General features: G+C 38.5%; 3 protein-coding genes across 3 annotated transcripts; 2 read left to right on the top strand and 1 right to left on the bottom strand.

Annotated features, from left to right (window-relative positions):
• Positions 1-5,701: 5,701 nt before the first annotated feature.
• LOC122117788 (olfactory receptor 2AG1-like) lies at positions 5,702-6,652 on the top strand. The gene has a single exon (XM_042691632.1). It carries the CDS (start codon positions 5,702-5,704, stop codon positions 6,650-6,652), a length of 951 nt encoding a protein of 316 aa, XP_042547566.1.
• A 12,759-nt stretch (positions 6,653-19,411) lies between these two features.
• Positions 19,412-20,360, top strand: LOC122117784 (olfactory receptor 2AG2-like). The gene is given in 2 exon segments (XM_042691629.1): positions 19,412-19,605; positions 19,607-20,360. Coding segments are annotated over 2 exon segments (948 nt in total).
• Positions 20,361-27,487: 7,127 nt separating this feature from the next.
• LOC122117706 (glomulin-like) lies at positions 27,488-29,397 on the bottom strand. The gene is given in 4 exon segments (XM_042691489.1): positions 27,488-28,421; positions 28,423-28,709; positions 28,711-29,067; positions 29,069-29,397. Coding segments are annotated over 4 exon segments (1,779 nt in total). The 5' UTR covers positions 29,309-29,397; the 3' UTR covers positions 27,488-27,526.
• Between the last annotated feature and the right edge of the window lie 28,688 nt (positions 29,398-58,085).

The following is a 58,085-nucleotide window of genomic DNA, read 5'->3' on the forward strand; positions in this document are numbered from 1 at the left end:
ATGAAAGAGTGAAAGAAAGAAATAGCAAAAGAAAGAGTGGAAAGAAGGAAGGAAGGAAGGAAGGAAGGAAGGAAGGAAGGAAGGAAGGAAGGAAGGAAGGAAGGAAGGAAGGGAGGGAGGAAGGAAGGGAGGAAGGAAGGGAGGAAGGAAGGAAGGAAGGAAGGAAGGAAGGAAGGAAGGAAGGAAGGAAGGAAGGAAGGAAGGAAGGAAGGAAGGAAGGGAGAGAGAGAGGAAGGGAGGAAGGAGGGAGGAAGGAAGGAAAAGGATAAAATGTGAATGGCTAGAAAGAAGCAAACATTGCTTTAAAAGGTCCCCTTTATTTTTGTTATACTTTGCTAAATTTCTGAGTGATAATTTGACTCATTTTCTTGTTTAATATTTGGTGGTTCTTCTTTCCTTATTTTGATGTAACTGTGTAGAGTATTGATAGTGGGAGAGGCCTGAGTACCTAGGTTTGAAGCCTGTCCGACCTTTGTCATCTGAGCATCTGTAAACACTATGTTCCAATTTTGTACCGCAGTTTTCTCATCTGATGGAAATATTGATAAATAGAAGCCTTATCTCATGACTCTTAAACCAAGATAACAAATGTCAAGCATTCACCAAGACTGGTGAATGGTGCTACACATATATTTTTTATATTTATGAAGGGAAAAGTGTCTTCAAAATCCTAATATAATTTATTCTTTTTAGAAGAGATACCTGTGTTCACTAGAACAAGTAGATAGATAGACAGACGGACAGACAGACAGACAGATAGGCAGGCAGATAGATAGGCAGGCAGACAGACAGACAGAAAGAATGACAGATGACAGACAGATACAAATATAGTGTTCATTCTGATATATTGATGTGTGTGTAAATTATAGCATTGGTAATTAAAGCTTACTCATCTGTGCTTAAATTTGCATTATATATTTAAAAACAGATAAATCTTTGTTCAACAATTTCAAGTATACAATGTATTATCATTGTAATTAATGTCATTATGATGAAAAAAAAGAACAGATGCACATAAAAGGGTTTTCCTATCAATTATTCCCTCTTACATCTCATTCTTTCCCTTTGCAGATTTTTTTCTGGTATCTCTTAACACACAAGATGAATAAAGTCTCTTCATTATATTATTATTGTCAATTAAAATCATATTAAAAAGATAACATGGTCATAGATCTAAAATCAATACCAATAAAGAAAAAGACATATAAACGAAACAAAGGGAGAAAAAGAGACAGAGCTAAAGAAAAACATGAAAAGGGGGAAAAGAAAGAAGAGAGAGATGAAAGAAGATAAAGAAGAGCAATATGGGAACCTAAACATGATTACTTTTGAACTACATCAAATCTGTAAATTAATGGAAGTAAGTTTGCAGACCTATAGAAAACAACAACTTCTAAAGTAAACTACTACAGAAGGACATTCGACAAGACTACTACCATCAACAGGACCTTTTCACAATTTATACAAATCTCTACTCCTCTCCATGGCTGTCTGAGACTTCATGAGGGTCTCCAGTCCAAACTAACGCCTCTGTCTCTCAAATGGATTCAGTAGGCAAACTAGAAAGCTCAGAGACCATGATCAAGTTTGTGATACCTTCAGAACCCTTTAATAGCTTTATGGCAAGATGAAGACTAGTATTTAAAGAAAGTATTAATGCTAAATACGGAAATTCATAGCCTACAAAATACCTCCTAATGAGAAAATTTAAGGAGTATTCCACGTGTCCAATCACATTCCTATGTTACTTTGTCAAAAGATTCGCTCTTCACTATAGTTGTTGTACAATAATTTAGTATTTTAATCAGATATGACTTTGAGGAAGAATTAAATTTAAAAGGCAACAGAGCTCTACCTAGAGGGTAGGATGTTCCAGAAACATATGCTTAATCAGGAGAGCCCTTAAGGTCCCTAAAACCATATTATTCCTCAAGCTATGGATAAGTTTTTAGTACTGGAGTCATTATGGAGAAGACTAACATGAGCATGATGTCTTGTTTAAGCGGTAGAATGTCAGGACATATATCAGTGTGGCAGTCCCATAATATAGCCCAAACACAGCCAGGCAGGAGAAACAGCTTTCTGTTTCTGTAATTTGTGGGCACATGAAGCACCAAGAAGAGAGTTTGTATGTAGAAGACCTGTTGGTATCAAGGATGGAGATCATAGGATCTGAGCTAGGGTAAAGTTTCAGACCTGAATGTTACAATATACTTGCCAGTTGAATAGTTAGAATTAGAAGACTTCTATTGTTGTACTCGGACTCGAGACCTCCCGAAGACCACCAGTGACCAAGATCAATGTAAGTGAAAAAAGAGTCATTTATTGCAAGCTTGAGATTGGTCCTCCTCGCACTCGGTAACCAGTGACGCTGAGAAGCCCCAAGCATAGAATCAGCACACTTTTTATAGCATTGAACAAACAACTTTAAGGAACTTTTACATGAGAAAGTATATGATTGGTTGACATTTAAAACAAGCTAAGCTGGGTAAACATGATTGGTTAACACTGCTATTGACGAGAATTGTCTGACTACTGGGTCACCGGGTCCTGTATGGCCAACCAGTGCTTGACTGATGCATCTGGAGGAGATTCCTGTGCTTTTTCCAAGGATTGTTTATGTCGCTGGTTGCCCGAGAATTGTTTTTCTTTGTGTGCCATTCCCGGGTTGGGCTCATGGTCAGTTCCATGACTCATACTTTACAAGATAGTTAGTAGCTTAAAGATGGAGTCACTCAGGCATCAGGCTCTTCACTATATTGTTTCTTCTTAAATTCAAAACAGCATTAAACTGTATCATTTCTGTTGTGTTTGTACAGTATCTTTTGGGGATATAAACGTAATTTATAAGGTATTATTATGAAAAGGTATTATTTACTTTCTGCAAGTTGAGAGTGCAGAGATAGAAAACTCCAGCAGCTCTTGACTGGTGAGAGGAATGACACTGAGGAGACATGAAGAGCAGGTGGAGAGGGGAGAAAGGCCTGAGCTGGAGCTGTAACCCAGAGGGATGGAACTGTTCATCATCTTGAGATCTTGTACAGATCTGTCCCCTGAATACAGATACAGAGGCAAAGGAGCAGACAAGAAAAATGACAAAGGACAGACAAGGGAAAAAAAACTAACAAAGCACAGAAGCATGGATTCGATCAGTGTTGCATACTAACTAAAGATCAGTGATGGAAGACTTGACTCCCTTATAACTTGGGCAGAGGCTGGCCATGTCTCTTGCTGCTGGGTCAGTTACTGAAACCAGCCATTGAATCAGGGTCTTCAATGGCCAGATCACGTGGAACAAAACAAACCCTCAAGACTAAGAGTCATTTTGATGGGCGATGCCTGAAGAAATGGCAGTGCTAGGGGCAAGCCCAAGAGGATTTATTAAAATCCACTCTCCAGGAAAATGTTTTCTTAGGATCCTATGTCAACAGGGAGGATGAGACTGTAATAAGGTGCCAGGACAGAGCCAGAAGCCCAACTGCCCCAGAGACAGTTAGTGTGACTCACTGGAGCTCTGCCCATGTAGGTCTCCTAAATTCTCTCAGGCACACCTTCTATCATAGAGGCCAGATAAGAATACATAGACTCCAGACCCAGCCAGAACCCCTGCAGTGCTATGAGAAACTTTCTCTCTTGGGGATTGGGTGAGGACATTTCCAGAGAATCAGAGACTGTCTTACCTCACATCCTGCCTGGATTCGCAGGTGATTAACTGCACTCATCCCTTTCTACAGAGAGGACTGGTCATGGTGATGACTCCAGGAATCTTTGATTCCTGAAATGGCTGACTGCCATGAGCAACTTCACCCCACAGTCTCAGAAGAAACACCTCCTTTTCCCTCAGCATCTTCAGCCCCTTTTTGTCCCTAAATAATTCCAGGACACTGGATATGGGCATCAGGCTGTATGTTTCTTCTTTAGAGGTAAAGAATGTATCTTTATTTCTAGAAACTAGGAGGAGGCCATGAATCTTGAATAACAAGACTAAGAATTACTGTTCTGCTACCTAACTGTCTAGTTTCTCATACTTCATTCCTAACTCACTTCCATCTGTACCCTAAACACTTTGACAGATATATATTTCACACGTGAAGGAACATACTGAATATCCAGTACTACTGGTCAGGCTTAAGTTTTTAGATTTTCTCATACTGACTTTCTGGTATAAGCCTCAGTACTAGCTACATTCCAGTGGCTCTTGCCTGCAATCCAACCTTCTCAGGAGATTAAAACCAGGAGTCTCCTGATTCAGCCAGAGTAGAAAAGTCATGAGATCGATCTCCATAAACCAGGAAAATGAGAGGTAGAGGTATAGATGAACTGGTAGAATACTAGAAAGAGCAAGAAAGGAAGCAAGTAACTAGCCCCTCAATTCAAGCTTCCTTACTTTTCCTACCTATGCATTTTCCTGGACTCAAACAGTATTTCAAAAAGACAGTTATCAAATAAAAGTGTATCAGTTCAAGTTCTTCTCTTCTACATACTTGCTCAATGCCAAAAAAATATGTCAGAAAAACCAATTAAAATTGGGATGATCTTTTGAAATTGTAATCTTAACACTTGGGGGCTGAGTTCATAAGATTCATAGATCAAGACCAGCCTGAGTCTAAAACAATGAAATAATGTTTTTACTTCTATTTCATAGTATCACTTAAGCTTTCAAAATAAACAGGAGTGAATTTATAAAAAGCAGAATACCTGGATGTTTTCATATACTCCACATACTTTATGTCCTTTCCAATTTAAACCCTTCCAACAGTACTATCATTTATATTCAGTGTATTCAGACTGAATCCTTCCTCAAATCAGCAAGATTTCTGAGGTGCAAAGGGAAGAATCAATGTTTCTGTTCAGGGTGTTGCTGTGAAGCTCAGGTAGTGGGAAGGCTTTTACCTTCCTACATTGTCTATATTATATACCTGACACCTTAAATACAGTCCCTTCACTAACAGAAACTGCTAATATGCCTCCAGAAACTGCATCCAATTCCTTCTCTTTGATTTCCACTGAGTAAATAATTATTACTAACTTAAAGAGGTAAAAAAACTTTTGTGCAGTTGATCTCAATTTACTTTTAAGCTCAATTTAGCCTATAATTCATTTTTGCCCAGATTTACTTTTCCTCCAGCAAACCATGGGTAACCATCCAGGAGAGGAGTGCATGTGAAGACTACCTGGGATCAAGTCACCCAGCAATTCCTGTGTGGAGAAAGCTGTGGAGAAAGCTCACCTTTGAAATGAGAAAGTAAAGGTAGACTTCAGGTCAAGGAAGAAACTGCAAGAATTTTTTATGAATATAATTTTTAAAAGGAGCAATAGTCCTAAGTACATTTTATACATGGAAACAATTAGATTTTATACCGATACCAAGTTGTTGATTTTTCACTATAAACTAAGGGATGCTTTTCTTTCATTATGAAGATATTTGCCCTGATGTATTCTATTGGATAATATATATAATTTATTTATTTATTTATTTAATGGTTATTAATAATCAACATATCTGTAGCCCATCTAACTCAAAGATTGTTATGATTCACTGAAATCATTGATAAAAATTAGAAAGCACAGAGGTAACATAGGGAACTGAAAGATATTCTACAGGATTTCTGTTGGCTACCCCAGCTGGTCTGAGTCTACTCAAACATTGACTGAAATCCCTTAGAAAGACCTCCATTAGGTATCTGATTTTATGCACAGAATGGAGCTCTGGAACACCACCTTGGGAAGCAGTTTCATCTTGGTGGGCATTCTTAATGACAGCAGGTTTCCTGAACTGCTCTGTCCCACAATGACATGCCTGTACATGCTGGCCCTGACCAGTAATGGGCTCCTGGTCCTTGTCATCACAATGGACATGAGGCTCCACGTGCCCATGTACCTCCTGCTTAGACAGCTCTCTCTCATTGACCTTCTTCTCACATCAAGTATCGCCCCCAAGGCCATCACAGATTTCCTGCGTGGCGATAACACCATCTCCTTTGGAGGCTGTGCCCTTCAGATGTTGCTGGAGCTGATTATGGGTGGAGCAGAGGCTCTCCTTCTATCGTTTATGTCCTATGACAGGTATGTGGCTATTTGTCATCCTCTGAACTATATGATCTTCATGAGACCAAGTGTCCTTTGGCTCATGGTGACAACAACATGGATCATTTCCTCTGTGAGTGGCCTAGGATATACCATGTACATTATGCATTTTCCCTTCTGCAAGGGCCAGGAGATTAAACATCTGTTGTGTGAGATCCCACCTGTGCTGAAGTTGGCCTGTGCAGACACCTCTAGATTTGAGCTCATGGTTTATACAATGGGTGTGATATTCCTGATTGCCCCACTTGCTGCCATTCTGGTCTCCTATGCACTAATTCTCTTCACTGTGCTCCACATGCCCTCAAAGGAGGGGAGAAAGAAAGCCCTTCTCACCTGCTCCTCCCATCTGACTGTGGTTGGACTATATTATGGATCTGGCATAGTCATGTATGTTCTGCCCAGTTCCTTCCATACTCCCAAACAAGACAATAACGTCTCTTTTTTCTATACACTTGTGACCCCAGCCCTGAACCCCCTTCTCTACAGCCTGAGAAATAAGGAGGTCATGGGGGCCCTGAGGAGGGTCCTTGGAAAATACATCCTGCCTTCACACTCCAGTGTTTAGGACTTGATCTTTACTATTCTTCTTCTCATCAGATTGTTGCCTTCAGATATTTTTCCATAGTAAACTCAGTTGGAGAATTTACATACATTTTTAAACTTCTTTCGCTTCTCATAGTAATCAAAACAACTTGGTATTGGCATAAGAACAGACCTCAGGACCAATGGAATAGAATTGAAAACCCAGAAATGAACCTACAGACCTATAGCCATCTAATCTTCGATAAGGGAGCTAAAACAATAGAATGGAACAAAGACAGCCTCTTCAGTAAATGGTGCTGGCAAAATTGGTTAACTGCATGTAGAAAACTAAAGCTAGATCCTTATATTTCACCCTGCACCAGAATCAACTCCAAATGGATCAAAGACCTTGAAGTCAAAGCAGACACTTTGAAAACATTACAGGATGGAATAAGAGAAACTCTAGGTCTCCTTGGCTCAGGCCGAAATTTTCTGAATAGAGATCCGGAAACACAACAAATCAAAGAAAGGTTGGACAAATGGGATTGCATAAAGTTGCAGAGCTTCTGCAGGGCAAAGGACATAGCTAGCAAGATCAATAGAAAGCCCACGGATTGGGAGAAGATCTTTACTAGCCATACAACGGACAAGGGTCTCATATCTAAAATATACTTGGAACTCAAAAAATTAAACCCCCCAACAACAAATCCTCAAAGAAACAACTGCCCAATAAATAAGTGGGCGAAAGACTTAAAGAGAAACTTCTCTGAAGAAGAAAGAAGGATGGCCAATAGACACATGAAGAAATGTTCAACATCCCTAGCCATAAAAGAAATGCAAATCAAAACAACATTGAGATATCACCTCACTCCAGTTAGAACGGCAAAAATCAAGAACTCTAACAACAACAGATGCTGGAGGGGATGTGGACAGAAAGGAACCTTACTTCATTGTTGGTGGGAATGTAAACTTGTTCAACCACTTTGGAAAGCAGTATGGAGGTTCCTCAAAAGACTTCACATAGAACTCCCCTATGACCCAGCAATCCCACTTTTGGGCATTTACCCAAATGTATACAAACAAGACCACACTAAATCTACCAGCACAACTATGTTTATTGCAGCATTATTTACCATAGCTAAGATATGGAACCAACCCAGATACCCCTCAGTAGATGAATAGATCAAGAAAATGTGGTATATATACACAATGGAATTCTATACCTCCATCAGAAAGAATGACATTGCCCCATTTGTTAGGAAATGGAAAAACTTGGAAAAAATTATATTAAGTGAAGTAAGCCAAGCCCAAAGAAACATAGGTCCCATGGTTTCCCTTATTTGCAATATCTAGTATATGTATGAGTCAAGCGGAAAAGGTCAGATAATGTGATGTCAGGAAAATGAACCCTTAGATATGTATTTTAAGGTTTTTTTCTTTCATGCATGTGTTTCTAACGCATTTATAAGATTATCTCTTTGTTGCTTTGTATGAACCTCCCCCACAGTATAACCCCTGCTTTCACTATATTTGATGTCAGTATAACTTGTGGAGGAGATGGGGAAAAACCAGTTGTTTAAGGATACAGGTGGACCTGTTGCAACAATGAGAAGTACAAGTTATCATGTCCAAAACGAGCTTTACAATGTCGGTGCAGGGGGGGGAGGGGGGGGAGGGGGGTGAAGGGGGGGAAGGAGAAGGATTGGGATTGGGGGGGGAGGGGGGAGGCTGGGAAGGGATGTGAAGGGTAAACAAAGGACGATGCTGCAATGCTTGGTAAGAAATGTACGCATTATCCTGCCCATGTAATTGTAACCCCTCTGTACAATATGTTCACAAATAAAATTAAATTAAGTTAAAAAAAAATCTTCTTTCGCTTCTGTAGCTAGTATATAAAAACATTTTACTTTCAAGTCATTTGCACATAACCTTGGTTTTGGAATCCTCCCCTTGAAAAGCCATTAGAAGAAGAAAAGTTTTGGATATGTAAATCTCATTCTGGTGAGGGAGCAGCTAGTCACCTACCTTACTCATTAGGGAGGTAGAATATTAACTTTCCATTTCAAAATTACAAAACAAGATGAAATATCAGTTGTTTGGCCTAAGCAAATACCAATATCATCTTGCTTTAGAAGGCTGTTTTCCAACTATTAGGTTCCTATATAATTTAATAAGTGGAGGGATCTATATAAATAAATCTATACAGAGCTTCTCTGTATTAAGATAATTGGTATTGATTGAGACAAATAATGGACTGTACTTGAATTATGCTTTGAGGAGAATTTCACATTGATACCACAAAGACAAACTGCATTTACATAGAAAGTGCTAATGAAAGAGAACCTGGACATTTTCATTAGAGATTGTCAGAATCCTTTTAAAATATCTGTGATTAAAATAAAAAATGTAAATTGGGCACCTGTGCCTCATGTCTGTAATCCTATCTACTCAGAAGGCTGAGATATAAGGGTCACAATTTGAAGCCAGCCCAGGCAAAAATACACTCTTATCTCCAATGAACTACTCAAAAAAAGTTGGAAGTTTCACTGTGGCTCAAGGGGTAGAGCACTAGCCTTGAGCACAAAGAGGCTCAGGGATAAGGCCTAGGCCCTGAGTTCAAGCCCCAGGACAGGCAATAATAATAACAATAGTAATATTAATAAATACATATACATATACAGCTATATTTATACTGTAATTTAAAATATAAAATAGAATTGAACATATATTTAAACAGACAAGTAGATGTGAGAATAGTGAGAGTATCGTCTGTGGCTTTAGTTTTTTTAATGTGGTCTTGCTGATATACTAGTGTGTTTTTTAAAATAACTGCAAGGATCTCATAGTATTGGTCTGGGAATATGTTTATATCTGTGTACAGAGGAAAGAAAGCATAGACTATATAATCTTCCCTTTGTCAACCCTAAATATGCTTTATTTTATACCACTAGTAGACATAAGAAAGCATAAAAATAAGTGAGAACTTTGTGGGTGCAGAAGCTCCACATTACTGTGGCTTCTTGACAGCGATGCTTGGTAAAAACCCAGAAATTCCGTTTTTTTCCTTAAGTCATCTTCAATGAATTTGTAAAACTAAGCGATAGCAGTTAAAGCTCCTTAAACCATTAACAATTTAGAAAATTTGGTATCTAGAAGGAAGCAAAAATCATAAAGTTTCCTTTTGTGTTAGACTTTGCTTCATTTTTATTTGAATCGTAACATCTGATATTTAGTGACTCTTCTTGCTTATTATTATGTTATGATGTTTTAGAGTATTCATAGGGAGCAAAAGAATAATGGTCCCTGAGTTGTCATCTGTATATCCTCAGACACTGTATTCCATTCTCTTTGGACCTTGGTTTGCCCATCTGTTAAGTGCTGATAAACAGAAGCCTTATCTCATGATTCTAAGCACAAGTTAGCAAATACAAGCATTTAGACCAAGTCTGGTAAATAGTGCTTAACATATGTTCTCTTTTTTATGTATAAGTAGTAAAGAATCTTCAAATTGGCTCTTTTTAGAATTGACATATCTATTTACTATGCTATTTATTTTCTGTGTACATTATGATGTTTTAATGTGTGTGTAATTATAGCACTGATAATTCAAACTCATTGAGATGGCCTTGACTCTACATGTTTTGTAATAACAACAGTTAAAACTGTGTTCGGCAATTTTCAAGTATACAATATGCTGTTAATTTTATTAATATAATCATCACAATATACAATAGAACAGATGTGCAGAAAAGAGATTTTGTAGTATACTGTTCCTAATTACATCCCACTCCTTCATTTTTTAAATTGCTTTTCTTTTTCTGAATCTTGTACCAAAGGATTTGCACAAACTACCACTAATACATAATAAGTAGTTTTCATGTAAAAATATTAAAAATTTAAAAGCGAAATAAGTTGGTAACCACTGGTCAAAAATCAACAATACATGAAATAGAAGAGATGGAAGAGAGAAAAAGGAGGAGGAAGGAAGAAAGACTACATGTAAAGGGACAGAAAAGAAAGCAAGAAGGGAAGGATGAAGGAAGGTAAGTAGCAATATGGAAGTATACACACTAATCACTTTTCAATTCCATAAAATCTAAAGATGAAACTAACACAAGTAAGCTCATATAGTAAAAAACAAAACAACTACCTAAGAAACATGACAAACATGAGAATATAAACATATGGAAATGAATTCATTTCCTTTATTCTTGCATTCATGTAGCAAGTATCATTTGACTATGTTTATATATCACAGGCACATTTCTATTACCTAATGATACAGACAAAACATATTTCATAATGTTAATGGTGGCCTATTTCTAACATGGCCTTAAATTTGACAATCCTTGAAATGAAAACAGTCATATTTAAGTATTTTCAGTTCAAATAATCAAACCCAGATCCTGCACATGCTAGTCAAGTGCTCTAACACTGAGCCACATCCCTAGACCAAACAAGAGTTTTCTAATAGTATCTATATAGGTAGGAAAATACTGAACTACAATATTTTTGTGTGTTTTTTTTAAGTGACACAAATTTGTTGTGTCATTTTACTATTTATACATATAAAAGAGAACACATGTTAAGCACTATTTACCAGACTTGGTCTAAATGCTTGTATTTGCTAACACAAATTTATTCACAGTTCTAGTGGCCAGAAATGTGAAATCAGAAGTTACCAGGCTGAAACCCAAGTGTCCTGAGGGTGCTTACTCCCTGGGGAGGCTTTATCAGAGAGCCCCTTCCTGCTCCTCCTTGCTCCTGGTGTCAGCTTGCATTGCTCGACTTGAAGCCATGTTGCTCCAATCTCTACTCCGGTGATGTCAAATCTTCTGCCTTTCTCTTTTTTTTATTGTGAAAATACCGTAAAGAGGAGTTACAATGATATGGGCAGGTAATGAGTACATTTCTTATCAAGCATTGTTGCCTCCTCCTTTGTTTCCCCTTCCCATCCCTTCCCATCTCCTCCCCTCCTCGTCCCTCCCCCAAACGAACTGAACTACAATGTTAAAATGTATGGTAAAACATCTGGTTATAAAATACCTTTAAATGGGACTGAGAAGGTGGCTCAGTGGTAGAGTGCTGACCTTGCATGCATCAGGCCCTAGGTTCGATTCCTCAGCACCACATAAGCAAAAAGAAAAAAGCTGGAAGTGGTGCTGTGGCTCAAGTGGTAGAGTGCTAGTTTTGAGCTGAAGAGCTGAGGGACAGCACCCAGGCCCAGAGTTCAGGCCCCACGACCAGACCCAAAAAATAAAAAATAATAAAATAAAATACCTTTAAATTCAATGTATATCCTACAAAATTGAGGGAAGAGGAAGGGTTAGGAGGGATGTTAGGAGAATAATGAAAGACGTAATATTGATCAAGATGGATTATATTCACGAACTACTTTGATGAATGGCAACTCCTTTGTATAAATACTTAAAGATAATAAAATATATTTTAAAAATACATTTAATTCAATTCTAAAGAGTGTGTTCCACAAGCAAATCTGAAAAATAGGGACAAAAACTATGGAAAAGTCCTAAAAAATAGGAATGAGATAAAAAAAAAAGAGTAAAATATGGGAGATAATATATCTTTTGTAGTGTTTTTGAACTTTATATATGTAACATCGTTTTCAAAACAAGACTGTATGGCTTTCTGTGGTACAAATTAAAGATAATATTTCTCAGTATAGTATAAGATGTAGAAGTTGATCTCAGAATTTCTGTTTAAAATATATACCACATGCTTCCTAATAAATGTTTTAAAAAAACCTAATGCTTTTGGGACAATAGAATAACTTTTAACATAAATGAAATATGTAAAACGTTTGCTCCTCTGTATCTTCCTCAGATTGCAAACTAATGTAATAAAATTTTCTCTTACATTATCTCCAAGATGTACATTTCTTTAACTGAAGGAAACACGACTTGTTGTATATATACAGAGATCAGCAAACATGCTGTGTTAATACCAGATAATAAGCAGCTCAATTCTACAGTAACAACAGTCAAATGTCTCAATAAAACTTCATTTACAAAAAGTAGAGTGGTAACCTCACCTCAGTACCATACTTTGTTGAATTTGTCCCCAATTTCTATCATTCAGATCACTAAGTTACTAACCTCTGTGACTTAACAGGTAAAAGTCACTTTTCACAAACAGAAGTCCCAGGTAAAGGATGGAATGGCAAGTGTGTAGACGCACACTCACATAAGATTTATTCTTTGGTATACCAGCAGGTGGCAGACACTTGTTCTATAAGAACATACCAACCCCTCACAAATATATGTCTGCATTAAAAATGGAAGATAATTGATTTAGAAGTGTGTAGAAGTTATTCATATTGCAGCAATGAGATGTACAAGTCATTATGTCGAAAAACAAACTTTACAACTTTGGTGGGGGTGGGATCAGGTGGGGGGGAAAGGGGTATGTGAAGGGATGGGAAGGGGAAACAAAGGAGGAGGCAACAATGCTTCATAAGAAATGTACTCTTTATCTTGCCCATGTAATTGTAACCCCTCTGTAGGGTATTTTCACAATAAAAAAACAAATAACTGAATAAAGAAAAAAGAAAAACAAGTTATCTCATAGGTAGAGGATTTCACATTAAGGTTTTTGGTACTGGTTATTTTTTATATTTTATTTTCTTGTAAAGATACTGTACCGAGAGGGTACTGTTACATCAGTAAGGTAATGAGTACATTCCTTGTTGGGCATTGTTACCCCCTTTGTTTTTCCCCCACTATCCCTTCCCTTCCTTCCCTCCTCCTCTTCTCCCCCCTCAAAGTTGTAAAGTTCATTTCCAACAGAGCGACTTATATCATTGTTGCAATGGGTTAGATCCTTATGTATCACCCTGCACCAGAATCAACTCCAAATGGATCAAAGATGTCAAAGTAAAAGCAGACACCCTGAAAACAGTACAGGAAGGAATAAGAGAAAGTCTAGGGCTCCTTTGCATAACCTGAAATTTCCTTAATAAAGACTCAGAAACACAATAAATTAAAGAAAGGTTGGACGAATGGGACTGCATTAAACTGCAAAGCTTCTGTGTGGCAAAGGACATAGCTAGCAGGATCAATAGAAAGTCCACGGATTGGGAGAAGATCTTCCCTAGCCATACAATAGACAAGAGACTCATATCTAAAATATACTTAGAACTCAGAAAATTAACTCCCCAAAAAACAAATCCTCGGGGCTGGGAAGGTGGCTCAGTGGTAGAGCGCTTGCCTTGCATGCATGAGGCCCTGGGTTCAATTCCTCAGCACCACATAAGCAAAAAGAAAAAAGCCGGAAGTGGCGCTGTGGCTCAAGTAGTAGAGCACTAGCCTTGAGCTGAAGAGCCCAGGCCCAGAGTTCAGGCCCCACGACCGGACCCCCAAAAAAAAAATCCTCAAAGAAACATCTGCCCCATTAGTAAGTGGCTAAAGACTTAAGAAAGACTTTGCTGAAGAAGAAATAAGAATGGCCAATAGAGGGCTGGTGGCTCAGTGGTAGAGTGCTTGCCTTGCATGCATGAGGCCCTGGGTTCAATTCCTCAGCACCACATGAACAGAAAAAGCCAGAAGTGGGTGCTGTTCAAGTGGTAGAGCTCTAGCTTTGAGCTGAAGAGTGCAGGGAGAGTGCCCAGGCCCAGAGTTCAAGCCCCACAACCAAAAACAACAACAACAAAAAGAATGGCCACTAGACAAATGAAGAAATACTCAACTTCTCTGGCTATAAAAGAAATGAGATGTACAATCGAAAAATGAACTTTATAACTTGGGTGGGGGAGCAACAATGCTTGATAAGAAATGTGCTCATTATCTTGCCCATGTAATTGTAACCCCTCTGTATAGTATTTTCACAATAAAAAAAAAAAGAAAGAAATGCAAATCAAAACAACATTGAAAGTCCACCTCACCCCAGTTAGAATGGCTATCATCAAGAAATCTAATAATATCTGATGCTGGAGAGGATGTGGCCAAGCTGGAGGGGATGTGGCCAAAAGGGAACCCTACTGAATTGTTGGTGGGAATGTAATTTGTTCAACCACTTTGGAAAGCAGTATGGAAGTTCCTCAAAAGACTCCACATAGAGTTCCCCTATGAACCAGCAATCCTACTTCTAGGCTTTTATCCCAATGATCATAAAAAAGGCCACACTAAAGCTACCAGCACAACTATGTTTCTTGAGCATTATTCACCATTGCTAAGATATGGAACCAACCCAGATGCCCATCAGTAGATGAATAGATCAAGACTAGTATATGTCTGGGACAAGCAGAAAAGGTCAAAAGCTATGTACATATGACCAGATATGATGATTTTAAGCAAAATGAACCCCAAGATAAGGACACAAGTGGCTTTTTCTTTCTTGCTATTGTTTCTAAAGTAACATGTGATTTTTTTGTTGCTTTGTATGTTCCTCCCCCATGGTATAACCCCTGTTTTCACTGTATTTGATGTATAATTTGGGAAGGGGAAGGGAAAAAACAAAATGTTTAAATAGGGATACAAGTGGACCCATTGTAACAATGAGATGTACAAGACATTGTTGAACAACAAACTTTACAATTTAGGTGGTAGGGGGAAGGTGTAGTTTTGGAAGTGGGAGGGAAGGGATGGTAGGGGAAAAACAAAGGAGGAGGCAATAAGGCTTGATAAGAAATGTACTCATTATCTTGCTCATGTAACTGTAACCCCTTTGTACAGTACTTTCACAATAAAAAACCTAAAAAAGAAAAAAGAAAATTTGGTATATATTTATGTGTATATATATATACATATATATATACACACACACACAATGGTATTCTATGCCTCCATCAGAAAGAATGACACTGCCCCACTTGTTAGGAAATGGAAAGACTTGGGAAAAACATTAAGTGAAGTAAGCCAGGCCCAAAGAAATATAGGTCCCATGGTTTCCCTTACTTGCAATAATTCATATATGTGTAGGATAATATCATCAGATGAGCAGAATAGCTCAAAAGCTATGTACATATGACCATATAATATGATGCCAAGTGAAATGAACCCCAAAATATGGACACAAGAAGTTTCTCTTTGTTGTTGTTTTTTGTAATGTACTATGTGATTTTTGGGTTTATTTTGTATATTCTTTCTCCTATAGTATATCCCTGTTGTCACTGTATTTGATTTTGGTACCTTGCATCTTCTATATATATATTTATCTAATTTGGGAAGTGGAAGGAAAACACATTAGGTTTCTGCCTGTATCTAGTCCTGTGATTTTTATTCATTTGTAAAAAGTACATTTTATTTATTTTAACAGATACCTCATAGTATATAATTATATGAAAATGGTATTACCACATATGTATAATATAAGCTATTTAAATTAGATTAAATATGTTCATCCACCAATATTTATCACTTCTTATTTTTTGTCTCTGTATTTCTATCTCTGTCTACTTATTTCATTCTGCCTTTTTTTATGCTGGTACTGGGGCTTGAACTCAGATCCTGCCATTTTGAATTGAATTTTTGCTCAAGGCTAGAGCTCTACTACCTGACACACATCTATTATGTGTTTATGGTACAAATGTTCAGAATCCTTCTAAATCTGGCTAGAGAGGAGAAATGCTGAGCTGGGACAGTGACAACTGAGGGCTGGAGCTGTGTCACCATTCTGGGCTCTGCACAGCTCCATCTTCTGATCACAGATACAGAGGCGCGGGCACACGTGTGCACCTATATGACACAGGGTAGATGTGAGAAGAACTGAAAAGCATCAAAGCGTCCATTCCATCAGTGTGATAGGTGAAGGAAGACCTGAGGTTACAAAAAGTACAGTTGACTTCTCTAGTAGGTAACAGCCCAGAGAGAGGTATGAGGGGAGTGGCAGCTCCAACACAGACATGAGTCCCTTTATAACTTACACAGAGGTTGGTAAGGCCACTTGCCACTGGGCCAGATGTTGAGACCAATTTTCTTTTTAGTTAGGGCTTTTGATAGCCTGATCATGTAGGGCACAGGTTCTCAAGACTCAGGCCTCACTTAGTGAGTGATGCTTGCAGAAATGGCAGGCCAGAAGAAAACCCCAAAAGGATTCATTAAAATCCAGTTTCCAGGAGCATATTTTTTAAAAAGAGTAGCATAGGTCATTTTGTTTGAGAAGATTAAACTGTGCTAAGTCCCTAAGGACAAGTGCTGGCTCCCGCTGCCCTGGGGACAGTGCAGATAAGCAATAGTAGGTCTCCTTTGAGCCACTCTGCCCATTCTTCTTTTCCCAAGTCCCTACCCTGCTCATCTCTTATCATGGACTCCAGCTGGGAGAGTATATGAAAGTATGAGTCACGGATTCAAGAAACAATACATTATTGTGAATGATTTTCTCACCAAGAGATTGGATTCTGAAGGATTTCCTCCCAGGATTCCAGGCATTCTGCTGGATTTTCAAGTGATTACTAGCATCCATCCTTTCTTTAGAGGACTGGCTATGGTAGTCAGCCTTTGATCTGTGATTCGAGGGATTACCATGCACATTTCATCCTGACACCCTCTCTGAAGAAGCACCTCCTCTTTCCTCAGCACCCTGAACCTCTTCATGTACCAAATGAATCCCAGGACACCAAGTGTCGTCTGGAAAGGTTTGACTTTTCTCTGTAGAGGATCTGTCTCTATTTCTTCATAATATGTAGGTGCCAGAGACACCTACATAGTTCAGAGACATAGAGTAACATGGTAGGTAGGCAGGATTTGGACTTCTCCTGAGACCACCTCGAGCCCTGACTCTTTTCTCCTCTTTGAAATCTTGTCCAAATCTTGGCCCAAAACATGCCCAGATAATTAATGCCTTTCCTTTTTAAGACTTTTATTAGCATGTATTGCTAACATATGTGTGAAAGTACAACAATGAAACCTTTTGAAATTGATTTAAGATAAGGACAGGGGATGAGAGAGACATGAGGGGAGTGATCATAGATAGATAGATAGATAGATAGATAGATAGATAGATAGATAGATAGATAGATAGATAGATAGATGTCACAGTGAAACCATATATCTTTATTTCTCTATCCATTCCTTTCCTATTTGATAAATGCTAGAGTACTTCAAGTCTTATGCTAATCAGAAACAGGGCCAACAAGTAGTCTGGAACTTGTTTTTTGGTTTTCAATAAAAAAAAAATCTTCCAGTTGATGTTTCTAAGGTTAGACTTAAAATTCTTATTTCATGAAGTAAGATAAAGGTCTCAAAACTCAAATAATTATGAGACAGTACTTTAAGACAGTATTTTTATGGCTTGCTTCTTGATCATAATACAGGGCAGCATACATAGAGGCAGGGCAAACTTAAGTTATATATTTCTTTTTCCTGACCTTCATAGTGCTATTCTCTGTCTGCTTTTCTTAGTATACTCCAAAACTATGACTTAACCAGTTCTCATTACTCAGCTAATAGCTTATCTGACACTTCCTGAAAAATCTCAATTATGTCATGTTTGTCTGCATAAATAAATCCTCTGTATTGGATGATGCAGTTGTGTAGGGAATGTTTCAAATGTATGCAATTACCCTCTAAAAAGGGTAGTATCTAATACAGTGTAGGTTCTTAGTAGATTTTGACTGAGTAGATGACAGGAGATGAATAAAGGAGCCTTTTCATGTAACGATTAAATGATCCTACCACTAAAAGTTCCCAAAAATTATGTAAACTGGTCACAAATACAATAGATATAGTTAAACAAAGGAAATTTTGTTAAGGAATTTGGTTGCAAATAATCTTGGTCTATTCCATAATGACTCTTAACTATTCCATGTGACTGCATGGCCTGCATGCATAAAGAGCATGTGGAGCAGTATTGCAACACAGAGATATACACACACAAACATGCATATACATACACACACACACAACACATATTGAGTGACCTTTACACCTCTAACCTTCCTGAGGACTGTCATTGCATTTGAGGTCAGCACAATGGCTCTCACCCTCCCTCCTGTTTCTATGATAAAGGAAATGAAAAAAACTATGAAATGAAAAAACTATTATTCCTATTCAAGTATTGTGATCAATGCTAGATAATGATGTTACTTCGGGGCTTTTCTATAATCTCCCATTTTTGTAGTCTACTGCTTGTATTACATGCTGTAAAACAACTTGCACGCATCCATCAATCCCATCTATTTCTTATTTCTTACCCATCCTAAGTAACTATTTTAGTGTTCATTTCAAGTAGGCAAATACCTTTTGTGGAATTCACCTCTAAAAAATTTATCTCCCCCATCTATCCAATTCATCCCAGAATGATTTTCCCTCCACCAGACTAGCATGATGTCCATGAAGGAGAGGAGCCTATCAGAAGACTATTGAGATAAAGTGGTCCAATACCTAGAGATTCCTCTGAAAAGTAAGCTAACAATAACGTTGAGATGAGAAAGTAAAGGCAGACATCCTTTCAAAGAAGAAATGTCAAAGGATATTTCATGAAAAACTTGAAAAATGACTTGTAATCCCAAACAGATTTTAAACATAAAACCAGCTAGCTTTTTACTCTATGATATTTTCCTTATACATATGACTTGCTGATTTGTAGAAAGGAAATTATTAATGTTTACCAATTCTGACCAGGTCTATCACACATATAGCTGGTGGGTTAAAATAACTCATTAAGAACATTCAGAAATTCAGAAAGCAGAGAAGAAATATAGAGAAGAAAATTGTATTTCTGAGGATTCTTGGATTCTTCTTGGCAACCTCATGTATACTGGGAGCATCTACTAACCAACCAAACTCCCTTCCCAAGACTTCCACTATAAACTTCCTATTTTTAAGTAATTAAGTACTCACACAGAATGGAGCTCTGGAACTCTACCTTGGGAAGTAGCTTCATATTGGTGGGCATTCTGAATGACAGTGGGTTTCCTGAACTGCTCTGTGCCACAATCATAATGCTGTACATGCTGGCCCTGGCCAGTAACGGGCTGCTGCTCCTGCTGATCACAATGGATGTGAGGCTCCACGTGCCCATGTGCCTTCTGCTTAGACAGCTCTCTCATTGATCTCCTTTTCACAACAGTTGTCACACCCAAGACCATCATGGATTTTCTTCTTGGAGATAACACCATCTCTTTTGGAGGCTGTGCCCTGCAGACGTTCCTGGCACTGACACTTGGTGGAGCAGAGGACCTGCTTCTAGCCTTTATGGCCTATGACAGGTATGTGGCCATTTGCCATCCTTTCAAGTATATGATCTTCATGAGGCCAAGGATCTGCAGGCTCATGGTGACCACATCATGGGTCTTGGCATCACTGAGTGCACTAGGACATACCATCTACACCATGCATTTTCCCTTCTGCATGTCCTTGGAAATCAGACACCTGCTCTGTGAGATCCCCCCTCTGCTGAAGTTGGCTTGTGCAGACACCTCCACCTATGAACTCTTGGTATATGTGACAGGGGTGACTTTCCTCTTGCTCCCCCTTTCTGCCATTGTTACTTCCTATACACTCATTCTCTTCACTGTGCTCCACATGCCTTCCAATGAGGGGAGGAAGAAGGCCCTTGTCACCTGCTCCTCCCACCTGACTGTGGTTGGGATGTTTTATGGGGCTGCCACATTCATGTATGTCCTGCCCAGTTCCTTCCATAATCCCAGACAAGACAACATCATCTCTGTGTTCTACACAATTGTCACTCCAGCCCTGAACCCCCTCATCTACAGTTTGAGAAATAAGGAGGTCAAAGGGGCCTTGAGGAGGGTTGTGGAGAAATATATACTGTCAGCACAATCCACTATTTAGGGAGAATTCTTGGCTTGCTTCTCACTATTCTTTTTATTCACATGCTATGGTAGCCATTCTTTAATATGATACAACAACAACAAAGCACTCAAAAGACAACAAAACTCCTGAGAGGAATCAACCTGTTGCAAACTCATATGTTATGCTTATTCTTCGGAATTAATACTATAAAGGAACTGTGTTTCAAAGAACTAGTATTTTTTTTTTCATTTAGTGATCATCATCCTCCTTCCCTGGTGTCTTGGCAGTGGCTTGTTCATGCTACAATATGTGTGTGTGTGTGTGTGTGTGTGTGTGTGTGTATGTGTGTGTGTGTATATACACACACACACATATACACACACACACACACATATCACACCTGTAATCTTAGCTAGTCAGGAGGCTGAGTTCTGAGGATTGCAGTTCAAAGCCAGTATGGGCAGGAAAGTCTGTGAGACTCTTATCTCCAATAAACCACTCAGAAAACTGGTAGTGGCCCTGTGACTCAAGTGGTAAAGCACTCGCCTTGAGCTGAAGAGCTGAGGGACAGTGCCCAGGCTCAGAGTTCAAGCCCCATGACCAACAAATTAAAAAACTAATCCACACAGTTTAGGTGTCCGAGGCCTGGCATTATGTTCAAGTCTCAGAAAGATTGACTCCTGAAATGAAATGTAAGAACAAGTAAGAAGTGATATTTTAGTGAAGTGTGTAGACAAGGCCCGAGTTTATTATCTTTTTAGTGATTAAAAACTGATTATTCACAGAAAAATATATCAAAAATCCTATAGTTCTTAATTTCTTAGTAATTAAATATAATAATCCTCATATTTCAACAAGGAAATTCATGTATATAATATATATGCACTACACACACACACTATATAGTATATGTATGGAAATTCTCATGTACAATTAGATACATTTGTGACTCTTCACAATACTTAAGCCATAAAGTCATGATCAGAATAAAACTAAAGAAAACTATAATGGCAACCAAGTGCCAGTTGCTATTGCTTGTAATCCAAGCTACCAGGAATATCACAGATTCAGGCCAAGTTGGCAGAAATGTTTATAAGACCCTTTCTTAAAAACAATTAGCATGAACAAATGGGGTTAGGGCATAATTCAAGTAATAGAGCAAGTGCAATGCCTCAGAAATTTGCACCACTGAGTTTAAAAGCCAGTACTACCAAAACAAAAGTAACAAAACAACACAACAATAACAAAATCCTCAGAAGGCAACAGTGAGAAGGGCCTGAGAGGGGAGGAAGAAATCAGCCTCCTGCAAACTACATGGTATGTTTATTTTTTCAAAGAGTATGCAGTAAAGGAATCTAGATGCCAAGAATAATATTTTTCATGTTGGACATAAAGGCATACGTTGTTTGCCACTCACAGGTAGAGCTTCTACTCATCTGTAGGTAATGAACTAATAACTTAAACATCCAAACCATTTGGATCTTCAAAGGGAGGAATAGGAAACAGAAGATTGTCTTTTTTATGCATTTAAGGGACTCAAGAATATTCTAAAATTTCAAGCCAAATGATTCCAATCTCTGTAAATAATGGAACAGGAAAAAAATCATAAAAGGCATTGGTGTTCCCATAGATCATGATTTTTTGCTTGTTCTCTGAAAGGCAGTATCCATGACAGCTGGAAGGATTCTCTAATAAAATAAGATTGAAATGATGTTAGAGATAGGACTGGTGCACAGTATTCAGACCTAAAGCTCAGCTCAGTACCCTAAGGATGAATTCCTCATTCTCCTGTTAGCACGCCACACAATGAATCTCCTATCTCTTCCCTTTGCCACCGTTCATCTCTTTATTTTTTATTAATAAGTATTTTATTGTGAAAATACTGTACAGAGGGGTTAAAATTACATGAGCAAGGTAACGAGTACATTTCTTATCAAGCATTGTTGCCTCCTCCTTTGTTTCCCCTTCCCATCCCTGCCCATCCCTCCCCCCAAGTTTGTAAAGTTCGTTTTTGGACATAACATCTTGTACATCTCATTGTTGCAATGGGGCCACCTGTATCCCTATTTAAGCAACTGGTTTTTTCCCTTCCCCTCCACAAATTATACCAACATCAAATACAATGAAAACGGGTTATACTGTGTGGGAGGGACATACAAAGCAACAAAGAAATCATCTTATAAATATGTTAGAAACAATAGCAAGAAAGAAAAACCATTTGAGTCCTTATCTTGGGGTTCATTTTGCCTAACACCAACTTGTCTGACCATTGTTTGGGATTAGTTTTGGACTCTGGCATCTGGAAACCCTGAAGTTGGGATCGTGGCCTAGAAATCTTGCTATGTTCTTATAACTATTTTTATTTCTAGGATGGAGACCTTATTTTCAGTACCAGCTGGGTGTCAGCTGGGTGTCCTCTGGCCACGTTTCAGCTAACTAAACAGGTTATAGCTACAGTCTTATGGCTAGGAAAAGGTTTACACACTGCATGTCCTCAGTGTGCATTAGTTTCTGGCAAAAAGGGAACAATCTGATGGCTCTTTAATTCTATTTGGTTAAAATTAAGATTGATATGTTGAAAATCAAATAAAAGTGATACTGATAAATACCCCAGGACATATAGTAGGGATATCTGAGGACCTATACATTTGAATCAGAAATGAGTTGAAAATATGTAAACTGTCTAAATCAACATGAATTATACTTTGTTCAACAAAAACTGTTCTTCACTTAACTCTTCCAATATCAAAATAAATTCTTTATTGGGAAAAGACAAATAAATGATCTCAGACCTGCTTTCTAATAGTCCATACACAGTACTCTGCATTGAACAAAAAGAAGTTACAAAGAATAAAATAAATTAAGAATAAGAGTAATTAGGCAAGAGAGGAGAAAGGGAGAGAAAAAGAACATGAGCTATGTGACAGAATGAAATGGAGATGGAAATGCAGAGATAACAATAAATAACAGAACAAACAGGAAATCTAATATTATCAGGCATTATCTATAATATTAGACAGCAGGTCCCCCAACAACAAACCCTCAAAGAAACAACTGCCCAACAAATAAGTGGACTAAAGACTTAAAGAGAAACTTCTCTGAAGAGGAAAGAAGGATGGCCAATAGACACATGAAGAAATGCTCAACCTCCCTAGCCATAAAAGAAATAGAAATCAAAACAACATTAAGATTCCACCTCACCCCAGTTAGAATGGCTATAATCAAGAACTCTAATAACAACAGATGCTGGAGGGGATGTGGACAGAAGGGAACCTTACTGCATTGTTGGTGGGAATGTAAACTTGTTCAACCACTTTGGAAAGTAGTATGGAGGTTCCTCAAAAGACTTCACATAGAGCTCCCCTATGACCCAGCAATCCCACTTTTGGGCATTTACCCAAATGATCACAAACAAGACCATACTAAAGCTACCAGTACAACTATGTTTTTTGCAGCATTATTTACCATAGCTAAGATATGGAACCAACCCAGATGCCCCTCAGTAGATGAATGGATCAAGAAAATGTGGTATATATACACAATGGAATTCTATGCCTCCATCAGAAAGAATGACATTGCCCCATTTGTTAGGAAATGGAAAGACTTGGAAAAAATTATATTAAATGAAGTAAGCCAGGCCCAAAGAAACATAGGTCCCATGGCTTCCCTTATTTGCAATAACTAGTATATGTCAGAGACAAGCAGAAAAAAGGTCTGATAAGTTGATGTTAGGTGAAATGAACCCCAAGATAAGTATTCAAATGTTTTTTATTCTTTCATGCGATTGTTTCTAACATATTTATAAGATGATTTCTTTGTTGCATTGTATGTCCCTCCCCCATGGTATAACTCCTGCTTTCACTGTATTTGATGTTGGTATAATTTATGAAGGGGAAGGGAAAAAACAATTTGTTTAAATAGTGCTACAGGTGGACCTATTACAACAATGAGATGTACAAGTTGTTATGTCAAAAAACGAACTTTACGCATTTATAATATTATTTCTTTGTTGCTTTGTATGTCCCTCCCCCACAGTGTAACCCCCGCTTTCACTATATTTGATGTCAGTATAACATGTGGAGGAGACGGGGACAAACAAGTCGTTTAAGGATTCAGGTGGACCTGTTGCAACAATGAGAAGTACAAAATGTCATGTCAAAACCAGCTTTACAATGTCGGTGGTGGGGGGAGGGGGGTATGATTGGGTGGGGGGGAGGGGGGAGGCTGGGAAGGGAGGTGAAGGGTAAACAAAGGAGGAGGCTGCAATGCTTGGTAAGAAATGTATGCATTTTCCTGCCCATGTAATTGTAACCCCTCTGTACAGTATGTTCTCAATTAAAATAAAATAAAATTAAAAAAAAAAAAACGAACTTTACAACTTTGGTGAGGGGGACAGTGGGAGGGTGGGGGGAGAAGGGAAGGGATAGGAAGGGGAAACAAAGGAGGAGGCAACAATGCTTGATAAAAAATGTACTCATTATCTTGCCCATGTAATTGTAACTCTTCTGTATGGTATTTTCACAATAAAAAAAATATTAGGCAGCAGGTGAGAAAATTCCATCACATCAATACAGACTTCTGAAAAGAAAAATGTTTTACTTCTGAAAATTAAGATGATTAAATTTGTACATTAAAGATATTTATGTCAAACGTGCTTAAAAGCTGCTTTGTTGGGCTACTACATAAGTAGTAGCAGGATAAAAAACAGATACCTCAGACTCCTCCCATTTTTATCTATATCCTTTATCCTGAGCCATTTTCTCTTGTGTCATCTTGTAGCCATCTAGGATTCCAGGAAGGACCAGCCTTAATATTATAACAAAGGCAGCCCTGCCCAATTCTAAGACAAGGACCATCTCTGGACCACTTTCTGGCTATCTCTCATTACTCCTCAACAAACCTGGGACTTGGGACACATTATGAGTGTGTGAGAGAGAGAGTGTATGTGTGTGTGTGTGTGTGTGTGTGCCAGTCCTGAGGCTTGAGTCTGAGTACTGGTCTTGGCCTTTTTACCACTTAAACCACAGCTCCAATTTCAGCTTTTTTTTGAGGGTTCAAACCCCAATCCTCAGATTTCAGCCTCCTGGGTAGCTAGGATTGCAGGCATGAGCTGCCAGCTCTCCAATTTCATGTAAGGCACGTGTCTACACTGACAAACATGGCTCAAGCTACACTAAAGTTCTGTATTCCCCTACAGCCATATACTACCTGTCCTTTCACTGTGCTAAACCATGTCTCTTGACTCAACAAATAGGACAAGTGGCCAGATCTAACATGTAGAATCCCTGGAATTTGGGTTTGGGGGTCTGAAAAGTCCTGCTCCACTTTAAAATAAAAACCAAACTATTAGATTCAAAGAAAGAGAGGATTAGCAAACAATATAGACACAAAGGAAATATCAAAAAGAAAGGATGCAATGAAAACAAAATGAGGAATGAATATTTTTGTATATATTTTTATTGTAAAAATACTGTACAGAGGGGTTACAGTTACATGAGTAAGGTAATGAGTCTATTTCTTATCGAGCATTGTTACCCCCTCCTTTGTTTTTCCCCTACCATACCTTCCCTCTCCACCTCTCCAACTCCTCCTCCCTCCACCCAAAGCGTAAAGTTCATTTTCAACATAGTGTCTTGTACATCTCATTGTTACAATGGGTCAACTTGTATCATTATTTCAGTATTTTGTTATTTCCTTTCCCCTCCCCAAATTAGAAAAATATATATACAAGATGCAGGGCACCAGAATCAATTACAGTGAAAACGGGGGTTATACCATGGGGGAAGAACATACAAAAGAAACAAAAAAAAATCACATAGTCCATTATAAATACATTAAAAACAACAGCAAGAAAGATAAAACCACTTGTGTCCCTATCTTGGTGTTCATTTCGCTTAGCATCATCTTATGTGGTCATATGTACATAGCTTTTGACCTTTTCTGCTTGTTCTAGACATATAGTAGAAACCCTACTGTATTGTTGGTGGAAGTGTAAACTTGTTCAGCCACTTTGGAAAGCAGTATGGAGGTTCCTCAGAAAACTCCGCATAAAGCTCCTCTATGACCCAGCAGTCCCACTTTTGGTCATTTACCCATATGACCACAAACAAGACTATACTAAAGCTATCAGCACAACTATGTTTATCGCAGCATTAGTTACCATAGCTAAGATACAGAACCAACCTAGATGCCCCTCAGATAAATGGATCAAGAAAATGTGGTTTACATATACAATGGAATTCCGTGCCTCCATCAGAAAGAATGATATTGCCCCATTTGTTAGGAAATGGAAAGACTTGGAAAACCAATTATATTAAGTGAAGTACATCAGGCCCAAAGAAACATAGGTCCCATGGTTTCCCTTATTTTAAATAACTAGTGTATGTCTAGGACAAGCAGAAAAGGTCAAAAGCTATGTGCATATGATCATGTAGTTTCTTAATGCTACAAATTCAGTTGGATCTTTACATATTTATCAGGAAATAAAAATACAGCATTTTCTAATTAGTTTCCTGGACTAAAGAAACTGTTTTCCACAGTGGCAGCCAGTACTCTAAAGCTAACCTTTGCAGGTACTTGCATATTGCAACTTCTAGAGAGGTGGTAATGGGACTCTACTCCTTAAGACTTACCCAAAGATATGGAAAGGAAGAAAACTAGTTAACTGACATGAACTTAAAACTTCTATCCTTTTACAGTAATGTGATATACATTAGGACATTAATTGAGGTGAAGAACCTTTTTTCTGCCAGCGGCCATTTGGATATTAATAGCGTTGTTTGAGGACCATACAAAATCAGCAATACAGGCAGATGGGCCATGGCAGCCAACAAAAAAAAGCCTATATGCCTGTCCCCTTATGTGCCAAATGATTTCATTCCCCACCCCTGCTTAAAAAGAGTTCTAAAATGTTACAGAGCACCCAACAGTGTCCAGTTTTTATAAACATACAAGTCTATGAATAAAACATTTCAATTATAATTTATGAAATTATAACACAAAATTACTCATTTCTATAGGATTTGCAAAAGCATTTTAGCTTTTTAAGACCAAAGAATATTGCTGTTGTTATAGAAACTGACAAGTGAGAAAAGCTGAATTTTTCCTACCAGGACATTTTTCTTAGGATATTTGTTGTTACAGTACTAAATAAGGCATATGGAAAATACTGTATTTTAGTAGTTTTCATTTAGTAAATAGAACTTTTATTTTATTCCAGCATCTTCGGAGGTAGACTTTGTTTTCATTTCAATAAGTTCTTCTACCCGAGCCAGAACACTTTCAATCAAATCAAATGTGAAAAGAGCTGAATGGAGGACCTTAAGCTGCATTTCAGGAGGCATATTAGGAATCTCTTCTCTACTTACAGTTACAGAACAAAAATTCTGAGATTTCTGGACTGCTTGGATATTTTTTTGGCTGTTTTTAATTTCTGCTTCATAATGTGCTTTTGACATATTAAGTCCTGTATGAAGTGGCTTTAAAATTTTATTCTCAATGTTTCCAAGTTCTGTCCACAATCCAGTTTGATTGTCATGTTCATTATCTTTGATAACCAAATACCTCAGTAAATTTAATGAAGCCATAATCCTATCAGAGTTTTGTAGTAAATCTGTTTCAGCATCCTCTGGCAGAAGCAGTACCAAATCTAGAAGAGAAATCAGCTGTGGTCCTGTAAACCATTTGTTATATGTTTTCTTAAGTGACAAATCAATTTGATTTTTGATATTTTGAATAATAAAGGCTTCCACACCTGAGTGATTACTTGTATTCAATAAGCACCTAAATAATGTATATTTGCCTTGTGAATCCAACTTGTTAATATATAGCTGAAGCATTGCTAAGCTCTTTTTCCTCAGTGTTTCAATGGGGCAGAGTGTCATAATTTTGACAAAGCCCTGAGGTACACTAAGAAAACTCTTGATTTCCAAGTACTGATACAGTAGGCTATTGTCTTCTATTCTCAACAAAACATTCTCCAATAGTTCCAATCCTTTGGAGAAAATAGAGTCTTCTGTTCTTTGTAAGAAGACTTCAACATGCTCCATGTTGAACTGCAAAATGTATGCTGGGCTTAACACCACTGGCAGCTGATCAAGATTGAACAAATACCAGATATGCCAGAGAAGCCATGGAGTCGGCCAGCTGTTTGTCTTCTTCCTCCTCAAATTCAAGGTAATCCCAAGTCCTCTTTCTCTTTCCATGATTAAAAATAATTTGGGGTAAAGGGTGTCCAATTGCTGATAAAAAGCTTATTATGTCAGAAGCAAAACTCCGTAAAGGATCATTCCCACCTTCTTCAGACTGTTCTAGGAACCGTGCTGTCAGCAAAGGGCATTTCAAGCTTTTGAAACAGAATTTCAGCAGTTCATCTTTTAATTTTTTCCTTTTCCTTTTTATCTTTGCTATTCATGACTTCTTCCACAAAAGGTTTAGTGAACTCTATTAAGGCCCTGCAACATTGACCAAGGCCATAGTCATCTGCTTCTATTTGTTCTTTTGAGTACGTGACAGGGAGGAGAGTCAGCTGACGCCAGAGGGTAGACAATGTCGATCCAACTGAATACACCCTGTTGTTAGAAAGTTTCTGAATCACTGTTTGTAATGGCTGAAGTAAAAGAAGAATAATTTGGGATATCTGTTTTCCAGAGGGCTCTTCAATCAGTTCAAGCAAATCCAACAATAATTCCTTTGGATTACATAACTTTACCAATAAATCAAGCATCAGAAAATAATCTTTTCTTTTTATCATCTTTATCATTCCATAAAAGACACCTAACAACAGGACCAACAAGATTCCAGCCCATAGACTTGATGATGACCTTATTCTTTTCATTCTGAATAATTTGTAATAGCTGATCTATGTGCCCTTCCTCTATACATCTTTGGCCTGCTAATTGAAATAAGCCAAAATCTTCTTCTTTGAAGTCATGCTCTTCTAAGATTTGACATCTCTTCACTATGGACTGAAGTTCCTCCACAGCCATTCCTAAGGATTGTTTCCTAGTTGTGATGCTGAAATGTACCGCCAGATCTCGAGGGCCTCTCCACGCCGGCCACTGCTCCGGGCCCTGCAGGCCGCACTCCAGGCCGAGGAATGAATATTTTAAGAAGAGCAAAAGTATTCATGAAGCCCCAGAGGGAGAAATAGACAAAACAAGATACAAGACATATTTGAAGAGGGAATCACTGAGAATTTTCAAAACTGATGAAAGACATCAGGCTTCATATCCATTAAGCACAGTAATGCTAAATTCAGTGATGACTTTGTAAATTGAAATCTTGCCACTTGTCTTCTCATAAAAACAAACTGCAGAGGTTCCGGGAAGATGGCGGAGGAGAAGCTGGAATCTGAACAAGCTCTCGCATAGAAAGCAGTTTTAGAGTTCCATTGAACAGTCCTAAGCCAGAGAATCACACCAAGTGTGCCATCACAGAACAGAGAGTTAGACAAGAGAGGGAAAGCCAAGACAAGGAGACACATCTGAGCGCCTGCCAGCAGCCGCAGCGGCGGAGGCAGGGTCGCAGCGGCGACGCAGCCCCGGCCATACCTGAGCGCTCACACAGAGAGTCCTGGACGAAGGAGCCAAACGCAGCAGGCAAGAGGATTCTACTCAACACCAGCAAGAACCGACAAGGAACAGACATCTTCATCCTGCAGTTTGCAGACCAGAGACGACCCAGGATCCAAGACTCGGCGTGAGTACAAGCCCGACTTCCTCACTCCTTCTCAGGGAGCAAAGGAGGGAAGGCCACCCCTCCCCCCCAGCACCGGTGATCTCCATCTTGGATACCGACAAAGCTCGGAGGAGCTGCTAGCTCCAACTCAGGCCTTGGAATAAAACGAGTCATTTAACAGGTCACAAGAACTTAACGGCGAAGTGACCTGCCAGACTCAGCTCCTTCCAGGGAAAAGTCACCCAGCTCAGGCACCAGCCATTGGAGTGGCTTTCCTCACTGGGTAACCAGAGCCAGAGGCTGCCCCTCCCTCTAGCAGCCTCCACAATCAATTGAAAAACAGAAACCCTGAGAATGGCTCCAGGGTGGGCTCTGTGAATTTTTCACAAAATAGCCCCAGGGAAAAGCTACTGTTTGTTGAAAGGCCTCAACTCTACCAGAACCTAGCCTCATCACCCCTCCTTTGTGATTCTCAAAGCAGATCACCCTCCCATTAAACTAACCTGGGAGGGGGATCTCAAAATCTTGGGTAAAGCAAAGCATTTTTCTGCCTGTTCGAACAAACTGACTTAAGAAACCAATCAAGCCACAGGACCTCAAGCTGACCAGAGACTCCAACAAGAGGCTGGTTACAGCCAAAAGGGAGATACAGGATTCTTCCCACCCCTCCCAAAAAAATCAAAAAAAAAATCAAAGAACTTTTTTTTTCTTCTTCTTCTTCTTTTCTTTTTTCTTTTTTTTGGGGGGGGACCTTATATATATATATAAATTTTTTTTTCCTTTTCTAAAACTTATATTAATCTTTAATTTTTGCCTTTTTTGAAAAAATAATTGTTTTCCAGTAACTTTTTTTCCCTCATAATTTTTATTTTAGGAATATGTGAATGTGCGTTTTCCTTTCTTTTCTTGTCTTCTTTCTCTTTTTCTTTCTTTCTTAATTATCTTTTTGTTTTTTGTCTAGCTCTACTGAATTTCTGATCTTTTTTTTTCTCCCTTTCTTATCCATTTCACCTTTTCCTCTCTTTTGTTCTTTTGTATGTGACTTAACTCTTGTCCTACACATCCTCAGATAAACCCATAATTAACTAGTAGACCCTATCCCCCATTGTGTACACACTTAGTCCACAAATTTATTACTCAATCCAAAACCTCTGAGACTTGAATTCCTTAATAGCAGTACTACCTCTTTATACCTATATAATATTTTAAGCATTTTTTTCAGTTTTCACATCTCCTCTATCTCCCTCCTCTTTTCTCAATATATTCACATTCCTCTCTAAATAGATGGTCTTTCAATCTCCATAACTATATTAATTTTTACGTTTCTATTTTTTTTTCTGGTCTCTTTTCATTTCCCTTTCCCTTTCTTCTTTTTCTCTCTCTCTCTACTTGCATCCTACCCAACCTATTTCCTGCATTGAGATTAGGACATAGTTAACTCTCCCTGTGCCTCCCCACACCAATCTATTCCTATTTTTTAGCCACATCTCTCCCTAACCCTAAAAATTTTTGGTTTTCCAAATTCTTCTCTGCGGTTCGAAGCACATTAACATATAGTTGTTTGATGCTGAATAGATGTATCTGTTGAACTAGATTGGACCTGTAGACTATTGACTGTATAAATGCAAACGGTGGTTGATGGTTGCCTTAAGATAGTGTTCTAGCACAAAACTGGTGCTATTTTCATCTCAAATGGGCAGAGTAAGCCGGGAAAACACAAGAAAAATGGCAAATCCAGGTATCTCAATTCCCAATCTTGATAATCAGGGGTCAGATCAGATAATGATCAATACAGAGGAGAGTTCCCAAATAGCTCTACAAACACTGGTGGCAAACATGATAAATGAGAAGTTTGACAACTTACAAAGGACTCTGTATGAGCATGATAGGGAGAGAGAGGAGGCATCCCAAAAGTTTATACAGGAATATCATAAGCGTGAGGAAGCTACTCAAAAACTGAAACAGGATTTGCGTGAACAACTTGAGAATACTCAAACAGAAAGGGAGGAATGGCGTGAGCAGGCTGAGAACACTCAAAGAGAACTGCAGGAATCCCACGAACGGGAGGAAAGAGAACTGCAGGAATCCCACAAACGGGAGGAAGCTAATCAAAGAGTAATTCAGGAATTGAGAGACCAGGTAGAGAATACACAAAGATCACTAAAGGCATTCATGGAATCCATTAACAAAGAGCTGAAGGAAGTCAGGGAGACCACAAAGGGAATGCTGAATGGAACCCAACAGAAGGAATGGGAGTCCAAAGAAACCATAACCAATCAACTAAGTGATTTGAGAACAAACACTGAACACCAAATTAAGGAAGTAAAGAAATTCATACAAGACCTAAAACAGAGCTTCAACAAAGAACTTGAAGCCATCAAAGCTGACCAACTAGAAGGAAAAGAGATAAAAAACAAAGTAGAGAGTCTTGACAGCAGGTTAGACCATGCAGAAGATCGAATCTCAGGGATTGAAGACAGCCTAGATATTATAGAGAAAGAATATACAACCATCCAAGACAAGTCCAAGAAATATGATAGATCTATCCAACACCTGGAAGACACCATCAGAAGGCCTAATCTAAGGATAACGGGTGTAGAGGAGCACCTAGAAACAGAAGTTAATGGTCTAGGAAGTCTGTTTAACAGGATCCTAGCAGAGAACTTCCCAAACATGCAAAAAGATAGGCCTGTCAAGATACAAGAAGCCTTTAGAACCCCAAATAGACCAGACCTGAATAGGACATCCCACCGTCACATTATAATCCACACAGGATCAACTCAGAACAAGGAAAAGATCCTTAAAGCTGTCAGAGAGAAAAGGGTAATCACTTATAAAGGGAAACCAATTAGAATCACCTCAGATTTCTCAGCAGAGACAATCAAAGCAAGAAGAGCCTGGAATGATGTATGCCATGCCCTAAAAACAAACAACTATCAACCAAGAATACTGTACCCAGCTAAACTCTCCTTCATAACTGAAGTTCAAATAAAAACCTTCCATAGCAAAGAAAAATTTAAACAATACATCTCCACCAAACCAGCCCTACAAAAGATTCTTAAAGATGTCCTACGCATAGAAAACCAACAAGACCACAACAAAGGCCAAGAAACTGCACACAAACTGAGAACCCAAGAACCATAGGAAGAACCCACTTTTCACAGGGCCCAAGAAAGTGGATAACATGGCATGAACTCCCAAATACCTCTCAGTCCTATCTCTTAACGTTAACGGAATGAACTCTCCAATTAAGCGACATAGACTGTCTAGTTGGATTAAAAAACAAGACCCTTCTATCTGCTGCCTGCAGGAGTCACATCTTGCCCGTAAAAACAAACACATTTTCAATGTTAAAGGCTGGAACAAAATCTACCAAGCAAACGGCCCCCATAAACAGGCGGGAGTTGCAATCCTAATATCAGATAAAATAGACTTCAAATTAAAATTCGTAAGAAGAGATAAAGAAGGTCGCTACATACTAATTAAAGGATCTCTCCTTCAGGAGGATATTACAATTCTAAATATCTATTCGCCAAACAATGGAGCACCCAAATTTATCAAAGAAACACTACTTTCCCTCAAATCCCATATAGATCCAAAGACGTTAATTGTTGGGGATTTTAACACACCACTCTCCCCACTAGATAGATCAACTCGGCAAAAACTCAACAGAGAAACCGCAGATCTAAACAGCTGCATAGATCAACTAGACTTAACAGACATCTACCGAACATTTCACCCAGCAGCATCAGAATACACGCTTTTCTCAGCAGCACATGGAACGTTTTCTAAAATAGACCACATTCTAGGCCACAAAGCAAACTTGTCTAAATTCAGAAACATTGAAGTTATACCTTGCATTCTCTCTGACCACAAGGGAATAAAATTAGAACTCAACACCAAAAGCCACCAAAGAAAGTCCGGTATCACATGGAGGCTGAACAACACACTGCTGAATCAAGAGTGGGTCAGGGAAGAGATTAGAAAGGAAATTCAAATGTTCCTGCTATTCAACAAAAATGAACACACAAATTACCAGCTCCTCTGGGACACAGCAAAGGCAGTACTCAGAGGCAAGTTTATAGCTCTGAGCTCCTACATCAACAAATTGGAGAGATCTGAAACTAACAATTTAATGACACATCTAAACCTCCTTGAAAAAGAGCAGCAAGATAAACCCCAATCCAGTAGACGGAAAGAAATAATCAAAATTAAATCAGAATTAAATGAATTAGAATGCAAAAAAAAATATAGAAAAAATCAACAAAACAAAGAGTTGGTTCTTCGAAAAACTTAACAAAATTGACAGACCCTTAGCAAATCTTATCAGAAAAAGAAGAGAACACACCCAAATTAATAAACTCAGAGATGAGAATGGAAACATCACCACGGAAACAACCAAGATTCAGAACATTATAAGGGAATACTTCTCAAAACTTTATGCTAATAAGTTTGAGAACCTGACAGAAATGGACCTTTTCCTAGCAAATATTGACATGCCAAAACTAAACCAAGATGAGTTAAACCAGCTTAACAGGCACATATCAAGCATTGAAATAGAAACAGCAATAAGAGACCTCCCAGCTAAGAAAAGTCCAGGACCAGATGGTTTTACAGCAGAATTTTACAAGGCCTTCAAAGCAGAGCTCACACCAATACTCCTCCAACTCTCAATGAAATTGAAAGAGAAAGCTCACTACTGAACACATTCTATGAAGCCATCATAACCCTCATCCCAAAACCAGGCAGGGACTCATCAAAGAAAGAGAACTATAGACCCATTTCTTTGATGAACATTGATGCAAAACTTCTCAACAAAATTTTGGCCAATCGACTTCAACAATTCATCCAATAAATCATACACCATGATCAAACAGGATTCATTTCAGGAATGCAAAGCTGGTTCAATATACGCAAATCAATTAATATTATTCATCACATCAACAGGAGCAAGAATAAGAATCACATGGTTATCTCAATAGATGCAGAAAAAGCATTCGACAAGATCCAACATCCCTTTATGATGAAGGTTTTGGAAAAATTAGGAATCCGTGGAACATTCCTCAATACAATAAAGGCTGTATATGACAAACCTACAGCCAGCATTATACTCAATGGTGAAAAACTAAAGCCATTTCCTCTTAACTCAGGAACAAGACAAGGATGCCCACTCTCTCCACTTCTCTTCAATCTAGTATTAGAATGCCTAGCTACAGCAATAAGACAAGATGCAGACATAAAGGGGATCCAAATAGGGAAAGAAGAAATAAAACTCTCCCTCTTTGCAGATGACATGATCTTGTATTTAAAGAATCCCATAGACTCCACTCCCAAATTACTCGAGCTGATTCATAACTTTGGCAAAGTAGCAGGTTATAAAATTAACCCCCCAAAATCAATGGTTTTTTGTATGCCAACAATGAGGAAAGTGTGCCTGAAATTAGGAAAGCAACTCCATTTGTAATAGCCCCACAAAAAATAAAATGCCTAGGAATTAACGTAACCAAAGAAGTGAAGGACCTCTATGATGAAAACTTTAAAATCTTGAAAAAGGAAATCAACACAGAACTTAAAAAATGACAAAACCTCCCATGGTCCTGGATTGGAAAGATTAACATCGTGAAAATGGCAATACTTCCCAAGGCTATCTACAAATTCAACGCAATACCTATCAAAATTCCACCCTCATTCTTCAAGGAAATAGAAGAGGCAATCCAAAAATTCATATGGAACAATAAAAGACCCTGAATAGCAAAAACGCTCCTCAACGGAAAGAACACTGCTGGAGAAATATCAATACCAAATTTTAAACTGTACTATAAAGCCATAGTAATCAAAACAGCTTGGTATTGGCATAAGAACAGACCTCAGGACCAATGGAATAGAATTGAAAACCCAGAAATGAACCTACAGACCTATAGCCATCTAATCTTCGATAAGGGAGCTAAAACAATACAATGGAACAAAGACAGCTTCTTCAGTAAATGGTGCTGGCAAAATTGGTTAACTACATGTAGAAAACTAAAGCTAGATCCTTATATTTCACCCTGCACCAGGGTGAAATATAAGGTTCAAGGTTCAAAGACCTTGAAGTCAAAGCAGACACTCTGAAAACATTACAGGATGGAATAGGAGAAACCCTAGGTCTCCTTGGCTCAGGCCGGAATTTTTTGAATAGAGACCCGGAAACACAACAAATCAAAGAAAGGTTGGACAAATGGGATTGCATAAGGTTGCAGAGCTTCTGCAGGACAAATGACATAGCTAGCAAGATCAATAGAAAGCCCACGGATTGGGAGAAGATCTTTACTAGCCATACAACGGACAAGGGTCTCATATCTAAAATATACTTGGAACTCAAAAAATTAAATCACCCAACAACAAATCCTCAAAGAAACAACTGCCCAATAAGTAAGTGGGCGAAAGACTTAAAGAGAAGCTTCTCTGAAGAAGAAAGAAGGATGGCCAATAGACACATGAAGAAATGTTCAACATCCCTAGCCATAAAAGAAATGCAAATCAAAACAACATTGAGATATCACCTCACTCCAGTTAGAACAGCAAAAATCAAGAACTCTAACAACAACAGATGCTGGAGGGGATGTGGACAGAGAGGAACCTTACTTCATTGTTGGTGGGAATGTAAACTTGTTCAACCACTTTGGAAAGCAGTATGGAGGTTCCTCAAAAGACTTCACATAGAACTCCCCTATGACCCAGCAATCCCACTTTTGGGCATTTACCCAAATGTATACAAACAAGACCACACTAAAGCTACCAGCACAACTATGTTTATTGCAGCATTATTTACCATAGCTAAGATATGGAACCAACCCAGATGCCCCTCAGTAGATGAATGGATCAAGAAAATGTGGTATATATACACAATGGAATTCTATGCCTCCATCAGAAAGAATGACAGTGCCCCATTTGTTAGGAAATGGAAAAACTTGGAAAAAATTATATTAAGTGAAGTAAGCCAGGCCCAAAGAAACATAGGTCCCATGGTTTCCCTTATTTGCAATATCTAGTATATGTATGAGTCAAGCGGAAAAGGTCAGATAATGTGATGTCAGGAAAATGAACCCTTAGATATGTATTTTAAGGTTTTTCTTTCATGCATGTGTTTCTAACGCATTTATAAGATTATTTCTTTGTTGCTTTGTATGTCCCTCCCCCACAGTATAACCCCTGCTTTCACTATATTTGATGTCAGTATAACTTGTGGAGGAGATGGGGAAAAACCAGTTGTTTAAGGATACAGGTGGACCTGTTGCAACAATGAGAAGTACAAGTTGTCATGTCCAAAACTAGCTTTACAACATCGGTGGGGGGGGGGGGGGCGGGGAAGGAGAAGGATTGGGATTGGGGGGGGAGGGGGGAGGCTGGGAGGGGATGTGAAGGGTAAACAAAGGAGGAGGCTGCAACACTTGGTAAGAAATGTACGCATTATCCTGCCCACGTAATTGTAACTCCTCTGTACAGTATGTTCACAAATAAAATAAAATTAAATTAAAAAAATAAATACATTAGAAATAACAGCAAGAAAACAAATAAAAACAAACTGCACAGAGAGCAGCTATTTGTTATAATTTAAATACAGAACATGAGGAACTTCTATTTCTTCTACTCTCTTCTACTCCTGATATAAATCCTCTCAGAAATCAGGAACAGTCCTAGAAAAACTGAGTTCAAAAAAAGAGAGAGAATCTAGGGGAAATCCCCAGATCATCAGAAAGAGAAGTTCTCCTTTTGTGTGCAAGCACTAAAAATGCAATCTAAAAAATCCAAGCTCTGACGAAAGGGAGGGCATTAATGATGTGTGTGATTCAAGAGACAGATGGTCTTGAAAAGACACGGTAAGTTTAAGAGGAAGGGAAGGACAGGAGGCTGAAGAAGCAGAATGGAAAAATTGAAATCTCTGAAAGAAAAAAAGAGAACTAAATTCAAAGGACACAATCTGTTACCTCCTCTCAAAACAAGAAGTTATCACCTTTGTCTTCTTACTTTTGGTGCAATTTGCTCCTCCCTCTAGCAAAGAAATAGATGAAAAGGAATTTTTAAGTAAATAAAAGAAATGTTTAGCTTCTTCACCCTTCACTTTAAGCTTTTCAATAAACCTGTTTATATAATTCCAAGTGAGTTTTTAATGAGTAAATATGATGATTTTGCTATTTTTATTCTTGATATTAGCTGTCTATAGGCAACTGTAATGGAGGTGAGAAACCTTTCCATCACCACTTCCTTTCTCCCTTCTCTTACACTTGTCTTTCTTCTGATAGCATCTCCTCTCTTTTTGCTCTACCACCTTCTTTCTTTTGCTCATGATCTCCATCACTTTTAGACCTCACACATTCTCTCTGCATGGGCTTATCTATGCTGAATTCAGTCATCAACTAGTTGTTGATGGCTCCTAAACCTATAGAAACTTCTGAGGGTTTTGTTTTCAAAATTCCAGTTTACCTATGAATCTTCCTACTGATCTTTGGTGACAATTTCCTAACATACCTCATAGGAAAAAAAATGATATGTCAGCTCTCAAGACAGAGAGTGGTATGCATTTGAGTTCTCTGAATTCATAAACAGTTTATGTTGCATAAACCATTTTAATTCCACTAAGACTCATTTCCTATACTCAGAGAATGAAGCTAGTATTGTCTAATTTCTATTTCTTTTGCCAAAAGTAGATTCATAATTTATATAAGATCAAGATAGTATATTGAACAAGATAACTTTTAGTTTCTAGACTTTTAATAAGTAGATATTCCTTATTGTACATAAATGGGTAAATACCATTGAATTGAAGTCATCACACTTGCTGAACAAGCACTCTATTGCTTCAGCCACAACTCCAGTCCATTTGCTCTTAGTTTTGTTTCCAAATAGGTTTTCATGTTAACTTTGCCTAAGGCCTCAAACTGTGATCCTCCTGCTTCTGAGTCCTGAGTAACTGGGATTACAGACATGTGCCACTCTGCCTGGCTCACACTGGCCAATTGAAACAGTTCTGAGATTTTACTCATGTTAGCCTGTTCTCCTCCATCTCAGGAGAAGCTTCGTCTCCAGCTCCAGAATCTTAATAAAGGATGACTTTTTCCTTAAAGTAACTGACACAGGGATGTTTGGAACAGGCAGCTGCAACTCCAAACAGCTTTCCTAATAAGGTCCTGCTCTGGCCAGCTGTAACCTGCCAGTACAGAGGCAATCATAAATCTTAGCTCATGACTCATATACTCCCTACCGCCAAGAAAAATTCCCCAATTCTAGTCCCTGACCCAATACATACCCCCTTACACAAAAACAGGCTGCTACTCTCTATCCCCCTGTTGGCAATAAACTCATTTTGCTGTTTTTGTGTATCCGCCTGGTTTTCTCAGCTGGTGCTTCCAACTCATATTCCAAATCTCTCTCTTATCCTCTGTTCCTAGTACCACCAACCTACTTTCAGCACAAAAACATCTTTTTATACCTCTATGATGTTACTGTCTCCTCTACTGCTTCATCCAGCTTATTCACATACAAAGAAATCATCTTTTGAAAATACTGATGTTTGTGTTGTATTTTGTGCTGACACTAAGTGCTGAACTCAGTCTCAACCTCTCACTAAGTGTTTTCACTCACTTCTGGCACTATACCATTTGAGTCACACTTCCACTTTTGGCATTTTCCTGATTAATTGGCCTCTCACCAGTTTATCTGCCTGAGATAGCCTTAAAATACAACTCTCAGACAGTCTCCTGAGTATGTAGGATAACAGGCATCAGCCACTAGTACCCACTAGATCTCTGAAATATTCAAGGTTCCATTCTCACTCTTGTTGTTTCCCTGTGTTCATCTACACTCTCCTCAAAATCCATCCATGTATCTGCTACTTTTGTTCTTCTGGGTGAAGGAGAAGGTGAGGACTTGGCATCTCAATTCAGTCATTTTGCCCTCTTCCCTGGAGTCCTTCAATAGGGTTTCAGGTTAAGGAACAGAGGCAAAGCCCTGCCCATTACAGTTAGTGCTTCCCTGAGAGGCAGAGAGCAGCATACATGAGTTAAGATCTGGAACTTAAGTTAAGAAGCTGACAGGAAATAATATAAACATGAATGTCTGAAAATACAGCTTGCCAAGTGCCTACCCACATTCTCACTGAAAAAAAAAAAGCAAGCATTTCCGAGAATTGGGAGTGAGACTAGGAAATAAAACTGAAAGTCTGTGTTCAGTTTAAGGGGTGGACCTGAGGTACAGGAGCCTGCTTCATGGTGGAAAAGGAACTTTATTCAGTTAGTAAATGTATATGTCTACTGACATCTCACCATGCATAGGCAATGCCTCTGATTGGAACAAAATTTCATAGGTGTCAGGCACAGACTCTATTATTTGTGGATTTACAGTATAGAAGCAAAGAACCCACAAGCACTATACAAGGCTCAGCACATGATTACCAAAAAGAAACTCCCATCATATCGTGCTACTGTTCACTAGAACAAACTGACAGAGATTAAGTAGGATAACAGGAATACAAATGTACTTGCTTATAGCATGGAGAAAAAATGTAGTATGGGAGTTAATGCTGGGATTAAGAGAACTACTCGTTTCACAGTGTGCACAGTTATAAATGTCTATGCTACAGGATGGAGAAGGTGGGGCAAGTTCACAGTTTTCAGGACTTATTACCAGGGCCACAAATGGTATTGGCCAGTGTCTGTCTGGAATCTGAATGAGCCTACAGGATATCTGAGCTCATTTTTCAGAGAATAGGATTTTAGAATGTGGAAGGAAAGTTTTTTTCTTCGCTCTTTTAACCTGGTTTAAGAGTAAAGGAAATTCCAAGGAAATATTTTCTCTTTACATCAAATAGCTTAAAAAAAAAAAAGAAGTTTGTTCATCAAGTATCTGAGGATCACAATTCAAAGTCAGCACAGGCAGAAAAGTCTGTGAGACTCTTATTGCCAATTACACAGCAAAAAGTCTTAAGTGGAGCTGTGGCTCAAATGGTAAAGCATTAGCAAAGGATCTCAGGGACAGTCCCTGAGTTCAAACCCCAAGATCCACAAAAATAAACTAATAAATGAGCCACATTTGAGAGATACTATTCTCTGAGCCCAAACAAATATAAGACAATGCCCCAGTCATAGAAAACAATTCAGAAATTCAATATTACAGCTGGAAAGACCCTCCTTTATGTCTCTTTTTCAGACAGACTTCATCATCAAAGTCAATTCTGTGCTAAGGTACAAAAAATGTACTTCCACATGGACATTAATCCATTCACTCCAAGAGATTAAACTACATCATCTCAGTTTATCTCCATGACTGAGATTAATGTAAGTAACGCTACTGACACATACAATTTTGTCTACCTTAGCTGCTTTTTATGGCTCATTTGCCTTTCTCCCATCCCATATTTAAATGCACATATGGTAGGGGAGTTTTAAATTTACTAATTTCCTTCCAAGTTTTGATCATTTTAGTCTATGAAATGAACTTCCAAGCTACACACCAAGAGGAAGGAAAACAAGTTTATGAACCTGCAAAAGCATGAATACAATAAACAAGCTTTGAGACTCAAAGAGGAGCAGTATGGATAAACTATACAGACAGCTAAACAAAGGGTAAGGCCTTACTCTTCCAGAGGAAAAAAGAAGAAAGCACAGGCTCTGGAAGGTTGATGGAGGGGATACACAGTGAACAAAAGCTTCCTTGTTTTACAGAGAAAGTTTCCCAGGTAGCAGCCACCCAAGGTAATCTCTGTCTGAGCCAAGTTTCAGACTTCCAATCTCTTTTTCCCATGAAAAGGCTTTTCTAGTTAGGAAGAAGTATCAGATAGACACAGGCTCTAACTTTATCTATTGCTTATAATGTGTTTATATGTTTGTATGTATATATACACATATAAACACATACCTATGTATATATAAAAACATAACATGTATATGTGCCCATATATACATATATGCGTGGATGTATCTATATACCTAAGATAAATAATAGATAGATAGATAGATAGATAGATAGATCTGTCTATAGGTATGTGTGCATGTTATAATAGACATTTTATTAGAGCCTGAAAAAGTCTGAGATTCTTCAGTTTCTCTCAATAGTGAAGTCAAATATGGCAAAGAAATATCTGGAATGAGAAATTTTTATCAGCTTCACCTGGAAATTGGGTCCTAGCCTCAAAATTATAATCTGGCTGATTTTAAAATTCTTGCTCATTTGGGGCACCAGTAGCTCACCCCTGTAATCCTGGCTACTCAAGTGGTTGAGATCTGCAGATTGCAGTTCAAAGCCAGCAAGGGCAGGACACTCCCCTTGAGACTCTTATCTCCAATTAATCACTCAAAATCTGGAAGTGACAATGTGGCTCAAGTGGTAGAGTGCTAGCCTTGAGCACAAAGAGACTCAGAGACACCACCCAGGCCACAAGTTTAAGCCAAACAACTGCTAAAATAAAATCTTGCTCATTAGAAAATATCTATGGCCCCACTATAAGAGAGGAGGCAGGAAAATATGGAATAGTAATGTCTGCCTATTGTTGAGAAGTAGTATGACAAGTGTGAAAATAGTGATTTGCAAAAAGATGACTGACTTGTCTGCTTTGTCATACAAAGAGGCATTGCCTGAGGAACTTGGTGTCTCTACCTTCTTTTATTCTTCTAAGTGTAATTCCTTAGAAAGGCAAAGTTCAACAAAATAAACACCAAGAAATGGGTACTTCAAGTGGATGAGTTAGGGTCAAGTGAAGAGAGGTAGACAAATGAAGAGAAGAAGATGAAGCCAGAATGGAGTCCAGATTTCAATATAAAAATCAACAAAATTAAGGAAAATTAGGAGAGGGGTTGGGAGGGATGGGTGGGAATGTTGAAAGGGGTGATATTAATGAAGATGCATTGTATTCATAAATTGCTTTGTTGAATGGCAGCTCCTTTGTGCAAGAAAGAAAGAAAGAAAAGAAAGGAAGGAAGGAAGAAGGATAGAAGGAAGGAAGGATGGAAGGAAGGAGAGAAAAAATCAAGTAAGCAGGCAGGCAGTCTTTGGAATTTTGGAAAAGAAATTGAGAAAACATAAAATTGTTTTCTTTGGATAAGGATTTGAGGGGTAAGAATTGTCTGAAATGTGTGTTTCAAAATAGCAACAGGAGAAATTAAGGTAAGTAGCGAAGGGTATGAGCATAACTCTATTTTTATAAGCTACAACTTATAATTTTATAATTAGGATGTCAGGGATTTTAAAATGGATCTAAAGATTTTTCCTAAGGTCAAGATTAATACATTATAATTCATTATAATTTATTATAATGAATTAATAATTAATATATACACCCCTGATGTCAATGACCTCAGTGTGTCACTTACACTCTGTTATAATGTGTCTCTGCATTTTGCTTGCTTGCTGACTCAATGTTTCTTACCATTGTGACTCATCCAGAAACCTTTATTCTGCAGTCAAAGAACCCAAAGTGGAAGGTCTCTACTTCCACAGCAAAACTTCACAAACCATCACTTGAAACCAGTTACAACACCACTTATCAAAAGACAACACTTACTGGAAGACAATGTTTCAGAGACCTTCTGTCTTCTTCCTCCCTGTAGGGGAAGATAGGATGTGCCTGGAGACTTGTGACACTTGTCTACTTTGCTGTCTGAACACAGTTGTCACGGGTACTTTCCCTTCAGTGAATCCCACGACAGCTGATGCAGCAGTCAGAGCCCTTCTCAGACATAATCCAATTCTGTGTGCTTCCTTCTCATGTAGTCCCCAGGATGTCCCCCTTTCTTTGCTCTCTGCTTTGCATTACCATCCGCTATTCTCTTGGAGGTTCTTCTCTCAACAAAATGACTTGTGCAGTAGAAACAGCTGAAAGGAAATAAAAACATATACATGGCCCATTAAGTAAGATTATTAAAGAAGCTGAGAGAATAATATAATGGAGTTTTCCATATCTTCTAAGGTATCAAAATAACAATAATTCTGGACTGCAATTTCTAGTAGGCAAATGTGGCCTTAGCCTCATGTTGGATGGAAAGTTAGCAGGTGAATCTTCTTGTAAAATCACATGGTATGAGTTCCGGGAAGATGGCAGAGGAGAAGCTGGAATCTGAACAAGCTCTCCCACAGAAAACAGTTTTAGAGTTCCAGTGAACAGTCCTAAGCCAGAGAATCACACCAAGTGTGCCATCACAGGACAGAGAGTTAGGCAAGAGAGGGGAAGCCAAGGCAAGGAGACACATCTGAGCGCTTGCCAGCAGCCGCCTCGGCGACGGCAGCAGTGGCTGCGGCGGCGGCGGCGGCCGTGGCCATACCTGAGCTACAGAGAGTCCGGGACGAAGGAGCCAGACCCAGCGGGCGAGCGGATTCTACTCAACACCAGCAAGAACCGACAAGAAGCAGACATCTTCATCCTGCAGTTCGCAGACCAGAGGCGACCCAGGAACCAAGACTCAGCGCGAGTAGAAGCCTGACGTCCTCACTCCTTCTCAGGGAGCAGAGGAGGGAAGGCCACCCCTCCCTCCCCAGTACCGGAGATCTCCATCTTGGATACCTTCAAAGCTCGGAGGAACTGCTAGCTCCAACTCAGGCCTTGGAATAAAACGAGTCATTTAGCATGTCACAAGAACTACACGGCGAAGTGACCTGCCAGACTCAGCTCCATCCAGGGAAAAGTCACCCAGCTCAGGCGCCAGCCATAGGAGTGGCTTTCCCCACTGGGTAACCAGAGCCAGAGGCTGCCTCTCCCTCTAGCAGCCTCCACAATCAATTGAAAAACAGAAACCCTGAGAATGGCTCCAGGCTGGGCTCTGTGAGTTTTTCACAAAATAGCCCCAGGGAAAAGCTACTGTTTGTTGAAAGGCCTCAACTCTACCCAGACCAAGCCTCATCACTGCATCCCCCTCCTTTGTGATTCTCAAAGCAGATCTGCTTCCCATTAAACTAACCTGGGAGGGGGATCTCAAAATCTTGGGTAAAGCAGAGCATTTTTCTGCCTGTTTGAACAAACTGACTTAAGAAACCAATCAAGCCACAGGACCTCAAGCAGACCAGAGACTCCAACAAGAGGCTAGTTACAGACAAAAGGGAGATACAGGATTCTTCCCACCCCTCCCCAAAAAATCAAAAAAAAAAAATCAAAGAACTTTTTTTTCCTCTTCTTCTTTTTTTTTTTTTTTTTGGTACCTTATATATATAAAAAATTTTTTTTCTTTTCTAAAACTTTTATTAATCTTTAATTTTTGCCTTTTTTGAAAAAAAATTGTTTTCCAGTAACTTTTTTTTTCCTCTTATAATTTTTATTTTAGGAATACGTGAATGTGCATTTTCCTTTCTTTTCTTGTCTTCTTTCTCTTTTTCTTTCTTTTTTAATTATCTTTTTGTTTTTTGTTTAGCTCTACTGAACTTCTGATCTTTTTTTCTCCCTTTCTTATAATTTTCACCTTTTCCTCTCTTTTGTTCTTCTTTATGTGACTTAACTCTTGTCCTGCACATCCTCAGATAAACCCTTAGTTAACTAGTAGACCCTATCCGCCATTGTGTACACACTTAATCCACAAATTTATTACTCAATTCAAAACCTCTGAGACTTAAATTCCTTAATAGCAGTACTACCTCTTTATACCTATATAATATTTTACGCATTTTTTTTAAGTTTTTCACATCTCCTCTATGGCCCTCCCCTTCTCCCAATACATTCACATTCCTCTCTAAATAGATGGTCTTTTAATCTCCATAATAATATTAATTTTTACGTTTCTATTTTTTTCTGGTCTCTTTCCATTTCCCTTTCCCTTTCTTCTTTCTCTCTCTCTCTCTACTTGCATCCTACCCAACCTATTTCCTGCATTGAGATTAGGACATAGTTAACTCTCCCTGTGCCTCCCCACACCAATCTATTCCTATTTTTTACGCACATCTCTCCCTAACCCTAATAATTTCTGGCTTTCCAAATTCTTCTCTGTGGTTTGAAGCCCATTAACATATAGTTGTTTGATGCTGAATAGATGTATCTGTTGAACTAGATTGTATCTGTAGACTATTGACTGTACAAATGCAAACTTTGGTTGATGGTTGCCTTAAGATAGTGTTCTAGCACAAAACTGGTGCTATTTTCATCTCAAATGGGCAGAGTAAGCCGGAAAAACACAAGAAAAATGGCAAATCCAGGTATCTCAATTCCCAATCTTGATAACCAGGGGACAGAACAGATAATGAATAATCCAGAGGAGAGTTCCCAAATAGCTCTACAAACACTGCTGGCAAACATGATAAATGAAAAGTTTGACAACTTACAAAGGAGTCTGTATGAGCGTGATAGGGAGAGAGAGGAGGCATCCCAAAAGTTTATACAGGAATATCATAAGCGTGAGGAAGCTACTCAAAAACTATACAGGATTTGTGGGAGCAACTTGAGAATACTCAAAGAGAAAGGGAGGAATGGCGTGAGCAGGCTGAGAACACTCAAAGAGAACTGCAGGAATCCCACTAACGGGAAGAAGCTGATCAAAGAGTAATACAGGAATTGAGAGAGCAGATAGAGAATACACAAAGATCACTAAAGGCATTCATGGAATCCATTAACAAAGAGCTGAAGGAAGTCAGAGAGACCACAAAGGGAATGCTGAATGGAACCCAACAGAAGGAATGGGAGTCCAAAGAAACCATAACCAATCAACTAAGTGATTTGAGAACAAACACTGAACACTAAATTAAGGAAGTAAAGAAATTCATACAAGACCTAAAACAGAGCTTCAACAAAGAATTTGAAGCCATCAAAGCCGACCAAATGGAAGGAAAAGAGATATAAAACAAAGTAGAGAGTCTTGACAGCAGGTTAGACCATGCAGAAGATCGAATCTCAGGGATTGAAGACAGCCTAGATATTATAGAGAAAGAACATACACCCATCCAAGACAAGTCCAAGAAATATGATAGATCTATCCAACACCTGGAAGACACCATCAGAAGGCCTAATCTAAGGATAATGGGTGTAGAGGAGCACTTAGAAACAGAAGTTAATGGTCTGGGAAATTTGTTTAACTTCCCAAACATACAAAAAGATAGGCCTATTCAGATACAAGAAGCTTTTAGAACCCCAAATAGCCCAGACCAGAATAGGACATCCCACCGCCACATTATAATCCACACAGGATCAACTCAGACAAAGGAAAAGATCCTTAAAGCTGTCAAGGAGAAAAGGTTAATCACCTATAAAGGGGAACCAATTAGAATCACCTTAGATTTCTCAGCAGAGACAATCAAAGCAAGAAGAGCCTGGAATGATGTATGCCATGCCCTAAAAACAAACAACTATCAACCAAGAATACTGTACCCAGCTAAACTCTCCTTCATAACTGAAGTTCAAATAAAAACCTTCCATAGCAAAGAAAAATTGAAACAATACATCTCCACCAAACCAGCCCTACAAAAGATTCTTAAAGATGTCCTACACATAGAAAACCAACAAGACCACAACAAAGGCCAAGAAACTGCACCCAAACTGAGAATCCAAGAACCATAGGAAGAACCCAGTTTTCACAGCCACCAAGAAGGTGGATAAGGGGCTGGGAAGGTGACTCAGTGGTAGAGCGCTTGCCTTGCATGCCTGAGGCCCTGGGTTCGATTCCTCAGCACCACATAAGCAAAAAGAAAAAAGCCGGAAGTGGCGCTGTGGCTCAAGGGGTAGAGCGCTAGCCTTGAGCAGAAGAGCTGAGGGACAGCGCCCAGACCCAGAGTTCAGGCCCCACGACCAGACCCAAAAAAAAAGAAGGTGGATAACATGGCGGAACTCCCAAATACCTCTCAGTCCTATCTCTTAACGTTAACGGAATGAACTCTCCAATTAAGCGACATAGACTGTCTAGTTGGATTAAAAAACAAGACCCTTCTATCTGCTGCCTGCAGGAGTCACATCTTGCCCATAAAAACAAACACATTTTCAATGTTAAAGGCTGGAACAAAATCTACCAAGCAAACGGCCCCCATAAACAGGCGGGAGTTGCAATCCTAATATCAGATAAAATAGACTTCAAATTAAAATTCGTAAGAAGAGATAAAGAAGGTCGCTACATACTAATTAAAGGATCTCTCCTTCAGGAGGATATTACAATTCTAAATATCTATTCACCAAACAATGGAGCACCCAAATTTATCAAAGAAACACTACTTTCCCTCAAATCCCATATAGATCCAAAGACATTAATCGTTGGGGATTTTAACACACCACTCTCCCCACTAGATAGATCAACTCGGCAAAAACTCAACAGAGAAACCGCAGATCTAAACAGCTGCATAGATCAACTAGACTTAACAGACATCTACCGAACATTTCACCCAGCAGCATCAGAATACACGCTTTTCTCAGCAGCACATGGAACGTTTTCTAAAATAGACCACATTCTAGGTCACAAAGCAAACTTGTCTAAATTCAGAAACATTGAAGTTATACCTTGCATTCTCTCTGACCACAAGGGAATAAAATTAGAACTCAACACCAAAAGCCACCAAAGAAAGTCCGGTATCACATGGAGGCTGAACAACACACTGCTGAATCAAGAGTGGGTCAGGGAAGAGATTAGAAAGGAAATTCAAATGTTCCTGCTATTCAACAAAAATGAACACACAAATTACCAGCTCCTCTGGGACACAGCAAAGGCAGTACTCAGAGGCAAGTTTATAGCTCTGAGCTCCTACATCAACAAATTGGAGAGATCTGAAACTAACAATTTAATGACACATCTAAACCTCCTTGAAAAAGAGCAGCAAGATAAACCCCAATCCAGTAGACGGAAAGAAATAATTAAAATTAAATCAGAATTAAATGAATTAAAATCCAAAAAAACTATAGAAAGAATCAGCAAAACAAAGAGTTGGTTCTTTGAAAAATTTAACAAAATTGACAGACCCTTAGCAAATCTTATCAGAAAAAGAAGAGAACACACCCAAATTAATAAACTCAGAGATGAGAATGGAAACATCACCACGGAAACAACCAAGATTCAGAACATTATAAGGGAATACTTCTCAAAACTTTATGCTAATAAGTTTGAGAACCTGACAGAAATGGACCTTTTCCTAGCAAATATTGACATGCCAAAACTAAACCAAGATGAGTTAAACCAGCTTAACAGGCACATATCAAGCATTGAAATAGAAACAGCAATAAGAGACCTCCCAGCTAAGAAAAGTCCAGGACCAGATGGTTTTACAGCAGAATTTTACAAGGCCTTCAAAGCAGAGCTCACACCAATACTCCTCCAACTCTCAATGAAATTGAAAGAGAAAGCTCACTACTGAACACATTCTATGAAGCCATCATAACCCTCATCCCAAAACCAGGCAGGGACTCATCAAAGAAAGAGAACTATAGACCCATTTCTTTGATGAACATTGATGCAAAACTTCTCAACAAAATTTTGGCCAATCGACTTCAACAATTCATCCAATAAATCATACACCATGATCAAACAGGATTCATTTCAGGGATGCAAAGCTGGTTCAATATACGCAAATCAATTAATATTATTCATCACATCAACAGGAGCAAGAATAAGAATCACATGGTTATCTCAATAGATGCAGAAAAAGCATTCGACAAGATCCAACACCCCTTTATGATGAAGGTTTTGGAAAAATTAGGAATCCATGGAGCATTCCTCAATACAATAAAGGCAGTATATGACAAACCTACAGCCAGCATTATACTCAATGATGAAAAACTAAAGCCATTTCCTCTTAACTCAGGAACAAGACAAGGATGCCCACTCTCTCCACTTCCTTCAATCTAGTATTAGAATGCCTAGCTACAGCAATAAGACAAGATGCAGACATAAAGGGGATACAAATAGGGAAAGAAGAAATAAAACTCTCTCTCTTTGCAGATGACATGATCTTGTATTTAAAGAATCCCATAGACTACACTCCCAAATTACTCAAGCTGATTCAAAACTTTGGCAAAGTAGCAGGTTATAAAATTAACCCCCAAAATCAATGGCTTTTCTGTATGCCAACAATGAGAAAAGTGTGGCTGAAATTAGGAAAGCAACTCCATTTGTAATAGCCCCTCAAAAAATAAAATACCAAATAAAATTAAAAAAAAAATAAATAAATAAATAAAAAATAATAAAAAAAATAAATAAATAAAAAAAAAAAATAAAATACCTAGGAATTAACTTAACCAAAGAAGTGAAGGACCGCTATGATGAGAACTTTAAAATCTTGAAAAAGGAAATCAACACAGAACTTAAAAAATGACAAAACCTCCCATGGTCCTGGATTGGAAAGATTAACATCGTGAAAATGGCAATACTTCCCAAGGCTATCTACAAATTCAACGCAATACCTATCAAAATTCCACCCTCATTCTTCAAGGAAATAGAAGAGGCAATCCAAAAATTCATATGGAACAATAAAAGACCCCGAATAGCAAAAACGCTCCTCAATGGAAAGAACACTGCTGGAGGAATATCAATACCAAATTTCAAACTCTACTATAAAGCCATAGTAATCAAAACAGCTTGGTATTGGCATAAGAACAGACCTCAGGACCAATGGAATAGAATTGAAAACCCAGAAATGAACCTACAGACCTATAGCCATCTAATCTTCGATAAGGGAGCTAAAACAATAGAATGGAAGACAGACAGCCTCTTCAGTAAATGGTGCTGGCAAAACTGGTTAACTACATGTAGAAAACTAAAGCTAGATCCTTATATATCACCCTGCACCAGAATCAACTCCAAATGGATCAAAGACCTTGAACTCAAAGCAGACACTCTGAAAACATTACAGGATTGAATAGGAGAAACCCTGGGTCTCCTCGGCTCAGGCCGAAATTTTCTGAATAGAGACCCGGAAACACAACAAATCAAAGAAAGGTTGGACAAATGGGATTGTATAAGGTTGCAGAGCTTCTGCAGGGCAAATGACATAGCTAGCAAGATCAATAGAAAGCCCACGGAGTGGGAGAAGATCTTTACTAGCCATACAACGGACAAGGGTCTCATATCTAAAATATACTTGGAACCCAAAAAATTAAACCACCCAACAATAAATCCTCAAAGAAACAACTGCCCAATAAGTAAGTGGGCGAAAGACCTAAAGAGAAGCTTCTCTGAAGAAGAAAGAAGGATGGCCAATAGTCACATGAAGAAATGTTCAACATCCCTAGCCATAAAAGAAATACAAATCAAAACAACATTGAGATATCACCTCACTCCAGTTAGAACAGCAAAAATCAAGAACTCTAACAACAACAGATGCTGGAGGGGATGTGGACAGAAAGGAACCTTACTTCATTGTTGGTGGGAATGTAAACTTGTTCAACCACTTTGGAAAGCAGTATGGAGGTTCGTCAAAAGACTCCATATAGAGCTCCCCAATGACCCAGCAATCCCACTTTTGGGCATTTACCCAAATGACCACAAACAAGGCCACACTAAAGCTACCAGCACAACTATGTTTATTGCAGCATTATTTACCATAGCTAAGATATGGAACCAACCCAGATGCCCCTCAGTAGATGAATGGATCAAGAAGATGTGGTATATATACACAATGGAATTCTATGCCTCCATCAGAAAGAATGACATTGCCCCATTTGTTAGGAAATGGAAAGGCTTGGAAAAAATTATATTAAGTGAAGTAAGCCAGGCCCAAAGAAACATAGGTCCCATGGTTTCCCTTATTTGCAATATCTAGTATAGGTATGAGTCAAGCGGAAAAAGTCAGAGAATGTGATGTTAGGAAAACGAACCCTCAAATATGTATTTTAATGTTTTTGTTTCATTCATGCATGTGTTTCTAACGCATTTATAATATTATTTCTTTGTTGCTTTGTATGTCCCTCCCCCACAGTGTAACCCCCGCTTTCACTATATTTGATGTCAGTATAACATGTGGAGGAGACGGGGACAAACAAGTCGTTTAAGGATTCAGGTGGACCTGTTGCAACAATGAGAAGTACAAAATGTCATGTCAAAACCAGCTTTACAATGTCGGTGGGGGGGAGGGAGGGGGGGTATGATTGGGTGGGGGGGAGGGGGGAGGCTGGGAAGGGAGGTGAAGGGTAAACAAAGGAGGAGGCTGCAATGCTTGGTAAGAAATGTATGCATTTTCCTGCCCATGTAATTGTAACCCCTCTGTACAGTATGTTTTCAAATAAAATAAAATAAAATAAAAATGTTGACACACCAAAAAAAAAAAATCCAACCTCATTCTTCAAGGAAATAGAAGAGGCAATCCAAAAATTCATATGGAACAATAAAAGACCCCGAATAGCAAAAACGCTCCTCAACGGAAAGAACACTGCTGGAGGAATATCAATACCAAATTTCAAACTCTACTATAAAGCCATAGTAATCAAAACAGCTTGGTATTGGCATAAGAACAGACCTCAGGACCAATGGAATAGAATTGAAAACCCAGAAATGAACCTACAGACCTATAGCCATCTAATCTTCGATAAGGGAGCTAAAACAATAGAATGGAAGAAAGACAGCCTCTTCAGTAAATGGTGCTGGCAAAATTGGTTAACTACATGTAGAAAACTTAAGCTAGATCCTTATATTTCACCCTGCACCAGAATCAACTCCAAATGGATCAAAGACCTTGAAGTCAAAGCAGACACTCTGAAAACATTACAGGATGGAGTAGGAGAAACTCTAGGTCTCCTTGGCTCAGGCCGAAATTTTCTGAATAGAGACCCGGAAACACAACAAATCAAAGAAAGGTTGGACAAATGGGATTGCATAAAGTTGCAGAGCTTCTGCAGGGCACAGGACATAGCTAGCAAGATCAATAGAAAGCCCACGGAGTGGGAGAAGATCTTTACTAGCCATACAACGGACAAGGGTCTCATATCTAAAATATACTTGGAACTCAAAAAAATTAAACCCCCCAACAACAAATCCTCAAAGAAACCACTGCCCAATAAATAAGTGGGCGAAAGACTTAAAGAGAAACTTCTCTGAAGAAGAAAGAAGGATGGCCAATAGACACGTGAAGAAATGTTCAACATCCCTAGCCATAAAAGAAATGCAAATCAAAACAACATTGAGATATCACCTCACGGCAAAAATCAAGAACTCTAACAACAACAGATGCTGGAGGGGATGTGGACAGAAAGGAACCTTACTTCATTGTTGGTGGGAATGTAAACTTGTTCAACCACTTTGGAAAGCAGTATGGAGGTTCCTCAAAAGACTTCACATAGAACTCCCCTATACCCAGCAATCCCACTTTTAGGCATTTACCCAAATGTTTACAAACAAGACCACACTAAAGCTACCAGCACAACTATGTTTATTGCAGCATTATTTACCATAGCTAATATATGGAACCAACCCAGATGCCCCTCAGTAGATGAATGGATCAAGAAAATGTGGTATATATACACAATGGAATTCTATGCCTCCATCAGAAAGAATGACATTGGCCCATTTGTTAGGAAATGGAAAGGCTTGGAAAAAATTCTATTAAGTGAAGTAAGCCAGAAGCAAAGAAACATAGGTCCCATGGTTTCCCTTATTTGCAATATCTAGTATATGTATGAGTCAAGTGGAAAAGGTCAGATAATGTGATGTCAGGAAAATGAACCCTTAGATATGTATTTTATGGTTTTTTTCTTTCATGCATGTGTTTCTAACGCATTTATAAGATTATCTCTTTGTTGCTTTGTATGTCCCTCCCCCACAGTATAACCCCTGCTTTCACTATATTTGATATCAGTTTAACTTGTGGAGGAAATGGGGAAAAACCAGTTGTTTAAGGATACAGGTTTACCTGTTGCAACAATGAGAAGTACAAGTTGTCATGTCCAAAACGAGCTTTACAACGTCGGTGTGGGCGAGGGGGGGTGAAGGGGGGGAAGGAGAAGGATCGAGATTGGGGGGGGGCGGGGGGAGGCTGGGAAGGGAGGTGAAGGGTAAACAAAGGAGGAGGCTGCAATGCTTGGTAAGAAATGTACGCATTATCCTGCCCATGTAATTGTAACCCCTCTGTACAGTATGTTCACAAATATAATAAAATTAACTTTAAAAAAAATCACATGGTATATATATATAAGTTTAAGGACTTGATCTAGTGCAGTGTGTGTGTGTGTGTGTGTGTGTGTGTGTGCGCGCGCACGCGTGTGGTATAGGTGTGTTTGTGATACTGGGATTTTGGCATCACACTTTCTAGTAAAAGGCTCTTGCCCCATGCTCATTCTTTTTTACTTTATTATTTTTCAAGTTGGGTTTGGGGTTTGCATGCAGAAATCATCTCAAGCCACAGTCCTCCTAAATTGAGCCTCATACTCAGCTAGAATCTCACATACATGTCAACATAACTGGATTGTTGCTTGAGATGACTGAGAATCTATCAGATATTTTCTTTTTTGTAAGCTAAACATACCGTTTTTTCTTTATTCATTGCCAAATATCAGATATTTGATTATTGGACAATTATAACATATAAAGCAAAAACACTAAACAAAAGAGTATCCCAAGATAAAGGTACTTGCCCCAAAGTATACCAGTGATTGCCTAGAATTTTCTGACATTGACCTTAGCATACCATAACACCAAAATAATAGTTTGGATAATGACAATAATATGAATAAAAACAAACATACCTGCTAGCAAAATACAAAGAGATAGTAAATAAAAAATACTTCGAAAGGTCACAAGTATTATGCAAAATTTCAAAGCTAACAAATCTCTGTTTTTCTCATTGGCAGATGAACAATAAATCGTTTTCATTCTATCAATTCTTTCTTGCTTGTATTTTTATCTTTCATTTTTCTTCTGAGACAAGTAAAATGTGGTTGATGAAAACATTTGTCAATTGTCTTCTTTTGGCTAGGTCATTAATAAATAGTTGTCTTTCTACCTGTTTTGAAGCAATCACATTAAATAACCTGATAAGAAGAAACAAACTCACAAAGCTTCTTGCATCCTGTTGGCTATTTTCTTAAGTAACCACTGAAGGAGGGTTATGGATTTGATGGCAAGAATGCCTTCAAGTAATTGCACCTATCAAATAATAAAGGACATAAGGTATTTATAGGTGATTATATTTTTAATTTAAATTGTATCGTAAGTGATGTACAGAGGGGTTACAGTTGCATAAGTAAGAAAATGAGTATATTTCTTCTTGAACAGTGTTACTCCCTCTCTCATTTCCTCCCACTCCCTTCATCTCTTCAAGTTACAAAGTTCTTTTCTAACATAGTGTCTAATGAGTATCACTGTTGAATTGGTTCATCCTTTTTCCCACTGTTTCTGTGATTCCTCTTACCTTCTCCAAATCAGATATACTAATATACAAGACAAAGGGAAAAGAAATCAAGAATATTGACAACAAGGAATAAACCAAAAGAGATAAAAGAAAGAACAAAACTTTAAATGGTACAACAACAGCAACAAAAAAAAAAAACCCTCTTCTTTCCATTTCTTGAAGTTCATTTCCATAAGCATCATTTTATATGGTCTTATGCATAGCATGTCACAACTAAGCCATTGTGATCCTCTCCTAAGAATATCCTCTTTTGTTCTCAGTATTCAAATACTTTAGAGTACTGTTTAAGTACTGTTAAGTTAATCCACTGGATTAACTGGTAGATTATTAGACATATTCTAGTTTTTATAAATGAGGGGAACTATGAAGCCTATGGTTCTTATTTCATGAGTATAATTTTTTCCCAGGTCTTTCCATTTCCTTATGAATGGGGCAATGTCATTCTTTCTGATGGAAACATAGCATTCTATTGTGTATAAATACCACATTTTCTTGATTCATTCATCCCCTGAGAAGCATCTGGGTTGATTTCCATATTTTAGCTATGGTAAATAATGCTACAGTGAACATGTTTTTTCTGCTGGTGTTAGTGTGGGCTGGATTGTGTTCACTTGGGTAAAACTGAAATTAGATCCATATATGTCACCCTACACCAGAATCAATTCCAAATGGATCAAAGGCCTCAATGTAAGACCAGATACCCTGAAAATATTACAGGAAAACCCATGACCAGAAAAGCCCATTTTTAGGAGACTAATACAATCTCCGTTAATCAGATCTCCTTTCGGGCCAAGATCAGTTTGTAAGATATTTTCCCCAGAGCTGTGTGCAAATCGTGATTTCAAGGTTCAGAAGGTGGCTGACTGCAACAGCCTAATGTGAGATGAGAGGCTTCCGGTTACCAATTAATGCAGTGTTTAGTATTAGCTCCTTGCTCTTGATCCCTACTCCTTAAATTTTCACTTATCGTTTTAGTGATTAGCATATTGCATAGCAAACATAATGAGTCTCATTCAGTAACCACAATAAAATTAAAATTATTAACATGGGAATCAAAGATTGAAAGGATTCTAGATCAGAGAGCTAAAAATGGAGAGAAAGGTCTCTTGAGTCCACACTTATGAAAATAATGATCTCTTAACTGGACAAATCCACCAAAATTCTCATATCTGTAGACCCTGGCTATGAAAAAAGAACACCTGACAATTTGCTCAGAAATTCATGCTTTCTGAAGTTAATAAGGTAGAGGTGCAAGCAGCTGCTGAACCAGCAAATATTCAAGGCTCCAAAGGAAAAGGAAACACTCCTACCTCCCCTAACAAGTAAAGCCCTGTCAGTTGCAGCCAGCTCAGCTTTTAGAGAAAGGAAGTGGAGCCCACAGACTAAGAAACTCTTGCGATTCTGACTGGGTTGTGGCACACTTGCTTCTTCTTCCTCTCCTTTATTTCTCTGGTGGTAAGCCTTGTTGATTCTGGATGAGGTTCACAGAATTCTTCATGTTCTGTTAACATGAAGATATATCATTTCAACTAACCTTGAGCCTACTTGACTCACAGACTTAAAGACATTCATCCCCAGGCCTTTACATCTTAAAAAATGAGTTGGAGCCAGGCCCTGGAGACTCAGCCTTTAATTCTAGCTACTCAGGAGGCTGAAATCTGAGGATCACGGTTTGAAGCCAGTTTGGGCAGGAAAGCCTGTGAGACTCTTATCTCCAATGAAGTACAAAAACAGCCAGGGGTAGAAGTAGAGCTGTTACTCAAGTGGTACAGCACCAGTCTTGAGCAAAATAAAATAAAACCCAGAGACAGGACCTAGGCCTTGAGTTCAACTCCCTAGACTGGCAGAAAAAAAAAAAAGAAAAGAAAGAGTTGGAGATAAATGTATTAAGTACACAAGATCTGAGTTAAAGCCAGGGTGAGGAAGGTAAAATTCATTTGTATCAATATGCTAGGCTTTTCACAAATAAAGCTTAAACTATTAAAGTTGGAGGGAAAAAAAACAAGATTTAAAATAAGTTCAGGAGATATTTATCAATCTGGTTTTATAAGCATTTCTGAGAATTGTGTGCTACTGAGAAATGAAACTGAAAGTTTGTATTCAATAACAGGAATCGGCCTGAATGCAGGAAATGACTGCAGAGTGAAAGCAGGTTTTTTCCTCCTTCATTAACTCATACACTTTCTGAGATCCCATCATGTTCAGGTAACGTGCTCTCACTTTGACAAACGCTCAGGTGTGTCAGACACAGACTCTATGATCTATGTACTCATAGCAATAATAGTCCAAGAACTTGTAAGGATAAGGAGAAAGGTCCTTCAGATCCATCAAGCATCATTAAGATAAACTAATAAAGATTAAACAGGAAGAAACAATGTATACACATTTGTTAATATACAAACCTGATAAAACAGAGCATGGGAAAAATAATAGATATATCCATTGGGTAAATGAAAAACTGACATATTTATATACTATAGAGGTTGGAGAGGTAATAGATACTTTTGTGTGTTTATAAATAACTACATATGAATAATGACTAAATGAATGATATCAAATACTGTCTCTTTGGGATTTATATTACCCAAGTAACAGAATCTTGCAAGGAAAGCCTATCCAGATACCCTTCTATTCCTAAGTCTTCTTTTCTGAGAAAAATACTGGGATTTCAACATGTGAGTAGAACGCAATTTTGCTCAGTTTCTGTAGCCGTGTCTAAATGCAGTTAAGAGGAATACCACAGAGAGCATCTCCTTTCACATAAAATTGTTGACCATATAAAAAAATCATATTCAGAGAATATCATTCGCTAAACTCCAGTAATTCTAA

Source organism: Dipodomys spectabilis, unplaced genomic scaffold (genome assembly GCF_019054845.1).
Source record: "Dipodomys spectabilis isolate Male_0828 unplaced genomic scaffold, ASM1905484v1 ptg000145l, whole genome shotgun sequence".
NCBI lineage: Eukaryota > Metazoa > Chordata > Mammalia > Rodentia > Heteromyidae > Dipodomys > Dipodomys spectabilis.

Bases quoted from the DNA above. Each gene is read 5' to 3' on its own strand.
- LOC122117788 (XM_042691632.1), top strand. From the start codon at position 5,702: ATGGAGCTCTGGAACACCACCTTGGGAAGCAGTTTCATCTTGGTGGGC.